General features: G+C 35.7%; 11 protein-coding genes and 1 non-coding gene across 13 annotated transcripts in view; 9 read left to right on the forward strand and 3 right to left on the reverse strand.

The window, feature by feature from the left end:
• The window catches only part of LOC121750248 (serine/threonine-protein kinase ATG1c-like), a 5,986-nt gene extending 1,104 nt beyond the window's left edge, over positions 1-4,882 (forward strand). The window contains exons 2-13 of one of the 2 annotated variants that reach the window (XM_042144759.1): positions 1-104; positions 214-272; positions 691-755; positions 1,426-1,519; positions 1,596-1,676; positions 1,788-1,896; positions 2,157-2,229; positions 2,311-2,663; positions 2,821-3,119; positions 3,588-3,879; positions 4,010-4,080; positions 4,322-4,882. The exon at positions 1-104 is cut by the window's left edge and continues 17 nt beyond it. In XM_042144759.1, the coding sequence (XP_042000693.1) occupies positions 1-104; positions 214-272; positions 691-755; positions 1,426-1,519; positions 1,596-1,676; positions 1,788-1,896; positions 2,157-2,229; positions 2,311-2,663; positions 2,821-3,119; positions 3,588-3,879; positions 4,010-4,080; positions 4,322-4,567 (1,846 nt within the window). In that variant the 3' untranslated portion in view covers positions 4,568-4,882. Of the gene's footprint in view, positions 105-213; positions 273-690; positions 756-1,425; positions 1,520-1,595; positions 1,677-1,787; positions 1,897-2,156; positions 2,230-2,310; positions 2,664-2,772; positions 3,120-3,587; positions 3,880-4,009; positions 4,081-4,321 lie in introns of both variants that reach the window. The other variant, XM_042144750.1, reaches the window with a different exon arrangement.
• Positions 4,883-6,036: 1,154 nt separating this feature from the next.
• On the reverse strand, positions 6,037-9,770 carry LOC121750357 (protein NRT1/ PTR FAMILY 5.6-like). The gene is made up of 4 exons (XM_042144881.1): positions 9,575-9,770; positions 7,942-8,159; positions 7,323-7,864; positions 6,037-7,078 (listed from the first exon to the last, which is right to left on the reverse strand). Exons 1-4 carry the CDS (start codon positions 9,711-9,713, stop codon positions 6,226-6,228), a joined length of 1,752 nt encoding a protein of 583 aa, XP_042000815.1. The 5' UTR covers positions 9,714-9,770; the 3' UTR covers positions 6,037-6,225.
• A 14,220-nt stretch (positions 9,771-23,990) lies between these two features.
• Positions 23,991-27,243, reverse strand: LOC121750400 (rop guanine nucleotide exchange factor 7-like). The gene is made up of 7 exons (XM_042144932.1): positions 26,750-27,243; positions 26,524-26,640; positions 26,287-26,441; positions 25,457-25,531; positions 25,071-25,364; positions 24,655-25,005; positions 23,991-24,582 (listed from the first exon to the last, which is right to left on the reverse strand). Exons 1-7 carry the CDS (start codon positions 27,015-27,017, stop codon positions 24,214-24,216), a joined length of 1,629 nt encoding a protein of 542 aa, XP_042000866.1. The 5' UTR covers positions 27,018-27,243; the 3' UTR covers positions 23,991-24,213.
• A 5,744-nt stretch (positions 27,244-32,987) lies between these two features.
• On the forward strand, positions 32,988-33,892 carry LOC121750875 (probable glutathione S-transferase). The gene is made up of 2 exons (XM_042145518.1): positions 32,988-33,308; positions 33,458-33,892. Exons 1-2 carry the CDS (start codon positions 33,000-33,002, stop codon positions 33,890-33,892), a joined length of 744 nt encoding a protein of 247 aa, XP_042001452.1. The 5' UTR covers positions 32,988-32,999.
• Positions 33,893-34,250: 358 nt separating this feature from the next.
• On the forward strand, positions 34,251-34,745 carry LOC121787922 (probable glutathione S-transferase). The gene has a single exon (XM_042186801.1). The coding sequence runs from the start codon at positions 34,251-34,253 to the stop codon at positions 34,743-34,745; it is 495 nt and encodes a 164-aa protein (XP_042042735.1).
• Positions 34,746-41,768: 7,023 nt separating this feature from the next.
• Positions 41,769-42,757, forward strand: LOC121750921 (glutathione S-transferase U8-like). The gene is made up of 2 exons (XM_042145588.1): positions 41,769-42,150; positions 42,229-42,757. The coding sequence occupies exons 1-2, from the start codon at positions 41,836-41,838 to the stop codon at positions 42,556-42,558; spliced, it is 645 nt and encodes a 214-aa protein (XP_042001522.1). The 5' UTR covers positions 41,769-41,835; the 3' UTR covers positions 42,559-42,757.
• An 830-nt stretch (positions 42,758-43,587) lies between these two features.
• TRNAD-GUC lies at positions 43,588-43,659 on the forward strand. Its single transcript has one exon. It is a non-coding gene; the product is annotated as a tRNA-Asp (tRNA).
• A 388-nt stretch (positions 43,660-44,047) lies between these two features.
• Positions 44,048-45,019, forward strand: LOC121750931 (probable glutathione S-transferase). Its single transcript, XM_042145599.1, has 2 exons — positions 44,048-44,370; positions 44,545-45,019. Exons 1-2 carry the CDS (start codon positions 44,062-44,064, stop codon positions 44,869-44,871), a joined length of 636 nt encoding a protein of 211 aa, XP_042001533.1. The 5' UTR covers positions 44,048-44,061; the 3' UTR covers positions 44,872-45,019.
• A 4,833-nt stretch (positions 45,020-49,852) lies between these two features.
• Positions 49,853-50,791, forward strand: LOC121750902 (probable glutathione S-transferase). Its single transcript, XM_042145566.1, has 2 exons — positions 49,853-50,206; positions 50,290-50,791. The coding sequence occupies exons 1-2, from the start codon at positions 49,898-49,900 to the stop codon at positions 50,638-50,640; spliced, it is 660 nt and encodes a 219-aa protein (XP_042001500.1). The 5' UTR covers positions 49,853-49,897; the 3' UTR covers positions 50,641-50,791.
• A 4,359-nt stretch (positions 50,792-55,150) lies between these two features.
• Positions 55,151-56,113, forward strand: LOC121788019. Its single transcript, XM_042186899.1, has 3 exons — positions 55,151-55,494; positions 55,551-55,917; positions 56,108-56,113. Exons 1-3 carry the CDS (start codon positions 55,151-55,153, stop codon positions 56,111-56,113), a joined length of 717 nt encoding a protein of 238 aa, XP_042042833.1.
• A 570-nt stretch (positions 56,114-56,683) lies between these two features.
• LOC121750910 (probable glutathione S-transferase) lies at positions 56,684-57,639 on the forward strand. Its single transcript, XM_042145576.1, has 2 exons — positions 56,684-57,051; positions 57,117-57,639. The coding sequence occupies exons 1-2, from the start codon at positions 56,743-56,745 to the stop codon at positions 57,465-57,467; spliced, it is 660 nt and encodes a 219-aa protein (XP_042001510.1). The 5' UTR covers positions 56,684-56,742; the 3' UTR covers positions 57,468-57,639.
• A 328-nt stretch (positions 57,640-57,967) lies between these two features.
• LOC121751016 (remorin-like) lies at positions 57,968-59,742 on the reverse strand. The gene is made up of 5 exons (XM_042145715.1): positions 59,431-59,742; positions 59,079-59,129; positions 58,793-58,880; positions 58,476-58,557; positions 57,968-58,384 (listed from the first exon to the last, which is right to left on the reverse strand). The coding sequence occupies exons 1-5, from the start codon at positions 59,543-59,545 to the stop codon at positions 58,184-58,186; spliced, it is 537 nt and encodes a 178-aa protein (XP_042001649.1). The 5' UTR covers positions 59,546-59,742; the 3' UTR covers positions 57,968-58,183.
• Positions 59,743-60,948: the final 1,206 nt, after the last annotated feature.

Below are 60,948 nucleotides of genomic sequence, written 5' to 3' on the forward strand. Positions count from 1 at the left end.
CATTGTTTTGGAGTACTGCAAAGGGGGCGACCTTTCAATGTATATTCAACAACGACAAGGAAAAGTGTCTGAAGCAACTGCTAAGCACTTTATGCAGCAACTAGGTTTCACGCTTCTTTTTTCTTTTTCTTTTTTTTTTTCTCTCCCTACTCTCTAGTTGTCTTTGTTTCTCTTGTAGAATAACGTACCCGTGTTATACGTCCTCTTTTGCAGCGGAGGGTCTGAAAATTCTTCGTGACAACAATCTTATTCACCGGGACTTGAAGCCCCAGGTTTGCATTAAAAGCTACCTTTATTTTTACGCCTTTCCTAGGTTGTGGATTTCATAGTTTCCTCATTCTTCATACAATGAGCTTCATGGACTTGTTAAGTTTTGTCATATTTTTTACGATTTTGCTTCTCGCTCCTTGCTTTTTCCTCCTACCACACCTCTCCCATTTTCTTTTCAATTCACCAGTAGTATATGAGCCCATAATTATACCCAATCAACATAAATTGTTGAAGTTAAAGAATTAAGATAGGTTGCTATGTTGTTAGCTTTCAGGCAGAAGTGAAATGTTATGTTTAAACAGATGACATGCAATCATTACCTCACCCTCTAAAGTCAAAACAAGTTTTTCATGATGTCCAGTGAAAAATGGCATTTTTTATTGATACATGTCATTTAAATGTATCTTATTTTTGAAACAGAATTTACTCCTTTCCACCAATGGTGATAATAGCACCCTGAAGATTGCTGATTTCGGGTTTGCAAGGTATAGCTATCTTCTCTTCTAGTGTGTATACAGTTTCTTTTGAGTTCATTAGCTACACCTTGGATATGTTCTAGTAAGGAAAAAGGTCAATTGGTGATGCTGATTTTCTGTATCTCGGTTAACTTAGGATACATTACTAGTTCTTTTGCTTTGATGAAGAAATCCATGGATGTATTGTTGGGCTCAGCTAAGATCTTGGTTATTAATTCACCTTGATTGAGCCTGAAACACATTGCCTTGATTTTCTCAAGCTCTGGTGCCTTAAACACTAATTATCGTATTTATGCCATCTTAATGTGTTATTTCTATAATTTTTGTTTTGATGTTTTTCTTATTGCTCATATCTATCCAGATATATTAGTAATATGTTAACATTTGGTTTTTACTTTGGAATCTACAAAAATTCACACAGCAATTTATGATGGCTACCTGCTCTCTGCAGTTTGACATGCTTAAAACATGTTTTTATTGGTTACTTGTTGCTAGACGGTATTAAGCATTAATGTTATGAAACAGAAAAGGCAAAAATTACATCAAAGATGCGTGGGAAAAGGTTCTAGATTGTAAGAATGTTCTGTGGCATTTGCTAAGATAGTCATGAATCATATTGTAAAGATCGATAATTTGATAAACATAGTTCTGAAATTCTCAATACTTATGCTTTATACAGATCTTTACAACCGAGAGGCCTTGCAGAAACTCTTTGTGGCTCACCTCTTTACATGGCTCCAGAAATAATGCAACTTCAGAAGTATGATGCTAAGGTGAGATTCACTTATCATTTACTGAAACAGATTTTCCCCCGTCTATTCCTATACTAATTTTGGACTGATAACACAGGCAGATCTGTGGAGCGTCGGAGCCATTCTTTTTCAACTTGTAACAGGGAAAACCCCATTCACGGGATGTAATCAGATACAGGTTTCTTGATCTTATCTCTTCAAGGATGGTTTTTCCTTTTCTTTACTGAAGCTAGTTTTGCTAATGGGGAAGAGCCTAGTTGACTAACCAATAGGATGGTTCATTTTGCAGCTGCTACAAAACATCATAAAGTCAAATGATTTGCCATTTCCACCAGAGGCCAAGGATTTGAACCCGTACTGCATAGATTTGTGTACGAAACTGCTCCGGCGTAATCCAGGTAATCGTCATGTTTTGGATTCTGATATGCTAAACATGCTCAACTCTTTCATATTTTTAGCTTTGACCTGAAAGTTTCTTTGTTAGCTGACTTCAGATTTTAGAATATCAGTTCTTACACGATTAATATAAATAACAAATGATAATTCATAGCTTTGCATGGTTTGCACTGGACACTAGCTTCTCTAAAGTCAGGGCTTTATCGTTCCTTTTCTCTCCCTTCTATTCCCAAATCTGACTGGTCTATGAGTTCCTTCACAGTTGAGCGTTTGACATTTGAAGAATTTTTCAACCATCCGTATCTGTCCAACACGCAGCCAATTGATTCCTTCAGGTAAGTGCTGCCAGAAGTTTACAATATCTTGAGAATACAAGCTTTATAGGTCTGAAAAGGGGACTTATTTGTTGTGCTCAGTAATAGGCAATCACGGAGAGACTTAGATGATTTCCCCGGGAGGAATACAGAAGAAAGTTCTCAAGAAGATTGCTTACCATTTAGTCTGGATGATGATTCTAGTGTGCCGGTTGGCAGTCCATCTCCTAAGAGGTCAACCATGAGATCCATGTATGGATTTTCTCTTGATTCAAAATTTGAGCAGAGAGATTATTTAAATCTTGCGACCAGAGCAGGTTCTTCCAAGAACAATAGTGGCCCATGCAAAACAAGAATTACAAGCTCCAATCTTGGTAGTCGTCAACTTTCAGAAGGAAACTTAAAAGAATCACTTAAAAGGAATGACCTTGGAACACTTGAAGGTCATCCAAGAGGTGCATATTTTGTCAAATATTTTGCTTCCTTTTTTCAGAATAGAGTCCTCCTGGTTATCTTCTGCCTGGGCATTATTTTTCTTTCACTAATTTTCCCCCAAATTGGCAGTCATAGATTCACTTGAGTCAATCGACCAGGACTATGTGATTGTGTCAGGTCCTCCACTAGACTTATCTTCTTCGGGAGGACGTGCTTCTAAGCAAGGACATTTTCCCTCTAAAACTGCTGACCAACCTCTTGCTTCTGGAAAAATGAAGAAAACAAGTTCACCAATGTCAATTGGAGGTGGAGCAACTGGTCGTGTTGATGACACCGGGAATCTAGGAAGTGCCATCTCTGCTCCTAGGTCTTCACAAGGATCAATGGATATGGAACAACCATCAAGTGACTGCATGACCCGAATCAAGTCATTGCAGTGCTGTGCGTCTTCCATAACTGAATTAGTGAACGAAAAGGTATCTTGCAGAACTTTGGTATCAGAATTCTTACTTAAGCAACCTGCCTAATGATTTTCTTTATAAACCTTGGCTCACGATTCTTGTTTGTGTTCCGCCTGCTCCTTGCTCTGAATAGTGTAAGAGAATTGGCCATTTATATGTGACATAGGACTAATATTTATCACGAGAGAGAATGAGAAAGTAGGAGAAAAATTGGTGGTTGATTGGGAAATGTTATTTGAGAAATTGAATGGGGGGGGGGGGGGGGTTTCATACTTGAATTATATATTCAATCTCAATATGAATTTAACAAGTCACATCCTTCCTATTGTTAATCTTCCATAAGGTATATGAAGTTACTTACATCGTTCTATGATTCTTTTTGTGCATCATTTAGCATTTGATTCCTAACAACATTACGAGAAGATTGCCTGGATATGGTTATCCTCATGTTGTAACTTGATTTTAATTGTTGTAATTTGCTAGGCTGATGGAGGAAAGCAACTAGAGGCATTTTCTATCCAGCTTGTAATTCTTGCTATATGGAAGCAAGCACTGGATATTTGTCACACTTATGCCGCGTCAGCTAGTGAAGGAAGTTCGTCTCAAGAGGCTACAAGATTGACAGAAGTCTCTAACCTCCGACATAGTCCGGATGCCCAAGACTGTCTAGATATTGCTAACAATCTAGAACCTCATGATATCTCCTCACTGATTGAGAGAGCATTTCTTCATGAAGTTGGGAATGCTGAAGAACTTGCTAAAATGATAGAGCCTGGTATGGTTCGCATACTTGTCTTTGAGAACCAACAATCTTGTTCATCCTTTTCTCAGTAGGGCTTTGGCTTGAAGAAGTCCATTTGTCTGCAATTTATTTAATCTCGCCTAGGCACGCTTCTTCATTTCAGGAAATATGGAGATGCCAGATGCAATGGAGCTCATATATCAGTCTGCTCTTGCATTAGGCAGACGAGGAGCAGTAAGTACTTAGTTAATTTATTAGTATTGCTACTTTTCTTGGATCAGAACATGCTGTATGAAAGTTAAATAACTGCATGCTGCAAAATTGACACCATCTTGTACTGGCTCACCACAGTTGAAATCATTCATAAACGCATTTGTTCTGCTGCGGCCCCATGCTAGGCCTAAATCAAGAACTAATCTTCAAAAACATTGGTAGAAAACTAAATGGATTTTCTTTTACTATGCTCTGTTTCTAGGTAGACGAATACATGGGTGACATAGGAAACGCTGTGGTCTTTTATTCAAAGGCAGCTCGTCTCCTACAGTTTATACTTGTGGAAGCACCTTGCCTCATCCTGAATCCTCCATTCTCCCTCACGAGCTCAGATAGGTACCGTATCAAGAATTACGTCGATGTTCTGAATAACAGGCAAATCATCTCACAGTCTCAGAGAATGGCTCTCTTCAAGGCTGCTGATGATGGCCGACCCTGCCCTTCATGACAATGGTAAACTATATATGTTGTACAGATATCTATGAAAAAACGAGTTTTAATCGGTTAATAACCCAAAAAAAAAGAAAAATGAGGGAAAAAAAAGAAGTTGAAGTACCTCTCCTTGTGATTAATGCGTTTATAGGTGAGGTTTTGTATTATAAATTGGTCTCTAAAATGAATGATACGTTTATGCAGTTGATGGTTGATGAATACCAAAAATTAGAACTTTACTGTGTATTCATCTGTGTCTTCTCTTGCTCCTTTTTTCTTCGAGAGTGGAACTAAACGTATTATTTAAATTTAAATTATTTTAATTTTTTTATTCAGGTTTGATTTGTGTATAAGTTTATTGATTCAATTTAAAGCTTTAGCTAGTACTATCAAATTCATAGCTGATAAAAAATCGACATATTCTGAGCAGTAATTGTTAAAAAAACAAAACACTGTGAAACAATATCATGAAAAGAGTTAACTACATAAATGGTATCTGATCTTTCATTTTAGCATATAAATGGTACTTGATCTTTCTTTTATATCGTTTTTGGTACCCAGGACAAAAATAACCACAGGCACCAAACATGTGATTATTTTGTTATGGAGGATATTTTTGGAAATTTCAATTAAATAGAACCAAATATGTGATTTTTTTTCTTTCTTCTTATTTCTTTTTTTACTTCTTTACTTTATTCTTCTTTCTTTTTTCTTCATTTTCTTCTTTCTTTTTAGTATTTTATCTTCCTTTCTTATTTCTTTTTAGTATTTTATCTTCCTTTCTTCTTTCTTTTTCTCCTTAGTTTATGTTTCTCTCTTTTCTCTTCCTTTTCTTCTTTCTTTTTAGTGTTTTATACATACATCTAATTGCATTCATAATATAAATCAATAACAAAACACCTAATTAAATTAATTATTTAAAGTAATTAAATTAATCGAATATTTTTTAATTAAATTATTTATACTCATTTTAGGGTTGAAACACCTAACTAAAAATATTTAACTCTTTATCATTATGAATATAATTCACAATTTTAAATTTTGATTAGGACTATATTGATTAGTTATTAATTTAATATAAAATAATAATAATTATTTATTAATTACTACTAATTTTTACTATTATAACAATAATATTATTATAATAATTAAATATAATTATAACTATAATTATGATTAAGTATATTTATATGATATTAAAAAATAAATTAATTATTAATTTATAACATCAAAATAATAATATTAATATTGATTAATAATAATACTAGTATAAAGAGTGAGGAGAATGAGAGAAGATATTATAATATCATTTTGGTCTAGTTTTGTCAATGCCCAAAATACCCTTTATACACAAATGGAAAAATGAATTTATTTAGATGGTATTTTGTGGTGAAAATTGCATCAGGTACCAAAAATATGATTTATAGGTACCAAAAATGATATAAAATAAATATCAGGTACCATTTTATGTGCGAAAGTGAAAGATCAAGTACCATTTATGTTCTGAAAATATTTTAAAAATTGCGTGCTATATATATGCAAAATCGGAAGAGAGAGAGATGTGAGTAGCCTGGCCCTGTTGTAAACCAATAACTACATACTAGGAGTATATTATGCATATAATGATATAAGTGTATACTAAAAGAGTAGATATGTATAAGTGCAGCAATAATACTAAGGCATAGTAGCTTGGTAGCAATCAGCAACGGCGACGGTGGTGGTTTTGGTCACATTCTTGTAGGAATATCTCCGGGCTATAAAGGAATAGATAAACAGATTCCCGGCTGTGATCCCGGCGAGGAGCCAGTAGAAATAGTCGAGCCGACTACTGTTTAGGTCCTTCCCGAACCAGCTCCGGCCGCCCCTCTCCGTCACATGATCCACCAATGTTATTAAGAGGCTGCTAAGGAAGCTTGACGCCCCTAACACACTCAGATAAAAAGCTATCCCTAAACTCCTCATCGAGTCCGGCACTTGGTCATAGAAATACTCCTGCAACCCCACCAGAGTGAAGCAGTCTCCCACGGCGATGATCACATACTGCGGCGCCAGCCAGAACACGCTCATCGACTGTGAATTCCTGGCGGGGCTGCTGCTCACGATGCCGAGCCGCCTCCTCTCGACCAAGGCGGCGACCATCATCGTCGCGACGGAGAAGACCATGCCGATGCCGATCCTCTGTAGGATGTCGATGCCCCTTTCGTTACCAGTGAGGCGGCGTAGGAAGGGGACGAGGAGCCTGTCGTAGATCGAGATGCAGACGACGAGGCTGATGGCCGCGAAGCCGTAGACGGAGGCTGGCGGGATCATGAAATCGGCGACGAGGGTGCGGTTGAGGGTGGTGCTCTGCTTCACGAAGAATGTGGAGGATTGGGCGACGCAGATCCCGAAGGGGAGAGTCGTCATCCATATTGGGATCATGTTGATGATCAGCTTCAACTCTTCCACTTTTGTTACTGCTGATAGACGCCATGGATTTTCCTTTGAAATGTCGTCGTTTTCGATGATCGCGGCTTTATCCAGAAACCTACGTACCAAAATTCTATTCATCTCTCTTTTTTAGCACATTGTCAAATAAATTATGATTGATGTTCAAATTCATCTGTCGCACATTTTTCAAAATATAAAAAATTAGTCACCATAGATGAAAATTTCGCAATTGTCCCATCTGTCCTTATATTTGCAAAATAAGCGATGATGTGGCAATCGGTTTTAAACACGTAGAATTGTTATTTGATAAATCTACACACAACGTGGAGATGTGTTGTTACCTTAGTTTCTTGGTGTGAAGAAGAATCCTACTCCCTTGATTCTTAGCCGATTTAGGGACCTCATGGTACAATTGGTCGGAATCTAATGGACACGGTAGATTCCTCTTAACAAATGCTGCTACAATCACCTGCATCATCGGCGTTAAGGGGCTTCCCATCGGCTTCCGGTAGCGATACAACGGCCGGCCTATCCATATTATGGCCGTAGTCGAGACCATCACCGCCGTTAGAATAATATCAGCTACTGCCCAACCTACATGATCTTGAATATAAACAATGACGGTCACACCGAGTAAAAGCCCACAGCAAAGCCCAAAACACCACCAGTTGAAAAACGACATCTTCTTTTTCCTCTCTTTTGGATGATCGTCGTCGAATTGGTCGGCTCCGAAGCTCTCCAATGAGGGCTTATGCCCTCCCGTGCCCACCGATACCAAATATATTGCGAGAAAGAAAACGACTTCATGGACCCCGTTGGTGGACCCCGCGTCCCAGGGTCTGAGACCGGGGACCACTCTTGACATTGTCAACAGAAGTAAGCCCTAATTTTGCACGAAACAAAAATAATAAAGTGTGAGTTGAAATGTTGAACATTTTACACGGTCGTGTAATAGGTTACCATTATATAGATAACGGAGGAGGCGATGATGGTAGAGAATCGGCCGAGGTAAGCGTCGGCGACAAAGCCTCCAAGTAAGGGCATCATTGTGGTGACACCGGACCAATAGTTACAGCTCTTAGCTGCTGTTTTGAGGTCTTGGTGAAGTACCTTGGTTAGGTACATGATCAAGTTTACGGCTAGACCGAAATAACTCAATCTCTCACTAAACTCCGTTGCTGTCCAAAAATAATTTAATTACGTTAGGGCTTTCTACAAACTATTACTACTATCTTATTTTAAATATACGAATTGTTGATTAATGACGTAATTAAATTCATTTTATTTTTGGCTTCAATACTAAGACATCCTTTAATTAAGGATAAATGAGTTTCTATCAATCAAACACATTTAATTAATTTTATTTTAGGCGAGCATATACCTCGTATTATAGCGAATCCATTATATTCTAACTTATCAGTTATCAAGGTTAAGTGTGTCATTACAAGAAGCCCACTTTCAGGTGTTGGATTCTTTTTTTTTTACACACACATACATCGGAGTTCGTGATACATTTGACAAGCTAACTAGCCCTTCCCAATCCTCGTGGCTCGTGAACTACCCTCCCTCCAGCCGGATTCGGTCTCGTGAACTAGCCTTGGTCAGGCTCGTAGACCAGCCACCCTCCGATGGGTTCGGCCCATAGACCAGCGCTGTCCCGGACGGGTCAAGGCTCATCAGCTTGCCAAGCCCCAAGGCAACAAGCCTTGTAAAGGCCTACAGGGGAAATTAATCCCAGGTTGCACCATCCAGGATTCTCTACTTTGTAAGAACTTTTATTTTGTCGGTAAAAATACTACTATATGAACGCGCAATATTCATGATACATAACAAAATATTAGTAGTAATAAAATTTGTTGTTTTCTAAGATTTTCTGTTAGTCAAACCAAAAGATTCGTGCAGGAATGACAGAATTAATTGGAAAATGAATTAAAGCATGTACTATCATATATGCTCATTCTCCCCTCACTGATTTCTTTATGATCTTTATAAGGCGCATTGTTTTCTTTTCTTTAGGATTAGTACGTTAATATTCTTCAAAAAAGAAAAGATTATACTAACTTATATCCACTATGAAATTCTTAAATATAATAAATACAGCTATGTATCCACTATGAAATCCTTTGACTAAAAGATAGTATGATCCTCAAACGCATATATTTTCACTTAATCTCAATCATTTTTAGATTAAAAAAAAAACTAGGCACTATCTATTCAATTATCGATTCCAGAAAATGTTAGACAATAAAAAAGGAGTATGTCACATACAAGACGGACTACGGAGTATGATTTTTCTCTTCATGCAATCAAATAAACATACTTAGAAATGATATAATACATATACAGTTATATTATATGTACGAGATTTAAAAATATGTGAAATATTTAATAAATTGATTACAATATGTGACAATAAAAAACTACCTATCTGGGCATCTTCACACATTTACTAATGGAAAACAATAATATCATTTCAAAAATTTCATCACAAATCTTATAAATTTAATACTACGTGTAATTGGAATAGTAAGTTGAGTAAATTGTGAGAAATATTTTATGAATCATTATGCATAATATTTATGGAATTACATACCTATAATGAAGAGAGAAGCCTTCCATGCACCAGTTGAAGCTCGAAGTGGAATTCTTCCTTTATAATCAAGAGAAGAATCATACACCCATTTCTCCTCATCATGCTCTGCACATTCATTTTCTTTCTTGTTTTCATCCATTTTCTTGCTTCACTATACTTTGCTAATTAAGTTGTGGGTTTTCAACTTTAGCTAGTCATTTATATATATACATACACAAAAAGAGAGAATGAGAGAGGATCGATTATTACTCAGCTGAATTTTATTGTCCACTAGTTTGAGGAAAATTGCCTTTTGGTCCCTGAACTTGAGAGATATGTGGTTTTCATACTTTGTGTTTGAGTGGATTTAATTATTAATTGTTCTTAACATTTATTTATATATAAAGAGAATTAGTTATGATATAGTACTAAATTTTACTTTCTATTAGTAGTATAATAATGCACGGATAAATGAGTTTATTCTATTACAATGTATCTTATGGAAATAATTATTTTACAAACTTAATTTTCTTTTAAATTAGATTCCATAAATAATAAAACTTTGCACGATTTCTAGAGTGAAGGTATAAATAACCTAAAATTGTGGGTCCAATTAAATGGTTTGCACACTAGTAATTATCATTGATTTTGATTGAGAATAACTGGATTCTCCACTTGGTATGGTGAATGGTCATTGTTTGTACATACCAAGGAATAGCATCCAATATATTGGATGCTTATATAGTTTGTCTAGTTTAAGCTAATTATTAAGTTGCTTTACGACCAACATTCATTTGCATTAAACTATACTTATCCAAGATCAACAAACAATATGAATTAATCATTCTTAATTAAACTTTTTAAGTCAACCATGACAAAATATCCATTAGATAAAGCCTTAATTCAATAACGATAGTGTAGCCACACTATGTGGATTTGTGTTTAATTAAAAGCGCACTAACGTGGGATTTTTATCTGATGGTATTTTGCTAAAGCTTATTAAGAGTTTATAAATTATAATATTTCAAGAGTATATAAATTGTAAAATTGTTTCGATGATTAAACTTATCTTATGAAAAACTCAAAAGGTCCAAGGAGCATGCATATGTTACTGATACTTTTTGTTCGAAAATATTAAAAAGAAAGAAAGTTAGTTGATGTATTTGACAAAATTTTGTCTTTTATTTTTTTATAAAGTCTTCCAAAGTTTCCAATGGATTCAGGTTTAGGACTGTGCAATATAAATTGGGATAAAGCTTCGGTGTAGTTTTTTTTTTGAGGTTATAAATATATTGCATTTTTTGGTAATTAAAAACATTGCATTTATTGAACATAACTTTTCCTTACACACTACAAAAAATTTACTAGTTTTTAAGAACATAAAAATTAAGACACAATTACTTGCATTGAATTTTTTTAAAACATAACAACAATTTATGACAGAAAAAAAAATGTTCCTTAAATGATACTTTGTTCCAATTAATTCCATACTTATAAAGCAATACAACATATAAAGGATGAAACTGTATATATTTTCTTGTTTGATACTCAAAATTTTCAATCATGTTAATACATATAATGTGTGTAGTGCAAGTTTCTTGAATAAATTATAATATTTCAATTTGATATGATTAATTATTGAAATGTTATATTTTAAACTAATTTATTATTTGATGCGCAATTATTTTGCATTGTATATCTTCAATTAATTAATTAATCAACTTATTATTAGATGCATGACTATTTGCTTTATAGATTATTCAGCATTACTGCATTAGTATAGTCTATGTATTAGTGATTCTATACAAAAAAACAATTAATTCTATTATTCTCAATTTTTGCTTCTAAATTCACACCTAAAACAAATTTGATTTCCATAATCTTCATGTTGATTGTTAATTGATTTATCTATATCAAAAATAGCAGCAAGACATGAAATATAATTATAGAAAATAAATACTCCATCTGTCCCCCAATAATTGTCCACTTTGATTTTGGCACGAGTTTTAAGAAATGTAAAGAAAAATGAGTTAAAAAAATTAGTGGAATACGAATCCCACTTTTATACTCCGTATTGCTAATAAAATGTTAGTGGAATGTGTTGTCTACTTACCATTTATAGTAAAAGTGAAAGTGGACAATTAATGGAGGACGGACGAAAATGACAAAAGTGGACAATTAGTGGGGCCGGAGGGAGTAAGTAAGAACTAATATGCTAATGGAGTGAAATCAATAGTAATGGCTCTTTCACCAAGTACATCAATCAAATATATAATAGACAAAATAATTTGATAGAGAAAATGAAATTGACATATATGCTGAGTTTAAAATTTCGAAAATCCATCGACCATAAGTAGTGGATGAAAAGATGCAAGTTTGAACAAATTTAGTGCTATACTATGATCAATCTTATCACTTAATCTTAATTAATTTTCTTCCAATTACAACTTGCCAACATTTGTTATGATGTTTATTCTACCTGTTTTCCCAAGATATAAAGCGTATAACGCATCTTATCTATTTTTACCCTTCTCTAGCAATTGCTGAGAAGCTTCCTCAAATGGCTATCCCAATATCATCAATCTCAACATATTTTTATTTTTGTGAAATTTAACACTCCATCTGTCACTCTACAGTATATGGGTTTATGGTTTCATTCTCAGCACTCGTTATGAAAAATGATACTCCATCCGTCTACGAAAAATAGATCACATTATGAATAACACGAGTTTTAATGTGGAATTGGTAAAGTAAGAGAGAAGTAGTATTAGTGGAATGTGAGGTTCATATTATTAGTAGTGTTAGGTAGCAAATGTGGGATCCTTTTTCAAATTTAGTCTATTTTTCGTGGACAACAAAAAATGACAAATGTGGTCTATTTTTCGTGGACGGAAGGAATAATAAATAGTTAAAGTAGAGAGAAAGTAAAGTAAAAGAGAGAATAATATAAAAAAGACTCTTATTTATATTATTCTCTCTCTTATTACTTCATGTAATACTTATTAGGGTTGGTTACGATAAAAATTTTGTAATTATTAAAATATAAAAATAACTTGCATTTCTAGGAGCATCCACAACGGCGGATGTCCTGGCGGACGTCGGACCGGCGTGTCGGACGTCCGCCATTAGGCAGCATGCATACAGATACGGACGTCCACTGCGGACACCGGAGTTCCGCGGCTTTCCGGGACGTCCGCCATTGTGTATTAAAATGAAAAATACTATGATAGTGATCGACTACTAAATCAAGAAAGAATTTTATTAGTCGCCAGAAATTTCAGTTTAGTCAGTTAAGGTGGTTGTGGAACGGATAAAAACTATTATCAGCATATAGAAATCGAACTTAAGACCTCTCTTTAATAAGAATATTGTGATATTCAACTTTGTCACTTAATCGAGTTTTAAAACGGAAAGAATCACTTTCTTTTTTCTTTTTATCTTTTAATCTTCTAATTGTCAGTCCAACTAACTAAAATAGCCAAGTATAATCACGAATTACAAAAACTCGACGTTAACTGTATATCTTTTCAATTTATTTAGATCAGCCGGCGAACTTTGGATTGAAATACTAATATACTCCCCCGTCTCTGAAAGTTTGTCCCATTTTTCCATTTCCATCCGTCCACAAAATTTGTCTTATTTCTCTTTTTACCATTTTTGGTAGTGGACCTTACATTCCACTAAAACATTCATACTCACATTTTATTATAAAACTAAGTATATAAAAATAGGACTCACATTACACTAACTTTTTCAACTCACTTTTCATTACATTTCTTAAAATCCGTGTCGGGTTAAAGTGGGACAATATTTTGGGGAAGGAGGAAGCATCTAGATTCTAGAAACACCTATTTTTGTAGTGCTAGCAACTGCCGTAAAACAGAATGAAGCATTATGCAAAATAAAGTAAAAAGAAAGTAGCCACCAAAGCATAAGGTAAGCAATACTGTTTATAATTAATCATCATTTTCACGAATATTGTTAAGGGTTTTCATTTGTATTTAAGGCCATCCACAATAGGCGCCCAGCGACCGCCCAGCCGAGCGCCGGCGCTGGGCGGTTCGCTGGGCGATCTCTTGCAGCCGCCCAGCGGGCGATTGGAGAGAGAAACCGCACAGCGCTGGGCGATCGCGTGGCGCTGGGCGGTCCGTTCGGCGCTATTGCAGCGCCCGGATCGCCCAGCCTACCGCCTAGCGCGAAAAAATAAAATTTTTTTTTTCGAAACACTATATATACACGCTTTGTTCGTCATTTTCATTCGCACCACTTGTTTTAACGAGTATTCTCTCTATCTTAATTTCTGTTCAAGATCAACAACGGTAAATGGATCTCAACAACGAGCCTAGTTCCGGAAGTAGCGGGTCACAAACTCCGGCGATCCCTGTGGGAAGTGGATGGGGACAGGTGCCCAGGTACTACAACATGTACCCGTGGCAGCAGATGATGCCCGGGGCCCCAACGGGGGGGAGTCCGCCGGGGGGGTTTCCGCCGATACCGGGCTGGGCACCAAGTATTCCGACCCCAACGGGATGGGCACCAGGGATGCAGATGATGCCCGGGGGGCCACCGGCGACACAGTGGACTCCGGGGGTCGTACCGGCTACACAGTGGACTCCTGGGGGGTCCCCAGCGACGGCGGGAGATGTCTATCGCCCCAGTTTTGATTTTTCGACTGGGTCTTCGCACACATCGACCCAAACGCCCTTGGGGTTTGATAGTTTCTCCTTAGATGACTTGGGGTTTGATACTCTCGGAGCTCCGGTGACTGTAGGTCAAGGGGGGGCAGGGCCGGGGCGTGGCGCCCCAAAGAAGAAGGGCAAGAAGAAGGTCGGCGAGTCGTCGCAGCCGGGTGAGGAGGAGGTACGGAGGAGGTGGACGGACGACGAGAACGTCGCCCTCAGCAAGGCGTGGGTGAGTGTTTGCGACGATCCTCTCGTTTCGAACGAGCAGAGGATCGTCAACATGTGGGGCAAGATAGCAGCAGCCTACAAGAGATTTTGCCCGTAGGGGAGGACCCGCAACGGGGAGGATTGCCGGAAGGGCTGGAACCGAATCAGGGCGGCGGTCTCCCGATTTTTGGGTTTGTACACCAACGCACTCCGCATGATGAGCAGTGGCCAAACGGAGGATGACTGCAGGAGAATAGCGGAGAAAGCCTTCCCAGTGAAGGGGCTATACAAGGACTTCACCTACTGGAACTGCTATATTGTACTGAGCGAGTCCGAGAAGTTTCGAGTAGGTGTCGACGCTGGCTGGCCGAAGAAGCAACGACTGAACTACACCGGCGATTACAGCGGCAGCAGCGGTGGTTCCCACGACCTCCCCGAGACGGCGCAGGAGTTCCCCACGCCGCGGTCGGTCGGTGGCCGACCTCGACCGATTGGGCGCAAGCGCGCTCAGCAGGCGGCGAGGGGGAACGCCGGGGCTTCCCAGGAGGTCCAGTCGGCATCCCCCCTTGGCCACTCCACCCGGGAACTCAAATTCTTCGCTCGCGCCCAAACGCGCGCTTAGTTGATCAAGACGATAGCCGAATGGCAGGTGGCGACGGATCCCGTGGAGAAGAGCGTGCTTCAAACCTTGCTCATGAGCCTGCAGGATGAGTTGGAGGCGATACGGAGGGAGGACGGCGGCAGCGGCGGCGGTGGTGGCGGCGACGATGGTGGCGACGACGATGGTGGCGACGGAGGCGACAACGGCGATGGTGGCGACGACGGAGACGAGGAGTGAATTGTCACTCCTTTTTATTATTGTATTTTTTTTAAAATTTATGTACTTTTTTATTATTGTATTTTTTTTAATTAATGTACTTTTTAAATTATTGTACTTTTTTAAATTTTAATAGTATTATTAAACTTTTCTCGTATATGTCTCATAAATTAAATTTCGCATATTGTGTGATTGTTAATTATTTCATTTTGTATATATTTGCTAATAGTGATGTGGATATTAGTGGCTAGGCTATGGCTGAGCTATTGCTCGGCTATTTGCTTGTTTTGATGATGTGGCAGGAGGATTTTTAGTGCTGCTGATGTGGCAGTGGCTGGGCTATGGCTGGGCTATTGCTGGGCTATTTCTATTGTGGATGGCCTAAATGAGGGCTTCATCGTCACCACAAACAAGCATGGAAGTGGACAACTTTTAGAATGTGTGAATACAACACTAACCACAAAATTAGCCTAGCTAGAGAGAAGGCCACACACATGCATCAAATAAAAGCAAAAAAAATATGTGTAATTATTGTATGAAGCTAATGCCCTACGCACCAAAAAATTATACCATGATCAAACGCACCATGCCTATTTTCCGTAAACTCGAAAAAAATTAAAACACAAACAAACAAAATAAATTATAATCCATGATTGGAGGAGCATATATGGGATGTGTACTTGTTCAATCTCTATATCAATCCCAATATCAACCTATGAATGGGATACACTTTATATTTTCATATTACAGTAGTTAATAAATACTACTACTACTAGTAGTATAAAAAGTCTAGCATTAACTTCGCTTTTTAAAAGAAAATTAATTAATTAGTTCTCAATAAATATAATATCAAATCGCTAAAAATAGAAATTAATCTATTTATATTGTTAAACGCAGGCTATTCACAGTGCTCGACAGTAAAATACATTAAACATAGGATTGCCAATTGTACGTAATAAATAGTACTCCCTTCGTCCCACTTTAGGAGTGTTGGTCACTTTTGCGTACTAATTTTATAAAAATGATAATAAATAGTTAAAGTAGAGAAATTGTAAAATAAGAGAGAATAATGTTGAGAAGACTTTTCTCTATATTATTGTCTCTCTAACTTTATCATTTCTCCACTTTAACTATTTATTATATTTTTATAAAACGAGGGGCGCAAAAGTGACCGGGACGAGGGAGTAATAAATTTCTTCTAGTACACTACGAAGCAATAGTCCTGAAATAGTAGGAGATATATTGTGAATGGAATTGTGACATATATGGATGCCAATCGGATATCCCATCAAATTTTAGGTCACTCTACTTAGACTGTGTTAATCGAATATATAAATTTTATTGGGTTACAAGTATATATTGAATTATGGAAACTTTAAGGTTTCGAGCTAGTCTAATTAAACTAATAACAATGATAATTCATACGTACTATATAATTTTTCATTTTTAATGATTATATAGTTAGATAATATAAATATTTCAAAATTTGAAGATATACAAAATCATACTATTACAAATATAAGATTCAACTTGAAAGCATTTTTTAAAAAATCTACTACTTACATAATATTAACGATAAATTATTGAATAATAGTTTTGCCTTGTAGAATCAAAGTATCTCAAAAATAATCTAAAATCTTAACTATGTAAAAATTTATCTTCTATATCAATTTATTATTAGAGCTTCAACTTATCAATCACTTCGAACAATTAGTATTCTGACTCTTATTATCGACTCCCTCCGTCTCTTAAAAGTGTGAACTCTTGAAGAGCCACGGATTTTAATTAGTGGATAACGAGTCTTACCTCATTAGAGAGAAAAAAGTTTCTAAAATAGTAAGTTCATAGTAACTTTTAAGGGAGGGACTAAAATGAAAATAATTCATATTTTAAAAGGATAGGGAGAGTATTGTAAATTTATAATAATATTAAAATGTAATATAGTTTTATAATTTGAACTTTATAAAAAAAATAAAATTTTATCATCAGAATATCCATGCTATCAATTACTTGTACAAATAAGAGCTTGCTTTTTTTGCAGAAATTAATCTATTTGTTACTACTAAACGAAGATTATAAAATTAGTATTATTTTTATAGGAATGCTAAATACATAACGTCCAAAATACCAAATGAAAGTCGATCGTTTTTTTTTCATTCCCGAGGAAGTGCATATATTACCTGATATCTCCTAGCAAGCTCTCAATGCGGAATGCATGATATCCCCAATGCTTGATGAGAAAAATACTCAATGTGTACATGTCGAATATATAATTATGAGAATTTTAAATATACATTGAAAGAGTTTTGATTTATGCAAAACTCAATCTTAATACAAAAACGCAGAACCAAACATACTGAATTCATTTTTAGGTTATTGTTAATTTATTTTTAGATCATTATAGTAAGGATGGTCTTAACATGACCTTAAACCCGAATTTTATAATATTATGACCTAAAACTACTTAATAATGATCTTCTGTGTGTTTGGTTAATCATTGACCATCGGATTGGCAAATCTCATGGTTAAGATATGATTTGAATTTTGTATTGAGATGCATTTTGCATTGATTATTTTCATACATTTAAATTTAGATGTAGTTAAAGGGTTTTAGGGTCAACCCATTGAATCTCGGATCAATTTGACTAGGTTGCAGCATAATTAAGTGCAAATTAATTGACTTAGAATATTATCGGATTTTCAATGTTACCTTTTTAATTTTAGTGGGCTGTTTGAATAAACGTTTTGATAAAGTCTAGCAGGCTTTACTCTTTCAGCCCAAATATTTAGCTTAATAATTTATGAGGCCCAGTTTACAAAATCTCATTGGCTATCTTGCCCAATTTTTGGCCCAGAAAAACAGTAATGGTATTTCACATCAATGGAACTTCCTAACATTGTTAATTCCTGACAATAATTGTTCTTGACACTTTATTTCATTGTTTATTTATTAATAATGCTGAAGATATGGATTTAAAAGTTTCTGGAGAATTTTGTGCAAGACTATTTCATTGTAAAGTAGGTTAAAATTCGGATTCAAACTCATTTCTAATTATATATTTGTAATTATAACAATAAAATTATGACTATATTATTGAAATATAAGTTTGAATTACAGTATTAGCCTAGCTCGTGGTGAAACATCCGCACAATAAATTATCATTTAATTTACTGTACTCAATATTAGTGATTTTGAAAATTAATACTTTATTTGTCTCATTAAAAATGTATTTATATTTATTAGGGAGAAAGTAATATTTTAATTAATGTGAATAAAAGATATAGTGTGAAATTTGTTTGTCCATTTTACCCTTCACGTATATTTTTTATTTGTCAGTTCGAAAAGACTGGTAAGGTTCATTGAAAATACAACTATAACATATGTCAATTTTGAATTTTCTCATAAATAAAAAAGAAAAAGAAAAAAATGATGGCTTATTCTTGCTAAAGCCACACGTGCAACTCACTAATATATTGCATACTTGATTCCCATTAATAATCGCCAGCAAATGATATACCCCCTCTTTCCGCAAACATGAGTCCTATTTTTCCATTTTAGTCCGTCTGCAAATAGGAGTCTCGGTTCACTTTTACCATAAATGGTAATAGAGTCTCACCTTTCACTAACTCATTTCACTCACATTTCATTTAAAACTAATATATATAAGTGAGACTCTTATTCCACTAACTTTTTTCCACCCACTTTTCTTAACATTTCTTAAAATCCGTGTCGCCCATAAATGAGACTCCTAATGGCAGACGGAGGGAGTAATTATTAATGTGATTAACAAATAATTTATAATATCATATTCTTGAATCTTATTGTAAGAGACACAACCTGACAAAAAAATCTTAAAAATAAATTGACACGCTTGTGTTGAAGACAAATGTTGTACCAAAGAGATGGCATATACTATGTAAATATTACAGAGAAATTAATTAATTATTATCTTCATATATCTCAGAAATTTCTCCCTGTCTCATATTTTACAAGCAAAGCCCATAAATATTATACTATGCAAAAGCTTCTATAAGTTGGATCGAATGATGACCCTTTTTTATATGAAACTGTACTTAGGCCATCCACAACGCTGTTCCTTTACCGTTCCTTAAACCACTATTTGAGGGCTCCACTGTACTTTTTTACTCCATTCCTTAACTAAGGAACGGAACCTGCAACCCTCCGTTCCTTAACCGTTCCTTAAATTACTATTCATTCAATTTCATTTTTTTTTATTTCCAACCCAATTCAATTTAAATAAAAACACTTTAAAAAAGAAACACACTTTATTAAAAAACACACAACATTAAAAAAAATTACAACTTAAACTTAAAAAAATAAAAAGCACACAATTAAAATCCTAAAAAAATAAAAGTACACAATTTTAATAATTTCATCCGCCAAAATTTGCCCAAATGTGCTCAATTAGATCATGTTGGAGTTGGGTGTGGGCACTAGAGTCGCGTGTCCTTGCACGAATAGATAACCATTCTTGTATAGACGGATGCGCTCCACTTCGAGGCGGACTACTTGCGGTTGAGCTTCCGGGGGATTCGTCGTCGAACCAATTTCCCGCCTCGGGTCCTTCGTCTTGGACAATCATCTTGTGCAAGATTATGCACATATACATGATGTCGACCATGTTTTCCATGAACCACGTACGAGCCGGGGCTTTGATGATGTTGAAGCGCGCTTTTGAGCTTCAAGTGATTGTTCCAATATTTGACGCATTTATTCATAAGGATCCATTAGTTTGATTAAATTTGGGAGAAGGAAAATATAGTTGATTTGAGATGAAAATTGGGGTGGAAATAGAGAGGAATAGATGTGTGTTTGTGATTGAAATGAGTATGAAATAGGAGTATTTATAGAGTAAATAAATAAAATAAAAATTAAAAAAAAAATAAAAAACGGATATAAAAAAAACGGTCTCATTACCGTTGCCAAAAAAAATATTTTTTTTATTAAATTTGAATTAAAAAAAAATGAATTATTGCGTCACCGGACGAAGCCCACTCGCGGGGCAGCGAGTGGGCTTCACGCGTCGAATGGGAGGCCGCCACGTCGCCTCGGCGCGTGGCGGAACGTTCCGTTCCGCGTTCCTCCGGAACGGAACGCGGCACGGCATAGGAATGGCGACGGCACGGAACGGCGACGGAGCGCACCCCGCAACGCGTGCCGCCGCGGAACCGTTCCGCCGGAACGGCATAGGAACCGCAACGGCACAGCGTTGCGGGTGTCCTTATAGAGCGTATTATAATTGAATAGCAGTTGCAGTTGCAGTTGCAGTTGCAATTATACAGAAATATTAATTAGATTGAAACAAAAAATAGATAGATAAAATAATACTTTACACTATTGAAGCTACAAAAGCTAACATCAATTTTGATTATTGTAGATTACTGGAGAAATTTTGTAGGCCTCCGACATGGCACACATTGTGTTCTTTATAATTAACCTTAATTTAATGTGAAGGAGCATTTGATACTGTTTGTCTTTTCTGATTATATACTTTTGGAAAGTCAGATCAGGAAATTCAAAGATTGTGCTGAATTCGATTTTGGTTAATTTTTGCACACTAATTTCCTCAGCATTATAAAAATATAAAATGTAATCATAGGGCATAACTAATGGTTAAAACTTTAAATTAAGTTATGTTTACTTTGCTGACTATCGCACAATATTACTTCCTATGTCCCACTTTAGGAGTACCGATCACTTTTACACACTCATTTTATAAAAATCATAGTACTTAATAAATAGTTAAAGTGAAAAAATGATAAAATAAGAGAAATAATAGTGTTGAGAAGACTCTTCATAACATTATTCTCTTTTTTTACTTTATCGTTTCTCCACTTTAATTATTTATTATGTTTTTTATAATACGAGTGTGCAAAAGTGACTGAGACTCCTAAAGTGAAACGGAGGGAGTAATTATTTAGAATCCGTTTGATATGTAAGATATGCTAACTTGATGGAGTATACTAATTTATCTTAATTTATTTTATTAATGTAAAAAATACTACTCTGTTAAGATTATTATGGAAATTAATTTTGTGCTACCAATTTAGCAGAGTCTAGATACTCTTTGATTTTAAACTGGCCTTAAAGTATATACTGAGCTCTTATTATTTTACTACTATCTTTTAAGGATCACTTATTATTATTGAAATTTACGAAAGAGAGATAAAAATATTTTGACCATATCATTTAAAAAATACAGTTTTACAAATAAACAGAGCAGCAGATCATGTTCCCTTGATCCTAAAAATCCAATTATTTTTTTAATTACACTAATGCGTCTACATCTGTGTTCCTTGGTTTCCCCTACATTGCAGACAGCCCCACTTGATGCAATTCTTAAATTATTGTCCGAAATCAAACAAATTGATGGAACTTTCCATCCACCATTCTCTCTCTCTCTCTAGATCACATATATAGTAATCAAGAATGAATGAGAATCTCACAATTTAATTTCATTCAAGAAACTAGCTAGCTATAATCGCACTCACATATAGTTTAAATCCACTAAAAATGGCCAAGTTTCTTGTTTTCTTCTTGAGTTTGGTCTTAACAAAATCTCATCCAATTTTAGCAATGTCGGAAGCGCCGAGAAAATTTGGAGAGCAAAATATGGTAAACAAGCCGGATGTGGCTTCACGGCTGAGCCAGTGGCGTATGCAAGTGGGAACCAGGGGTACAACTGTAGCCCCAAAATTTGTTGTACCCCAAATGTTTTTGATATTACTAATACATTTAGTGAGAATTTTATATAAAACCTTTGTGTTCCAATGGTAACTCGCTGACAATGTCTTTTTGCTTCTCCTAGTTCGACACTCCGCTGGCGTGCAATCCCTTTATATTTTTATTCTCTTTATCTTATTTTTTTAATTATGTTTGAATACTTTTTTATTTCTATGCTCACATGTTCATTTCTATTATGCATTCTCCTTTTCATTGTTTTTAATTATGTTTACGTTTGAATACTTTTTTATTTATGTACTAACATTTTCATTTTTGTCACTGTAGTAATTAGTTTTTTAAGTTAATTAATTATTTGCACTCCACTAACATTTTCGATTATGTAATGTAGTAGTAATTAAATTTTTAGTTTAAGTAAAAATTTGCACTCCTATTTTATTTTCTAGTCATTACGATTTTTTACTCTGCTTTAATTATTTTGATTTTCCCTATTATGTTATTTATTTATTTTAATTTCTTTATTAGTTATATTGCACGCATTATTTTTTTCATCATTTTAAGTAATGTAACTCGTACTTCAAATAAAAAAAATTAGTTTGTTTATTGCATTAATTTTTTTAATATGAAATTCTTAGTTTTATCATTTTATGCAGTACCCCCTCTGTCCCTAAAGAATATACACTTTGGGTTCGACACGAGTTTTAATGTAAAACTGGTAAAATAAGAGAGATGTAGATAGAAAAGATAATTAAAGTATTATTAATGGATAATGAGTCTCACCTCAATAGAGAATAAAGAGTTTCTAAAATTAGAAAGTGCATATTATTGTGGGACGGACTAAAAAGGAAATAATGCATATTCTTATGGGACGGATGAAGTATTATTTTTAATAAAATTCATACTTCATATAAAAAAGTACTTACTATTTAAATTATTTTTATAGTCAATGTTATTCTATTTATATTATAATTATTTGTCGTACAATTCGTACCCCAAATTAAAAACTCTGGATACGCCACTGGGCTGAGCTTTACCGAAGCGCCCACGTGGCCGGAAGTGAGCGCCACCTGTGAGGAAACTGCACCCGTTGGACAAGAAGAGGAGATGATTTCCAGCCACCACCGCCGCTCCACCGATAATCCGTCGCCGGTGAGAAAACTGCACCCGTTTGGTCACCGCCTTTTTGGTGGCTATTTTTTGTTATATACGCGCCATGCGGAGGAAAGCAGCGGATCCCGGCTCCCCTGCGAATTCGGATTCGCCTACCGGGACGAGACACGGGGAGCCGGTTTCACCGGTTTAATTTATGAAATAAAATATGAGAGTGAAGTTATATAAATAGATATATCTAAAATTAGGTTATTTTTTATATTCTTTAGCTTTTTTATGATATAAAAATGTTGAAATCGTTATGTATGTGCAAATGAGGAGATAAAGCAATTAATGAATAATTATCTTCTTTTTCAGCGCTGGTTTCGGAAATTTGCTTTGTAATGCTTCATTAAATTAAATTAATCATACAAACATTATGCTTCATTAAATTAAAGTAATCATACAAACATTATATCCCTCTGTCCCATGTTACTTGCACTGTTCCATTTCGGTTCGTCACAAACTACTTACACTATTTCTAGTTTAAGTTAGAACTAATGTATTTAATTAATATGTTAGTTTAAGTTAAGAGCTCCTTTATTAAGTGGTGTCTCATTATACTTAAAATTCTAATTTAATTACACTAAAAAATCAATCTCAAATTTACGGCATAAAATGAAAAGTGCGAGTAACATGAGACGAATGAAGTACTAAAAAAAGAAAAATACACTATTGCCGGGAATCAAACCCGGGTCACCCACGTGACAGGCGGGAATACTTACCACTATACTACAGGGACTTAATATTTATGATTTTCTTGTTATTTTATTAATATCAAAACAATATGAGAATTTTGACTAAATTTAAAACTTCCATTTCGTATGTACACAAAAATACTTGGTAGTTTTTTCAATGTTTATAAACAATATAACATCATTGTTAGACAATGGCGTTAGCTTGTGTATTACAATCAAATTTCGTCAGTGTAACATTCTCTCAGCTCATGAGAATCTTAAACACAAGTACAAACACACACACACTGAGACACACTACAACAACAAAACAAGAAGGTAACCACTATCAAGAATTTAATCAACAAAACAAACTGGTCATTTTTTTAAATCATAGACTAATCTGTTTTTGGGCTGATGATCCCCTTTTAAGTTTCAAGGGATTCATATTCCAACATATCCATGGCCACACTCGTAAGCATATTCCGGCCGAGAATCTTCCCCTTCCCATCCACACTCGCACAATCAGTCCGCTGAATCCTGTTCAACCCGAATCCATGAAGGTGATGCTTGCTGCTCTCAATGTACGGTGATCTCCGCAGAGGCGAGAAGCTAGGAGTCGACAAGGCCGTCCTGTACGGGCTGCTGATCGTCCCAATCTTTGGGAACGCCACCAGCTGATCTGACTGCTTCGACAACTCATCCACCAAGAGCAAGTCGTCAATACGCGCTACAATGTTGAACGCCAAGCTCTCGAGGACTCTTGAGTAGCTCTCTAGTATCGACTTCCCCACATCCTAATCATACGTATCGTATGTGTTAGTAACGAGTAATGCAAATAAACAAGGGATGGAGATATATATATATACCTTGTTATATTGGATCTTGCTCATGTCTAAGGTGGTCTGAGGTAGACCGGGAAACCGTTGCCTCAGGCAGATGAGAAGCCTCTCTGCTCTATTTGCGAGCACCTCCCATTTGTCTCCATCACCCACGAAATCCTTGACCATTTCCCAATGGGACTTGTTTGTGCTGCCATGTGAGGAATTTTTTGAGGTGTTTCTTCGCCTCCACACAAGCATTGTGGCCTCCACTCTGTTGGCAATCTCGAGAGCGTGATGATCAGTGGACAGATGGAGGCAGTCGAGCAAGCACTCAGGCATGAATTGGTCAGAGTTTATATATCTATGAATACGAGCTCCCAAACTCACCTTCCCGTTCTGCACAAGAGATAACCAGCATTGAATCATCACAGTTATATGGTGAAGAAGCTGAAGCTCAATACCTTTGGGAGTGATTCTAGATATGAATCGGGGATGTCCATTTCTGCGATAGTCGCACTGTTTATAGCCATTGCAGCTTTGAGTATTTGGTTAGTGCAGTCTCGCCTATGCTGCAGCAACTTCTTTCCGTCCTCACTGATGCCACCGGGAGGGACACGAGGCACGGGAAGCCACCATTTGTCTTGTTGATGGGGGAGGGTTTCACGGATGGAGCACGGTGAACCTTTGACAGTTGGAGATACTACCCCTTGATCGACATACCAGAACTCGGAATCTTCAAATGTTTCCAAGATTTCCTATAACAAAAAAAGGGGTTAATATCTCAGAAACATTACATAAATAAATACTATAGAAAAATTTCACAGAAATAAAAAATGAAAGCTCTTACAAGAAGCATGTTGTCTAACTTGCGCAGAGCAGGGAGGTTAATGCTTAGATCCGATCGCAGCCTGGTTGTCATGACCTGAGTCGAGATAGAGAAGATCAGGTACGAGAAATTCAAGAGAAGCGTGCATGATTATAGAGTCTTGATGCTCAAATGTATGCAAGCCCAACAGATTATCCAAAGGTAATTTGACTCAATTCATGCAGTTTCTTTTTCATGCTTTCCTCATATAGATCAAACTGATAAATGAATATTGATGCAGATTTACAAGTTCAGCATCGAACTATTTCAAGAAAATCGTGTCAAATTATAACCTTGATGCTCAAATATTATGCCAACAAACACTACACAAAGGTAAACTTGTGCATCGCTCAAATAGCATCATAATGATGCATCCAAATTAGGCGAAAGATATAATTTCAATGCCTCAATGTGTATATATCTATGATGAAAATCATACTCACCTCAACTGGAGAAAGGGGGTTAGATAACATGGAGTCCAACTATACAAGCATAGCCAGATCAAACAATTTCAATGAAACCGAGCAAGAATGTAGACCTAATGCTCAAATATCATGTTTAACTTGCTGTACATTGCACGAACAGATCAAAATGAGACATCCAAAGCATGACTATAAGTTTAATGTATACATCTATGGTGAAATCACACTCACCTCAATGGAGAAAGCCTATTAGGTAACATGGAATTGAATATACAAGCAAAGACTCATCAAACAATTTCAAGAATACCATGCTTGATTTTGAATGCATAGATCAAAATGATACATCCAAATCAGGGGGCATTATAACAAGTATGGAAAAATCATGGATACCTCGAGTTTACTTCCATTGGGGAAAGTCTGCCAAGAAGGTATGAATTCGACAATATGATCGCTAACGGAGAGAATCCATTCCATCTCCCTTCTCCACATTAGTTTCTTATCTAGCTGCAGAGGCTCCAACCTCCAAACTTGTCCAAAAAGAGTAGCTAAAACAGTAATCAAACAAGTAAGTAGCACAAATTCATCTACATTATCAAGCAAGATAAGCATCATTTTCTTGAAACATACCACACAGATTAGTAATAGCATTGGAGATAGCCGAAGCAGTGGAAGCACCATTCCCGCGACCAGACATGTCTTCACCAAGCAGCAGTTTGGAGAATCTCTCTCTCATCATCTCAAATTCTAGTTACACATCAAAATGCATAACAACGTTAATGAAGCTAATACTCTCTCTCTCTCTCGCTCTCAACACGATGGTTAAAATAAACAAACACACCCACACACAACTCACCTGATAGAGATGATCTCTTCTTCTCAAACTTCATTTCCTCCACGTGGATTTCGTGGGATTCTTCAGAGGCCTCGGAAGTTGAAGGCTGTGAAGATGAATCTTGAAAACTGCTACTACTACTACCACTCAACCCCAAGACCAAAAAATCAGAGCTTGAAATGCTGCTTTCACAGTTCGAATCCATGTTTTCTCTAAATGTGCACTCATTCTCACATAACCCTTCTTTCCCCCCTTTAAAAATTTCGTCTTGAATCAACAAAGCAGACATTCGCACCACAAATTGACAGTATTTCAAGAATTTGACTGATTTGGAACCTAATGAGAGTGCAGAGGGAGGTTTTGATTTTCTTGAAAATGTGGGCTTAAATTAGTAATTAGAAAGAAAGGCTCAGGTTTTGTTTAGTTGAGAACATAGCCTCTCTCTCTCTCTCGCGCGCTCTCTCTCTCTCTCTCTCTCTCTCAGGAGTCTTCAACTTCGTCTTCGACTTCAACCGTGTCTGCTTTTGAGGGGGATTTTCTTACTTATATCGGACAAAAGGCCAAGAATTAGATTTCCAGCACTTAAATTTATTTAAATGGTAATAGTAATAATTTTTGAAGAGTAATACAAATTGCAGCGAGGTAGATTGTGGTCCTTTTAGTATTTATTACTACAAAATAAATTTGTGATCACATATTTTATAAATTATTGTAGTAATATTAATAATTTTTGACAGATTTTATGTGAAGTTGTAAAAGATTATGTTATATGCAAGTCAAGGTAAATAACTCAGTACAACTGCAATTGAGAATTACAAAAAATTAGCATGGTTTCTTTTAGTATTATTTTATTCTTTGTATTAAAAAAAACAAAATTAGCGTCGCCTTAAAATTATAGTGCTGGTAGTTAGTACTCCGTATAACATATGCATTTGGAAATTCAGAAAACTAAATTAAATATATGTATTACATATGCATTTTTTATATAAATATATTTACAGTTAAAATTTACAGAAAAAAAATAACAATCGCCTAAAACTTTTTCATTCATAACCGTTGAGGTGTGTTATAAAGTTAGGCAATTTCTTTTTAAATTTTGAACTGGATTTAAAGTATTTCATAAATAGATATGGTGACATAGGTTTTTATCTAGGAATCATATTTTGACATATGGATCATGGATGGATATTATATCTTCCAAACTAAAGAGAAATCAAACAGTTTGGGCTAATTAATTAAATACGTAAGAATATGTATGCTCATTAAACTCAAATTTGCAACATAGGGTCAATTAATTCACAATTTCAACTTGAATATATTTTTGTATAGCTTAACTTTGAGGAATTAATAATCATGGTCAACAACATTGTCAAATTCACTGTTAATTTTTGTTTTACACAAAGATTCGACCAATTAATATATGTTTGATCTTTGCCGATTATGTCAAGATGAATGCTTAGGTACTGTACAGCAATTTTAGTTGGGTAATTAATGACTAATGAGGATGATTTTGTTGAGTTGTGAAATTTATGTTCTTCCTTTTTTTAAAAAAAAAGAGGGAACATCTTTTTTAGTACATCAACTATTCTAAATGTGCAAATTTGATTCGTAACATTTCATAATATCTTTTGAGATCCATCAACTATAAGTTAATATCAATTCAACTACTTTTTGGCTATTTCTAATATTTTCATGACCAAAGTACCATTAAGGCCATGAGGACAATTGAATCTATTTACCCTCTCATTTTCATTAAAGTATATAATTTGGGATAGTTGATGTGCCAAAATAGATGTTCCCTCTAATTTTAATTTCAAAATAAAAATATCTTAATGATATTAATATTCTATTAATATTAATTATTTACATTTAGTTTTACTTATTTGTAATATTTTAAATCATTATACTACATTTAATATTAATAGTGAAATAACTTAGGTATAAATATATGTAAACATTATAATACAATATTTGTATATAAAAGTTGTTTAATTTATTAGATGGAATATTAATTTTTCAATCTTAAAGCTATAAATAGAAGAATATGTTATTTTTAAGTTCAATACAAAATTGACAATTAAAAACAAATTAAAATTTATTAACATACACAAAATCTTAAATAATTCAAAGAGCTAAGTTTTATTTTATCTACTGTTATATAGTAATTGTAGTCTAAAAAAATTAGTTGAAATTATCAATAATCAATTTAATAAAAAAGACAATGACATTCTTAGTTGAATATATGATTAATTAATATCTAATGATTGTTTAATTAAATAAAAAATCAATAGTTGCTATCAATTGTTTAATATCACAATGTCGCGTTTTAATATTATCATTAGACCATTTACAACAACGTCATAAAAACTGTTCATAATTCTCATATCTATTCCCTTGATTATTCGTGAATTATATTTTTTCTACTTTATTAAAATTTTATTTCAATGTAGTATATATTATATATTATGATTAACTTAAATTTTCAGTTTAATAAAATTATGAAATTTATTAAAATAAAATATTTATCTTAATTTTATCTAAATAATTGAGAATGTAACCATATAAAAGTATTACTTAGCACTAGAAAGTAATATCATAATATTCAAATAAGGTATAATATATATTAATAATAATAGTATATGAAACTATTAAACTTAATTCCAAATAAATTAGAAGAAAGAAGAAAGCGGATGAATAAAGAAAGGAAAATAAATTACATACTTAAATGAAAATGAGAGGGTAAATAGATTGAATTGTCCTTCATGGCCTTAAGGGTACTTTGGTCATGAAAATATTGGAAATAGCCAAAAAGTAGTAGAATTGATATTAACTTATACTTGATTGACCTCAAAAGATATTATGAAATGTTACGGACTAAATCTGCTCATTTGGGATAGTTGATGTACTAAAAAAGATGTTCCGTCAAAAAAATAACCTTCATTGGTTAACCAAGTGTTAGGACAGTCGACTGCAACATTAGTTTAATATTGTCCGCTTTGGGTCAAGCCCGCACAGATTTTTTTTGGGTCACTCTCAAAATGCCTCAAACTAATTGGGGTTGGACATGAATTATATACATCTTCCAACTTTCCTCGCTCATCCAATGTGAGATGTGTTTGTAACCCAACAAACCTCCCCTCAAACCGAGACCACATCGGGAACGCAGTCAACACGAATATAGGTCGTTCCAGCCTCCCAGGGCCCAACTCTAACCCGAGTCTTTCAGGACCCGACCCTAACTGGGGCTCATCCATGCCCGACCCATAGCCACCTGGGCTCTGATACCACTTGTTAGGACAGTCGACTGCAACATTAGTTTGATATTGTCCACTTTGCATCAAGCCCACATGAATTTTTTTTGGGTCACTCCCAAAATGCCTCAAATTAATTAGGATTGGATTGAAATTATATACACCTTCCAACTTTCCTTACACTGTGGGATGGGATGGATTTGTAACCCAACACCAAGATCGTCGATTCACTAAAATCTTGTGCTTGGTATGATTGACAAACTTCACAAATAAACCCAACAACTTTTTGTTATAAAACGAACGAAAAATAGTCGCAAACTTTTGATAATATTGCTGGTGTTATCATACTAAATACAGTAAGTTCTTAAAATCCAGATTATATATAAATAGATTAAGTACACACTAGAATTATTGTTATACCTTTGGTCAAACCAAAATAAGAATATACTCCCTCTGTTCCATATTGTTTGAGGCGTTTCTTTTCGGCACGAGATTTAAGAAATTTGCATTAAGTGAGTTAAATAAAGTAAAATAAAGTAGAAAAGAGAATGAAGTAAGAGAGATGAGAGAGTAAAAGAAAGAATAAAACAGATGTGATTAGATGTTTTATTTTTAGTCAAAAAGAGAAATGACTCAAGTAACTTGGGACAATCTAAAATAGAATATGACTCAATTAACTTGGGACGGAGGGAGAAAAATATTATACAACTCATCCCATAAATATTATTCGGTTTAAATAAAGTTATGCGCCTTTCTCTACTCTATCAGTAAATCAAAAATTTCAAATATTAATTATTACTCTATTAAATACAAGTCATAACATAAATGTTCCGAAAAATAAATGGTCATTCTGGACTGAAGATGGGCTTAGAAATCCAGTAATGGGTTTTAATTATCGTAAATTTCTACGTGTCGCTTTATTGCTTAAATTATCTAAACTACTAGTTTTTAATTAACATGTAATTTTATGTACAATATTTATGCTTGAAATTATTAATCAACTCGAGAAAAAGTCAAGTTCTAATCTTTAATTTATTTCCTCTAAAGAAGCATGTAGTGGGATATAAAAGTTGGAATAGAGGATTTTTACAAACCCCTAAAATATTCAAAATTTAACACTTTTTATTATAATACTACACTGCCTCAAAAGTCGCACATTGTCCCATGGAGTATTTACTTCAAAGTACTCCTTTCGTCCTATAAAAAATATCATACATGTGGAATGTTACGAGATTTTATGAATGTGGAATGATACGAGATTTTATGAGGTTTTGTTTGTGCGTGAAATTGAGAGAAAAAATATAATTTTTAAATAAATATAAGAGAACTTTTTCTAAAAATGAAAATGTGAAATCTTTAATGCGACAAACTAAAAAGAAAAATTAGACATATGCGACGGAGAGAGTATATTTTTTCAAAATTGTCGCTTGTACTTTGTCATCATAATTTTGTGCACCAAATGTTGCACTAGTATCATTATTTATGCACCAAATTTGTATCGATCGTGCTACAGCATGGCCAATTTAAGTAGTGACGATTATACTTCGTCCTTAAATTTTGTTACACATTTAAAATTTGAATCATTGTAAGAGAACTGTAACTTTTAAACCTTTCGTTTTCAGTTGAATTTTGAAAATGGGGACATAACTTTTTGAACGTTAAGCTTTCAAAACTAAAAACTACCTTTCGAGATATTCAATTAATGATGATGTTCTTTTATGTTAATCAGATATTTGGGGTTCAGTTCTCAGTTCTAACTGCCTCTTTTTCCCAACTAAAAAATATAGTACACTACTCCGTATATAAAATTAAGTGAAAACTCTATACTTAAACAGTGAAATGGTTATCGATGATTTATTGATGTTGAATAACAAATGATGAAAATTAGTTCAGGACATAATAAACTCGACACTTTATGACATTACAACAAAAAAAATCGTTAAGAACATTTTTAATGCAATTAAGGACGCTAATTTGTGTTTCTAAATATACCAACAATGCTTTAAAAAACTGTCCTTATTGTTGGTGTCCTAACTAAAATTAGAGAAGGCAAATGAAAGTGTCTTCAAAAAATAAAAGATTAAGTTAATTTGTCCTTCATTTATGAATGCTTTCTTTTGCGTCCTAAATTATTGTTATTTTTAAAAAATTTTGCAATGCAAATAATTACTTCTCAATTTTTGTGGCCTTAAAAAATTAAGTTTTTTTTAGTACAGAAGACCAAAAAAAGTTAATTAAAACCTTATTCTATGAGAAGCTGGCTGAGATTATATATGCACAGTTTCACGAAGTTTTCATTTCAATTTTAAAAAAAGGCTATGGTACTATTTACCTAGTTTTCTTTTCCAACTAGATCAAATAACACATGCATGTATTTAGGGTTATATGTTACCAGTGGCGAAACCACATATGGGCCAAGGGGGGCCATGGTCCCCCATAAATTTTATGGTTTAGTATTATATACATATTGATTTTACTAATTTGGACTCCCACTATAAAAATTCTGGCTTCGCCACGGTATGTTACCTAATTAAAAAAAGAATGAAGAAAAAGCTAGAAAATGAAATGGTTGGACAATAAAGAAAGAGAATGAAAAAATTGAAAAATAGTAAATGAAATAAATATAAATAAAAATAATTGACAAAAAAAATAGTTCATAAATAGACTCGACCCTTTATGATACTACTAGATCAAGAAAGTCAACACCTTATATATATGATATTAAAATCATGATATTTTGAGTGAATTAAATTCTCATTTGAAAATTTGAAAAAAAATATTATAGGACTATTTACCTAGTTGTCTTCTTCAACTAGATCACATGACACATGCTAAAACTATATGATCAATCAATCAATTAATAAAATTTAACATAAGATCTGGCTATCTTAATTGCAAGGATCCGATTCAAATTTTTTTAATACCCAATCTATCTTGTAGAACAAGTTCAGCCAATTCTATAAGAATAGCTCATCAACCAAATCCAAAATCAAGTAGTCCAAATAAAGACACCTCAAAATATGGCAGAAGTGAAGGTGATTGGATCTTGGTCTAGCCCATATACGAGGAAAGTAGAAATGGCTCTCAAAATGAAAGGTGTGGAATATGATTATATCGAAGAGGATCTTAAAAACAAATCACCTCTTCTTCTACAACACAATCCAATTCACAAAAAAGTGCCAGTTTTGCTACACAATGGCAAACCTATTGTTGAATCAATGGTGATTCTTGAATACATAGATGAGGTGTGGGAGGGTCCAGCCATTCTACCCAAAGATCCTTACGATAGAGCCATGGCTCGTTTCTGGGTCAAGTTCATCGATGACAAGGTTCGTCTACCTCACTCACTATTTCTTTTTTTTAGTATAGTGTAGCTCACTTGTATTCATATATTGATAATGTGCAATTTATGGGTTCGTTGATACACACCTAAACTCATATTAGTATGATATTGTCTGTTTTTTTGTTATCTTTGCAGTGCATACCGCCGATGTGGAAAGCATGTTGGAGTGTAGGAGAGGAGCAAGAGAAGTTGAAGGAGGAAGCAAAACAAGGCCTCAAATTTCTAGAAAATGAAATCAAGGGGAAAAAGTTATTTGGTGGTGACAATATTGGGATAGTAGATCATGCTGCAAATTTCATTGCCTATTGGTTTCCTATAACTGCAGATTTTGTGGGACTCCAACGACTCATGACAGAGGAGGAATTTCCCAATCTATACAGATGGGCAGATGATTATTGTAGTCACACTTTTGTCAAGGAAAATTTACCTGACAAAGATGGTTACATTGCCATATTGAAGTCCAGATATAGATCGATCATTATATGGCACTATTTATCACTAATAAACTATGTAACATTTCTCGTACGTAGTCCACATGCATTTCCTATATACGAGTATGAATTCAAATAATGTATTCCTTTTTTTCAGAGTAATTTATTATTTTATCAAAGTTGTTGTATCTGCTAATATATATGCTGCTGAGATAATCGCACACGTCAATTAATATTAATTTCACATAATAATAACTTTATAAAGAATATAGGCAGCTGAGATGATTGCACACGTCAATTAATATCAGCTTCAACCGAATTGATACTACTCAATCAGTGAAGTAAAATACCTAGAACATTCCATTGCCCCTAATAAAAGAAGCCATTGAATTCCATATTTCAATTACTAACCAAAGATCAAGAGCCTAGAGAGAGAGATGGGAGAAGTGAAGTTATTGGGAGGATTGGGGTTTAGCCCATATGTGAATAGAGTAGAAATGGCCCTTAAATTGAAAGGAGTTGAGTATGAATCTATAGCAGAAGATTTGAAAAACAATACAATACAATACAATCCAATTCACAAAAAAGTGCCTGTTTTGATACATAACGGAAAGGGCATTGCTGAATCATTGATCAAGTTTGGCAGGAAGGTCCACCAATTCTTCCCAAGGATCCTTATCAAAGAGCCATGGCTCGTTTTTGGGCTAACTTCATTGATGAAAAGCTACTTCACCAACTACTTTTTCTCTTTCTCTCTCGTTTATGCTTATGCTTATGTTTATGTTTGGAGCACAGGAGAGGAGCAAGAGAAGGCAAAGGAGGAATCAATAGAAGCCCTCAAGTTTCTTGAAGATGAAATTAAAGGCAAGAATTTTTTTGGAGGTGACAATATTGGAATTGTAGATATTGCTGCCAATTTCATTGGATATTGGCTTCCAACCAGATCGGAGTTGACGGGAGTCCAAATCATGACAAAGGAAAATTATCCCTAAGAAGGAAAATGGGCGAGTGAGTATTGTAGCGACAGCTTTGTTAAGGAAAATCTACCTAAGAAGGATGCACTAGTTGAAAGGTTATCATTTAGGCTTAAAACTATTAGTTCATCCTACTCGATTACTATATTTTATGCGATCATTTATGCTTTAACATTATATCTACAATTACTTCTTGGGTCGACTATGTAACATGATTTGTTTGATTTTGATCAGTTATTTGAATTCGCTTTTTGTATTTTAATTATTTATTTCACTGTAATACTCCATTTCCTTAATTCTAATTTTATTATAATTGAGTTGTATTACGTCCCAACAAGAAATTTTTTTTATCTTATACTGTTCATAACATTTGATGGTTTTTTTTGTCAATACAATAGTATTTTTCTAGAACTATTATCGGGTAGTCCAACTCCACAATTATTACCATTATCAGGGCAAACATAATCTTATAACACAACATATTTTACAAATCTATCACATACTACTAGTTAATCTTCTCGCGATTAAATATTTGAACTCTAAATATGAATCAAGGGTGATCAATTGAGATTTTTTAGCCTAATTGAAAATTGAGATGCATTATCAGTCACTCATTTTTATTAAATGAGTGGTCCATAATTTGCCACATGAAAAATATTTTTAGATTAATTAATTATGAAAGGGCAGAATGGTAATTTCATGGTACATTTTATTCAATAAATACTTTTTTTTAAATATTTTTATATTTATTTTTAATTTTTTAATTTTTTTTTAAATTTTTTTGTCAACTACACACATATAATGTCAACTACATATACAATTCATATCAACTATACACATATAATGTCAACTATAAGTTGTTGACATTTGATGTGCATGCTATTGACGATAATACCCTCGAGTTGACATAATCTACTTGCAGTTGACATTTCAAAAATGTTGTAGATGAGTGGCTGAAAATGCATCTCAATTCTCAATTAAGCTAAAAAAGCTCAGCCTAGCAGGACCCTATGAATGCAAAGGCTGAAATTTTTGAGATTGGAATTCTATCTTGTTTTACAGTTTCATTAAATTGAAAGTTGGAATTATTTTTCTTAGTAATATGCATATATTTGAAAATACAAAACAAGCAAAAGAAAAAGAGAAGTAAGTCGTTGTAGTATAGTGGTAAGTATTCCCGCCGGTCACGCGGATGACGCGGGTTCGTCCCCGGCAACGGCGTATTTTTGTTTTATTACAATTCCTTTATTCATGTTATTGTGGAATTTTCTCACCATTAGAGCATCTCTAATGGCGGCGTCAGCGTAGGCACGCCGATTTTTCGCGGACGCCGGTGCTGACGCCGAACTATTGCAGCCGGCGTCGGCGAAACCGGCGTCAAAATAGACGTGCCTACGCCGATTCTGACGCCGATTCTCATGGCGCCATTGTAGGCCCCGAATCGCGCCCCGAATCGGCGTCAGACAGGCGTCAGAATTTTATTATTTTTTTAATTTTTCGAAACACTATATATACGCGCTTTGGACGTCATTTTCATTCGCACCACTTGTATTAACGAGTACTCTCTCTATCTTAATTTCTGTACAAGATCAACAATGAGAAATGAGTAAGGCCGGTGGTGGTGGTAGTGGTGGGGATGCTGATGAGTACTAGCGTATGATGAACGAAGAGCTAGATGCCTATACGAACGGTGAGGTTGATCGATGGTTGGAGAGTTATATGCAGCCGGCGATACCTCGCCCACGACCAGTTGTCCACCGTCGACAAGTGGTTGATCGTGATCATGTAGCTGCACATCAGCGCATGTTCACAGATTACTTCGCAGAGGAGCCACGTTTTAACGCCAACCATTTCAGGCGTCGTTTTAAGATGAGGCGGGACGTGTTTATGCGTATTGTTAACGCTTTGGAGCATCGATATCTGTATTTCCGCTTCAGACACGATGCGGCTGGCAGACCCGGCCACACCCCTATTCAAAAGTGCACTGCGCCAATTAGGCAGTTGGCCTACGGGACTTCGGCAGACATGTGGGACGAATACCTCCACATCGGTGAGACGACTGCCATTGAATGTATGAAGTATTTCTGTCAGGGCGTGATTGAAGTATTCAGTGATCAGTATCTCCGAAAGCCTACCCCCGAAGATTGTCGGGATCTGCTGCGGATGCACGGGGATCAGCATGGGTTCCCAGGAATGTTAGGCAGCATAGATTGTATGCATTGGGATTGGAAGAATTGTCCCGCTGCCTGGAAGGGGTTCTACACGACCGGCTACAAGAGAAAGAATCCCACGATGATCCTCGAGGCCGTAGCTGATTACCGGCTGTGGATTTGGCATGCGTACATTGGGATAGCCGGTTCGAACAACGACCAAAACGTCCTCAACTCGTCGCCCCTTTTCAACGAGCAGTGCCAGGGCGTCGGCCCGGCCATCAGTTTTATCGCCAACGGCAACCAGCATGATATGGGCTACTACTTGGCGGATGGGATATACCCTATGTGGCCAGTCTTTGTGAAGGCGATCCGCTGCGCATCAGATGTGAAGAAGGTGTACAACTGACTAATTGGGCCAACGACGATAATGAAGCAGGTCCAAGCCACGGCGTCGCCGCCGCCAACGTACGAGATGGGGTACCTCACGATGAAGAAGCCCTCCTCCAAGCACATGCTGACATGCGTCAAACGGATGCTCATATTCGACTCCAAAAGGATTTAATTGAAGAGTTGTGGGCGCGGAGGATTGCAAGACGTTAGTTTTATTTTAAATTATGTAATTTTTTTAAATGTACTTTTAAATTTTTGTACTTTTTTTTAAAATTAATGTACTTTTTTTTATATTATTGTACTTTTTAAAATTTTAATAGTATTATTCAATTTTTCCGTATTTGTCTCGTAAATTAAATTCCGTATGTTGCTACGTCTGTAAATTAAATTATATAATTGTTATTAGTGATGTGGATAGGCTATGGGAGGGCTATTGCATGTCCAGTTGCATGTCCAGATAATGAGGCAGGAGGATTTTAGTGCAGATAATGTGGCAGTGGGAAGGCTATGGGAGGACTATTGCATGTCCAGAACCATTGGAGATGCTCTTATAAAACATACTCGTATGTTCAAGGATCCCGACCCTAATATTTAGTAGTACTACTATAATATAAAAGAACATTTGAAAATGAAAATTAAGTTAAAGTTCTTTAACGAGATTTTGCAGCTAACCTGCATGATTGTTTTTAACAGTAACCGTCTCTAAAAAATAGTTTCATTTTGCTATTTTGGAATATTAACAAAATAAGTCATATTTAAAAAATGCAAAATTTTTCTACTATATCTAGAGATGCCCAAGGTTTTCGGTTCGGGCGGTTAACCACGGAACCGTGAGATTTAAATCGAACCGAAACCGTCACTTTTGGAACCGTGGTTCGTTTCAGGTTCCAAAATTTCAGAACCGAAACCGTGCCGGAACCGTGGGTTCCGGGCGGTTCAAGACCGGAACCGCGAAAAACCACCAAAAAACAGTGAAACCGTGCTGAAACCGCCAAAAACCGTCGGAAACCGGCGGTTCGGAACCATGAAAAATCGTAAAAAACCGCCGGAAAACCGGCGGTTCCGAACCTTAACCGTAACCGCGAAACACCCTCACGGTTCGGTTCCGGTTCAACAATTTCCAAAACCGTAACTGCCTGTTCCGAACCGTAACCGCCGGTTCCGAAACCGTGGGCAGCTCTAATTATATCCACTTCTCTCATTCTCTCTCTTACTTTTTCACTTTTCCTCTCCTACTTTGTCTATTTTTTTTTCTATCTCTCTTACTTTCCTAATTTTTCAATAAAACTCATGTCATCCACAAATGAAATTATTTTTTATGGACGAGGGAAGTAGTATATGATATTTATTCATTAATTCTTGATTGAGTTAAACGTTCTCAATTGAGACAAGAAAAGGATGTCAAAGCCAAAGACATACTAGCATCAATCAATACAAGGTCACAAAAATTATGTTCAGTGTGGCCAGCTCTATGTCTTCATCGTATAAAAAATTGTCAAATTGAGAGTATCCTAGATATTGCTCTAATTAGATGGTAGTATACTGATTGGACATGCCACAAAATTGGGTCAATGTATCTGTGGTTGCAATTGAGAATTCATAAATAAGTATACTAGTATAGTTACTTCTTTTTTTTAGTCATAAATAATAAATTTGGAAATATACACATTTTGTGTTTTGACAAATATATTGAAAGATAAAATTACAAGAAAAAAGAATAATACTATTGCCTAATAGTTTCCTTTCATATAATAAAGTTAAGTAGTGCTCCTACTAGTTTCTTTTCAATTTTTGAATTGAGTTTAGAGACCGACATAAAGAGATATTGAGATGGCTTTTTATCTGGGCATCTTCTTTTGACCTATGGATGCATTATGCATACTAGAGTGAAATCAAACGGTCTAGATCTCTTTATTTTAATTAAATCTAGTGTTATTTATGATAGTATTAATACATTATACTCTCTTCTTCTGCGAATAGGTGTCTCATTTCTTTCCGGCACAAATTTTAAGAAATGTTAAGAAAAGTGGATGGAAAAAAAATTAGTGGCATATGAATCTCACTTGTACATATTAGTTTAAATGAAATGTGACTGAAATGGATTATTGGAATGTTGAGCCTATTACCATATATAGTATAAATAAATCGGAACTACTATTTGTAGACGGACTAAAATGAAAAAAACTCGACTCATATTCACAAGGACTGAGGGAGTAACTTTATAAAAGTAGTATATTTTCCCTATGAAAGTTTTATTTTATTTTTCAGAAATGTCACTTATACTACTTTTTTTCAGTTCATGAACAGCATATATCAAAATTTCCCTTTTCGCTGCTTTTCTCACATGTGGTGGATTTCTTCTCCACTCAAAACATTTTTTAATAACAATTATCGTATCGAACCTGAAGTGAAGTGAGATATAGTTTTTGGCAACTACTATGAGAGAAGTTTATTTAACAAAATATAAAAATTTACAGGTGAATGAACGTGGGTAGATATTAAAGTAGTGGGAAATCTGAAAAAATTTGTATAGTATTGTGATGACGGATGTTATTATAATTAAGGTTTATTACCGCTCATGCTAAATTCCACGACATTGAGCAACGCACGCTTATACTTTTTGTTCAAATATTTTGTTACATATTTAAAATTTGAATCCTTCTAAAATAACTGTAACTTTTAACCTTTCGTTTTCAGTTGAATTTTGAAAGAAGGGGGACATAACTTTTTGAACGTTAAACTTTCAAACTGAAAAAATTGGTTAGTACATTATGATAGTGATAAAATGCAAATTCATATATGGTACAAACTCCAAACTTTTCAACATAGTATCAACACAACATCAACACAATGTCAACATAGTATAAAATTTCAAGATTTTGATGTCAACATAATGTCAATACAATGTTAACACAATTTCAACATAACATTAACCATTAACATTGTGTTGAAATTTTTTGTTGCTATTATTTTATCATTTGTTGATATTTCTAACGGTTCAGATCATAGTTTGGAGTTTGTACAATATTTAAAGTTTGAATTTGATCACGTGTTCCTAGTACATTATTCATTAAAATTGTCATGAATATTGTACTGTACGTCTGTACGTATTCCTTAATTTTCAGATGAACAATGAGTATTGTGGATCGGTTGTGGGCTTCAATAATGAATTAGGCTACCTGAGAAAAAATTGTCTTCTGCACTTGCAAAAAATCAAGATCAAGAATTAATTAGTTGAAGTCATTAGATTGTCAGTTACTTTCATCAATTCATAGTTTTGTAGGACATCTCCGTTGTACAACTCCATAAAAACATCTAAACCAAATTAATCAAAGAAATATTTTTAGGACAAATTACGTAGCTGAATGTTGAACACAAAACTTAAAACTATCTCATAACCTGAAGACAGGCCCAACCCAATATTAGAGTAACGAATTTAACATGGTTTGATTTCAACTAATAAATATTTAGAGCATCCACGATGGCGAGGAGATAGGGAGCCCGATCGGGTGAAATCGGGCTCGGGCGTCCTCGTCCGAGCATTGCAGGCGCCCGATGCATCGGGCGCCCGAGTGAGACGTCGTCCCACTCGGTCGCGCGCCCATTGCAGGGACGTGCCCGAGCCCGATCTCGACGATTTTTCAATTTTTTTTAATTCTTTATTAAACCAATATAAATACTCCATCCTCATTCACTTTTCACACACTTTCACTTTAGTAATGTAGTTTTTTTTAGCTAAGTATGATGCAATTTTTTTAATAAAGTAATGTAGTTGTTTTTTAAATTTTGTGGTGTTTAATATAATATATTTTGGTATTTTAGTAATTAAAACAAAAATAAAAAATAATAATAATAAAAATTAAATGCAAATTGAGCTTAATTGATAGGGCGAACACTAGGGCGAAACCATTGCAGAAAGAAGAGGCAGATTAAAAAATATTGATGTGGCAACCACTAGGGCATCCACTGTGGATGTTCTTATATATCGATTTTTTGGACCCATATCGTAATAATATTATCAGTCTCAGCTTAGAAGAAAGAAAAAGAGAATGACAAGTAATAGAGAAAGAAGAATGAATGAGAAAGTAAATAGAATGAATTGTCTTTCATAATGTTGAGAGTATTTTTGCCTAAATATATTTTTGAAACAGTGAAAAAAATAGCACTTGTGATATTAAATTGAAGTTTATGAATGTTAAATTCTATTTAAAATGTTACATACGCAAAGTTTGCAGACAAAAAAATGTTCCCTTTATTTTAAATTGGGAAATGGAGAGAAATGGGATGAGAGGAGAAATACAACTAAGCTACAGTCATATCCATAGTTTGAATGTAGCATACATACATAATCAAGTTGTGTGGTAGCTTCTATGATATAGGCGGCTGACATCATTGCATACGTTGATTAATGCTTTAATACTCATATGATAATGACATGTGTGTTTCGCAATGGCGAAAATTTCGGTATCTACTTAATATAGCACCTAGAACATTCTATTACCCCTAAATCTATTAAAGAAGCCCCAGAAATCCATTCAATCCAAAGATCAAGAGCTTAGACAGAGATGGGAGAAGTGAAGTTGTTGGGAGGGTTGGGGTTGAGCCCATATGTGAATAGAGTTGAAATAGCTCTAAAATTAAAAGGGGTTGAATATGAATCCATAGCTGAGGATGTGAAAAACAAGTCACCTCTTCTTTTACAATACAATCCAATTCACAAAAAAATTCCTGTTTTGATACATGATGGGAGGGGCATTGCTGAATCACTCATCATTGTTGAATACATTGATCAAATTTGGCAGGAAGGTCCACCAATTCTTCCCAAGGATCCTTATCAAAGAGCCATGGCTCGTTTTTGGGCTAACTTCATTGATGAAAAGGTAACCACTTCACTAACTACTCTCTCTTTCCCTTTCTTTTTAATACGAGTATTTATGTTTGTGTAATTGTGTTTATAGTGCATCTCTACAGCGTGGAAAGCTTGTTCGAGTACAGGAGAGGAGCAAGAGAAGTCCAAGAAGGAATCAATGGAAGCCCTCAAGTTTCTTGAAGATGAAATCAGAGGCAAGAAATTTTTTGGAGGTGACAATATTGGATTTGTAGATATTGCCGCCAATTTCATTGGACATTGGCTTCCAATCATATCGGAGGTTAAGGGAGTCCAACTCATTACAGAGGAAAATTTTCCCAATTTGTGGAGATGGATGAATGACTATTGCAATGACAACTTTGTTAAGGAAATCCTACCTAGCAAGGATGCTCTATTTGAAAGATTCAACTCCAAATAGGTTCATCCCAATACTTGGTCGCACTTCAATTCTATTTGATGCAATCAATATTTATGTCTTTTAGTTCATATCTACACCAGCTTCTTGAATTAAGTTGTTTGTGGTCTTTGAGTTGTCATGTTTGTAGTGTGCATTATCTTTATTTTAAATGCTCACTGACGAGATGCATTCTGTGATAGTATTACTACAAATTGTGCCAGTTTTTGGTTTCATATCTTATTTTAAGTAAAAAATGACCAAGTGAAACACTCAATTCTAAGTAATCAAAAGGAACGAAAAAATAAATTAGATATTAAATCATTTTCTTTTGTGATTGTTGTTAATAACTTTGAAGAAATGAAGATTTTTCAAAAAATAAATAAATTAGATGTTGTACAATTTTATTGTATTTTGAATATATGACTTTAAAATTAAATAGTGGAGTAGTATATATTTCAAGATTATTTTTGGTGTTATTTTATTTTTATCGTGTTATGTAATCACCTGCTCGCATCCCAGACAAAAAATCTTGAACATACAACTGTTAATATGTCCAACTGTTTAATCCTAATGCTTAGTAATGTTTTGTCACTACAAATCATATGCCTAATGGGATGATGGAGAAAATCGATTTTCTAAATTGGATTTGATGTTAGATTGCAAAATGCAAACCAATCAACATATCTATAGAGATGACTTAATGAAGAATGTAATGGAGGAGTAAATTAAGCAATAAAAACATCAAGTCAATCCAATTATGGTACAAATAATATTCAATATAAAGGCACATTATGAAAATGTATTTGTTTCAGAGTCAAAATAAGACGTGGAAGTTAGATATTTGGCCCTAAATAAAGGAGCCCAAAATGCTTGAAAACGAAATTAAGGGCAATAAATTTATCAGAAGTAATAAGTTTGGATTCGTAGATTTGGCCAAATTTCATTGCCTATTGGATCCAATAATGTCCCTTAATGGGAGTCGAACAACATATTATTATTATTAATGCATCATATATAATAATCAATACAGGAAATTAAGAATAACAAGATGTCGTTGTAGTATAGTGGTAAGTATTCCCGCCTGTCACGCGGGTGACCCGGGTTCGATCCCCGGCAACGGCGTATTTTTTTATGAAAGTAGAGTTAGTGGATTGTGGGGTCCATGTCCTAAAATAGAAAGATTCTAAAATTTATATTTTTAAGGAACGACCATAAATGGAAATAGTTGTTATTTTTAAAAAACAGAGGAAGTACAAGAGTGCTCTAAAAATATGAAGTTATTGTTTAAATTTTTACCTCTGAAAAAAATTACCAAATGAGGAATATGAATAGTCTGATTAATAGAAACATTTGTTCAAGGCTGCCGACCGTATAATAATGTGACAACAGCTGACCAAATGAAAGAAAAGTCATTTGGATGTTTCCTTGTTCACACAGCTTTCAATATTCTTGCATATATGAGCTGCTATATATCCTATCAAAAAATTCAAACAACCAACATTAGAGAGAGAGAGAGAGAGAGAGATGTCGAAAGTAAAGGTGTTGGGATTTTGGTATAGCCCGTTTGTGGCGAGAGTGAAAATGGCGTTGAAAATGAAAGGTGTGGAATTTGAATATGTAGAAGAAAATATAAGAGCAAAGTCTGAGCTTCTTTTAGAATCAAATCCAATCCACAAAAAAGTGCCAGTTTTGATACACGATGGGAAGGCGATTGTGGAAACGATGATAATTCTGGAATACATCGATCAAACATGGGAGGGCCCACCCATTCTGCCTCGAGATCCTTATCATAGAGCCATGGCTCGTTTCTGGGTCAACTTCATCGATGAAAAGGTTCGTCTGCTACACTAATTATACTTTCTTTCTTCGCACAACTTCATATCAAAGTCTCGCTCTTTGATTATTTCATGTGACACAATGTAGTTACTAGTATTTCACAATGAAGTTTGAAATGAAAGGTTAGAAATTACATTTTCCCATAAACGTGGCTTGTGATTTGGCGTGCAGTGTCTGAATACAATGTTGAAAGCGTGTTGGCGGACAGGAGAGGAGCAAGAAAAGTGGAAGGAGGAAGCCATTCTAAACTTCCAAATTCTTGAAAATGAAATAAAGGGCAAAAAGTATTTCGGAGGCGACGAGATTAGCGTTGTAGATCATGCTGCCAATTTCATTGCGTATTGGTTTCCACTGATTTCATGGGGAAGAATGGAGCTCGTCACAGAGGATCAATTTCCCAATTTATGGAGATGGTCCTCTCATTACTGCAACCATCCTTTTGTTAAGGATAATCTGCCGCCTATGGATGTCATGATCCCCAAATTCAAGCCTGCTTAGTTAGATGCATCACTCTACTATTTTCATTTTTTACTCTTATTAAACCCAATTGCTTTACTTATAATGTCTCCATTATTATTGTTGCTTCAACCTACATTTCTTCTTATTCTCAATTATTTCGTTTCTAGTAAATCATTTTTTCTCATTATTTCCTTTTTAATTTGTCTGTTCATTTTTATATTTGAAAATAAATCACAGCTTCCACTCTCGTATCGCTCAAATAATTAAATCTATTATCTATACATTGAAGAGTCCTTTGGTTTATGTGAAACCCAATCATAAGTTAAGACAATGGGCATAAAAGCACTTGTCCAAACTATACTTTCATTTTCTGGGTCAACTAAACAAATTCTGGGTGCGATGAACGACACAATTTCCATATAAAAGTCCTAAACTAAAGCTGAAAATTAAACACCTTTAAGAAAATTAACTAAATCTAAAAGGTAAGTTAGAACAAAATCCTTTAATCAAATCTGCTAAATCTGCTTCGAAAAGTCCTAATCTAAAGCTGAAATTTAAACACCTATGAGAAGATTAACTAAAGCTTAAATAACACAATAATAGAGAGATAACAATATGAAAGATTTAAACAACGAATTAAAACTACACCACAAAGCTTGCAAAAATTATAACAAACTAGGGGTCAAAAATCACTACAAATTCCTTTTGTTTCTTGTACTAAATTTCGAAACGAGGAATAAAAAATTAACACAAGAACTTGCCTTAAAAGCTTTCAAGAAAAAAGAACTACCACTAGACATGGAAAATAGTACTCCACAAGCAACAAGATCAAACCAAACCTAAACCAAAATAATTTTGTTTCTTTTCGTCTCCAAGGTTTTCGAACAAGAGCATTAAACTAAACTTGAAAATAGATTTTATGATTAATTTCATAAATGATTATCATCAGCGTAGTTACGTGGCTCACATGCCTACATTACATCCATAGTCACATGGCAATTTTTTTTAAACCATGGTAGCATTGAGCCAATATTGACCATGAATGGAGTATTGGACAGATTTTTAATTTCTTAAAAATGCCAAAATTAGAAAACTTTATCTCTACTTACCAAACAAAATTTTATATGAGTTGTACAATAATATAGCTTAATTAAGTAAATTCAGTCGGAGAGCCAAATGACAAAGGTTGGTAGGTTCTCCACTCACTCATCCACATTGAAAATCGGAGAGCAATTGATGCAACCATGTCCCTATCTCATAGATACTATACACCTCTGACTAATGAGTTAAAGTTATTATTGTTTTAACTAAGAATCTAATTTTTCATTTCCTTATTTATTCTTTTTTTCTTTATTTTATCAATTAATATTAATTTATATTACCGAAATTAACACTTGAAATACTAGTTTACCTATATTATTTTTGTTGGCAATTGAAACTAAAAATATAATATATAACTGTCCCACATCGGTGTCAAGAGAAAACTGAAACTAGTATATAAGTCTCATGGGCCCCTCCTCCTATCACCAATTGGTTTTAGGATGGAACCCATGGATTTCTATCATGGTATCAGAGCGGGTCGCCGATTGTGGGTCATATTTAACTGACCCGGCAGTATATCTGGGCTGAAACCGAAAAAAATGACTGACCCAGCAGTATAACTGGGCTGAAAATTTGGGCCAAGTGGTCCCAACCGATCGAAAAAAATTGGACCGATTGTCCAATCGATTAGAAAAAAAGTCCAACCCCTCCAAGGTTCACCTTGAAGGGTTTGAGGGAGGGTGTTGGCAATTGAAACTAAAAATATAATATATAACTGTCCCACATCGGTGTCAAGAGAACCTTGGAGGGTTTGAGGGAGGGTGTTGGCAATTGAAACTAAAAATATAATATATAACTGTCCCACATCGGTGTCAAGAGAAAACTGAAACTAGTATATAAGTCTCATGGGCCCCTCCTCCTATCACCAATTGGTTTTAGGATGGAACCCATGGATTTCTATCAATTTTGTTATATATATTAGTAAAAGACCATTTTTTTTATTTTTTTTATTTGCATACTTAAAGTCGGAGAGCATCTGATGCGATCACATTAATTATGTTAGAAATTTACGACGATTTTTAACATCTTAGTTTGCAAGATTTCACTCAACTAACTAACTCTATGAATCTTATCAACAAGTTTGCCTTCTCTGGTTAGTATAAGTAGACCTCCAAAACTAAGAGCAATATCACACAATTCATTATACATCCACCAAAAAATAAGATTAAACTACATATACATTGACACAGAATGCCTGAAGTGAAGTTGTTTGGAGCATGGTTTAGCCCTAATGTGAGGAGAGTGGAAATGGCCCTCACTTTGAAAGGTGTGGAATATGAATATATTGAAGAAGATCTCAAAAACAAATCTCCACTTTTTCTACAATACAATCCAATTACCAAACTAGTTCCTGTTTTAGTTCACAATGGCAAACCTATTGTTGAGTCCACTGTGATTCTCGAAGTGACAACATTGGATTAGTAGATTATGTTGCCAATTATATTGCATTTTGGATTCCAATTCTCCAAGATGTGGTTGGATTCCACATTTTGACACAAGATAAGTTTCCAAATGTATGGAAATGGTGTGATGAATTGTGCAAAGACAACTTTGTTAAGAAAAACCTGCCTGAGAAGGAGAAAGTGAGTTCTGCGATGAAGATGGCTTTTGAGACAGGGAGTCTGTACTAACACAACAGCTTCAATGTGTATTGTTTGGTTTGCGTTACTATGGATGGTTGTGTTTGTCTGTTTGACTAAGAAATTGTGTGGAGTTCAGAGTTTGTTATTTTAAATTACGTATGTTTCCAGGATGTTTCTTTGGTCAGATATTGTATTCAAAATTATTTTCAAAATTCCTATAATGCTGAAAATTATATTCGATATTTGTTTATTATATTTATTTGCAAACCAATCGACATATATACCGATCGATTTAACACAATCCAACCAAATATGTTGAGGTGAGATTTGAGCTCAATCATTCCTAAAATATATTCAATTCTAATCTATGAAAATAGTATAGCATAGAATAAACTCTATAGAGATGAATTAGTGAAGAATGTAATGGAAGAGTAAATTTTAAGCAATAAAACTCCAAGTCAATCCAATAATGTTCGAACAACATATTATCATATTATTAAATGTACCATTTGTATAATTATCAAAACACGAAAATATGAGCACAAGATGTCGTTGTAGTATAGTGGTAAGTATTCCAATTTTTAATCTTGATGATTGTTTTGTGGTAGTCTCAAAGATGAAATATGGTAAGAAAATACCTAATTGTACAAAGGTAATGTTTCGATATTAAAACAGGGAGTACAAGACTGTTCTAAAAATTTCAAGTTGTGTTTAATTTTTTTCACCTCTGATAAAAAATTACCAAAAGAGGCATATGAATTGTCAGATTAAAAATAAGAAATCATTTAATTCATTTAACAGGAGTAACAATTGTTCAAGGCTAGCTGCCGATCGTATAATAATGTGACAATCGCTGACCTAAAAAAAAAAAACTCATTTGGATCTTTCCACGTACATTCAGACGTTCACACAGCCTTCGTTATATATAAGCTGCTCTTCCATCAAAAATTCAAACCAGATTTATTTTTCGTAGTGAGAGGTAGTCGTAGAATGTACTTATATTATTATTTTGGGTAAATTGGACGAAAATTGAAAATTATGTGTTTTAAACACAAATTAGTGCGAGTAGGCCTCGGTGACCTTTTCCCAGACGCACTTCCGGGGTTGTTGATTCTCAACGATGGGATCGTACGAGACGCTGGTCCAGGCGTTGTACACCGCCAGCGTTTCTTTGTGGCCGTACGGATGCCGGCCTAGATCCTCCTCCTCTTTCTCCTCCTCCCCGTCCGCCTCCGCCCTAGAGCTTCCACCGCCTCAGCCTCCTCCCCCGCCTCGGCCTTCTTCCGGAGTGGGATCAATAGAATAATCCTCCCGAATCTGGGATAATCCCTGCGAAAACCTCGGGGCGAAGGGATGGGCGTATGCATCCACATCAAAATGGGGTGGTTGGTACCCCCGCGTCGACGAACCAGAACCACCACCGAGGACATCGTACATGCCCCCCAGTCGCCGAACGCGTTGATGTCGAACCCGCCGGAGCCGCCACCGCCAGAATTTTCGTCGCCGGACATTTTGTGATGAGAGGTTAGATGAAAATTGGAGAGGAAATGGAGATGATTTGGGAAGAATAGATGTGTATTTGTGTGTGAAATGAGAATGAATTAGGAGTATTTATAGAGTAAAAAAATAAAATTAATAAAAAATTGAAAAACGGTAATATTACCGTTTTTTTTTATTTTTAAATTTATTTTTTTTTATTTAATTCGAATTTTTTTAAAAAAATGAATTATTGCTTCAGCGTGACGATGCCCACTCGCGGACCGGCGAGTGGGGGTCACGCATGGCGCCGGAGCGCGCCACGTTGCCTCGGCGCGTGGCGAGACGTCTCGCCAATCGTCACGGTGTGACGGAACGCGGAACGGGCTTGGGACGAGACGGGGCGCTGCAACGCGTCACGCCGTTGTCCCGTCCCTTCGTGACGGAATACGGGCCACCCGCGTGACGCGTTGCGGGTGGCCTAAATCACTTATGGATGAATCTTTTAGATATTTTTTCAAACTGCAGAACAACTAGAACTCACAAATAAATCAAAACAAAAAAAATACCATGAATAATGTAAATTTTACTTATAAAAGAAGCATCACTATAAGATATAAAAATATAACCAAAAGAGCTAGTAAAGAAATGCAAGGATTAGATATAAAATGCAAAAATTAATGAGTAGTATAAGAAATTGACGATTTTAAATCGTTCGGTCAAATAGGGTTGTTAGTACACAGCTTTTTCTAGGAACAAAATACATTTTTAATACCCTAGTTGCAAGTTTTTAATTCACTCTGTCTTAGTGAACAAGTTTGTCTTTTCTATAAGTAGACCTCCAAAGCTAAGAACAGTAACACACCCACCAAAATAAAGTTCAAATACCATATACATAGATACAAATGTCTGAAGTGAAGTTGTTTGGAGCTTGGTTTAGCCCTTATGTGAAGAGAGTGGAAATGTCCCTCAATTTGAAGGGTGTGGAATATGAATATATTGAAGAAGATCTCGAAAACAAATCACCTCTTTTTCTACAATACAATCCAATTACCAAGCTAGTACCAGTTTTAGTTCACAATGGCAAACCCATTTTTGAGTCCAGTGTTATTCTTGAATACATCGATGAGACTTGGGAAGGTCCCTCTATCTTTCCCAAAGATCCCTACGACCGTGCCATGTCGCGTTTCTGGGCCAAGTTTGTCGAGGATAAGGTACCAAAATTAAATCCTTGTGTTTTTTTAATCGTGTTTCATAATTTAAGTTCAGAAAGTAAATTATAAGTTGATGATTTCAGTGCTCGGATCTGTTGTGGAAAGCGTGTTGGAGTGCGGGAGAGGAGAGGGAGAAGGCAGCCAAGGAAGCCGAAGAAGGGCTCAAGATTCTAGAGAATGAAATCAAGGACAAGAAATTCTTCGGAGGCGACAACATTGGACTGGTAGATTTGGTTGCCAATTATATTGCACTTTGGAATCCAATTCTTCAAGATGTGGTTGGATTCCACCCTTTGACACAAGATAAGTTTCCTAATATAAGCAAATGGGCTGATGAATTTTGTAACGATAGCTTTGTTGAGAAATATATGCCTGAGAAGGAGAAAGTGAGATTGTGGTTGAAGAGGGCTGTTGAGACTGGCAGTCTCTACTAAGAGTGACCTGAATATTCAGTGTGTGTACCGTTTATTTATAGTAAGATAGTACTTATTATATATGTATGGTTGTGTTGTGTTCGAATAAGGCATTGTGTGATATATGTCAAAGTTTGGTGTATTTATTAGAGGCCATATGTTTTCGTCATTATTTGTGTTTGCTTTCGTCTGCATGCTATTAATATCTGTCTTAGAGGAAAATGAATTGGTAGTGTAAAGAAAAATGTATTATTAAATAATAGGGAGTAAGAGAAAAAATAGATAAAGTAAGAGAAAAGAAGATATCCATCCTTGAAAATTTATCACTTACTATTTGGCTGTGGATATCACATTTCACTATCTCATTCTTACTCACATTTTATTATAAAACTAATCTATAAAAATAGGACCCACATGCCACAAAATTTTCAACTAACTTTCTATTACATTTTTTAAAATCTTTGCCGGGTCAAATGGTGACAAATTATTAGAGCATTAGCAACGGGAGCCGATCGCAAGGGCCGAGCGATCCCCCCCCCCCCCCCAATCGGCTCCCACCGGCCCCCATTGTGGAGAGGGAGCTGATGGCCACTCCCTTCCGCCTCCACTCCAAGGCCGATAAATCGGCCCAACCGATCTCCTCTTTTAAAAAAAAATAATTCATCTTTTATCCACTATATATACCTCATTCCCCATGAATTCACATTCACCCTTCTCCTCAATTTTACTTCTCTCTTGTTTTTTTTATTTTTTTAATATAAGATGTTTTATTTTGCTTTTTTAATTTTATTAAAATTTGCTTCTCGTTGTATTCTTTTTCCCAATATTGTAATACAACGAAGAATTAATTTATTATGTATAATCTAATTTAAAATATTAGACGCTGATATTAAAAATAAAATAAAATAGTAATAATGTTGACTTGAGATGAGTTCTGAGATAGGCTCTGTGATGAGCTCTCACTGCAGCAGGGAGATAGGCTTGGAGATGGGCTATCGCTGCATCAGGGAGATAGGCTTGGAGATGGGCCTGTTGATGTGGCAGGAGAAAATAGAGATAGGCCTTGAGATGAGCTCCAGAGATAGGCCACTATTGCTAATGCCCTTAGGGACGGAGGGAGTAGTTAAAAAATAGAGGAAATAAGGTTAGAGCATCTCCAGTGGGCGGATGTCTCACTCGGACATCCACTAGGACATCCCGAAAACACCTCCCGCCACGTCACTAGGACTTCCCATCCCACTGCCACGTCACTAGGACATCCCCTTCACAATCCGCCCTTCCCATCGCCCTTCCCACTAGGACTTCCCGCAATAAAAAAAATCACAAATTCACAAATAAAACAATTTACGTTTACGGAAATAAAATTTCAACACGGTAGTCAGCTACAGCTTCTAGGATCATCGTGGGATGCTTGGCTTTGAAGCCAGTAGTGTACATCCCCTTCCAGGCGGCGGGGCAGTTCTTCCACTCCCAATACATACAATCTATGCTGCCCAACATCCCAGGGAACCCGTGCACCGACCCATGCATATCTACCAGACTCTGGCAGTCTTCGGGGCTCGGACTCCGAAGATACCGCTCACCGAATATCGCTCTCATGCCGTATATATAGAGTTTAAAAAAAATTTAAAAAAAATTAAAAATCGGACGTCCGCCCCGGACGTCCGACCCACGCCACAATGGCGGACGTCCGCCCGCCCGTCGCGCCGACGTCCTCACGGGACGTCCGTATCCGACCTCTCCCCTGCCATAATGGCGGACGTCCCGGTCGCCCGTCGCACACGTCCGACCGGACGTCCGCCATTAGAGATGCTCATAGTAGATTGTGGGATCCATTATTAAAATAAAAAATTTACGCAGTTTCTATTTTTATAGGATGGACTAAAATGAAAAATAGTTTATAATTTTTACAAGATGGAGCTAGTAAATAGTATATTTTTAAAAATATTTTTCTTGTAAACTTTATACATATAATGTTTTATTTTGACTCAAAAAGAGAAAAAAATTAACTAAATATGAGTGTAAAAAGATAGTAAACGTATAATAAAATATAGAGGGAATATTATTTTTAGTCCGCAAACTTTGTCCACACTATCATTTTTGGTATGTAAACTTTGAAAATATCTTTTGAGATCCGTCAACTTCGACTTAATATCATTTGAGTTACTTTTTTTATATTTTTTGGTCAGAAATACCCTTAAGACCATAAATGGCAATTTAGTATATTTATTCTCTCTTCTTCATTAAAATATTTAATTTCCCCTCTTTCTTTTCTTCTTCCCCTTCTTCCTTCTCTCTTTTCTTCTCCCCCTTCTTCCTTCTCTCTTTTCTTCTCCCCCTTCTTCCTCCTCTCTTTTCTTCCTCATATCAATCGGCCATGTCCAAGTTGATTCTCACACCAATTTGAAGAATTCAAAGCATCAAACACATGAACACAGAGATGTTCAAGAATCTCAGATTACCTAACAACGAAATATCAACTGAAAAATTACCGGTATATGATAGATCGAAATATCCAAGTAGTTCAAGGATTTAAGACCATAGGTCGGCCTTAAACTCCCCGAAATATTACAGCCGGACATGTCGATAGTTTTGAGATTAGTTAGATTGGTGAAGAGATAAGAAGAAAGAAAGAGAAATTCAATATTTTAGTGAAGAAGAGAGAGTAAATAAACTAAATTGTCCTTTTTGGTCGCGAGGGTATTTTTTTCCTAAAAAAGTCGAAATAGTAAAAAAGGTAGCTTAAATGATATTAAGTTGAAGTTGACGGACCTCAAAAGATATTTTCAAAGCTTACGGACCAAAAAATGATAATTTGGCAAAGTTCATGGACTAAAAAATGTTCTTTTAAAATATACTCTTCCCGTCCCATAAAAATATGGGCATATGATATGACACGAGAATTAAGATAAAATTGGTAAAGTAAGACAGAGGAGGGCAAAGGTAGTAAAAGTAGTGTTAGTGGATAGTAAGACCCACATTATTATTAGAGCATCCACATCCATGCTCTTAAGAGCATGGATGTGGGTCCGAAACCACTTTTATTCATTTTTTACTTCATGCTCTTTGAACATGTTTGCCTTCCATATAAGGTGAAGACCTTAACCAAAACCAACATCAAATACACACAAACACAAAAAGGCAAAAAGAACTGAAGAAACAAAGGAAATAACAAAAAAATTAATAGACACGCCCTTACAAACACGAACTGAAGCTGTTTAAACTTTAAAGCTTGGCATAACTCAAAATTTTATACTATCAGTTGTATATTAATATAGTTGTTCAATTTAATGGAGAAAATTAACTATAATTAGACAAAGCCTCGAGAGCCAAGTGATTAAAAATAAAATCAACGCTGGGGCTCTTGGGGGCTCTTGATGAGATCATCCCCTGCATAATGCATTTTAGTTTGGGGGCACCTCTATCCCTAAAAAAATTTGTACTACTCCTTCCGTTCTATAGTAGTGGATGTATTTCTTTTCGGTACGAAGATTTAGAAAAATGTGTATAATATAATAGAGTAGGAGAGATGAAAAAGTAGAGAGATGAAAAAGTAGAGAGATGAAAAATAAGTGAGAAGAAATGTATTCACTTTTACTAAAAAATGAAATGACTTTATTACTATGGAACGTACCAAAATGACAAAATAACTCCGCTACTATAGAACGGATGGAGTACTAAGTACTACTCCCTCCGTCCGCGAATAGGAGTCTCGTTTTTCCATTTTAATCCGTCCGCGAATAGAAGTCCCGTTTTTTACATTAAAAAATGGTAATAGAGTCTCACATTCCACTCACATTTCAATTAAAACTAATATATACAAATGAGACTCATATTCCACTACCTTTTTCCACCCACTTTTCTTAACATTTCTTAAAACCCGTGCCACCAACAAATGAGACTTCTAATGGCGGACGGAGGGGGTATTATATTTCCACATTGAAAATCGAGACCAGTTGATGCAACGATCACCTACTCCTCTCTATCCCTAATGGCATAAATAACGCAAGGGGTCGGGACCCAAGTGTGGCCCGGCCCGCAGCCAGAAGCGTTGGAGGTGACGAACTTGCGGCCTGGGCCGCGCCCGAGGACGCAGTAGCGTCCCAGGGCAGCGCCCAGGGTCTGTCCTAGCCCGGCGTTAACTGTGCTCGGGCCACAATCTGTGAGTCCCGGCCAGGCGTTGGAGATGAAGCGGGCTGGACCGGGCCACATCACATTTTTATTTTATTTTATTTTTTTGATTTTTTGGCTATTTATACTCCAATTCTTCAACATTTTTCCAACACTTTCTCCATTTCAAACCTCTTATTTCAATATTTGTGTCTACTATGGAGTGGTTTAATAGCGACGAACGATAGATGAACGAGTTCGTCACCTCCAACAACTGGTACGTGCCGGGATCGCCCAGCCGAAATGCAGCGCCTAGTCCGGGGGTAGCTTCCAATATGGAAATACCATCGCACGTTAGCACTGATGAGTACGAAATCAGTGATATGAAGCACGCACAAGGGAGGGCAAGGGCAAGGCTGCGATGGCGGATGATGAGGGGCCGAAGAAGTATAGTCCGCAGGAGACAATGTGGCTGGCCAAGAACTTCGTCGACGTCTCCGAGGATCCTATCATCGGCAACCAGCAGAGCGATAAAGTGTTCTGGGAGCGGATTGCCCAGAAGTACAACGCTGGTCGACCTAGAGGGTCGTTCGAGCGTAGCTACGTGGAGCTACACAAGCATTGGGGTCGGGTCCAGAAGGAGATGAACAAGTGGAATGGCAAGTGGACTAACGTAGTCCGGATGTGGCCTAGCGGGCACATCGAGATGGACCTCGTAGAGAAGGCCAAGGAGGAGTTTTTCGCCGACGGGAAGAAGCACTTCAAGTACTTCGACGTTTGGAAGCTTGTCGAGAAGAGCCCGAAGTACATCGGTGGGGCAGAACTGGCGGCAAGTGGGGCGCCGAAGAGAACCAAAGTTTCTGCCGCCGGACACTATTCGTAGAGCGAAGGAGTCCGCCAATCGACCTCAACGTGACAGACGACGGCATCTTCCTCTCATCCCCTGGTACTCAAAGCCGTCCGATGGGAACACAGATGGCAAAGAGGAAAGCGAAGGGGAAGACAACTGCTACGAGCTACCCCACTATGCCGCCGCTCAATCATTCTCTGTATAAGATATCCGACTCTATGTCGGATATGAGTATCACCTTACGGATGGGCCAGCTGACGAAGTTGACATCGAGGGACACCTCGACAATGTCGGAGTTCGAGCTCGAGTTGCACCATGAGATGATCGCCTACCTTCGCGCACAAATGAAGAAGAAGTAGTTTTTTTAAAAAATTTTATGACTTGTATTTTTATTTTCTAGGATTTGTAATTTTCTTTTTTTCGACTGAACAATGAATTTTCCTGGTTTTAATTGTTCAACGTATTCTATTTTACGAGTGAAATAGGTTGGAGTTGTGAATAGTGCAATTTAATAGTTGGGGTCTGCAGGATTAGAGGAGTTGCGGTATGGGACTCAAATTTAGGGAATGATGACGTGGAGGGGACTTGGGACCTGAATTCGGGTCAGGGTTGTGGCCTAATAAATGCATTATATATCCACTTTGAAATTCGAGACCATTTGATGCATGTGCAACGATCACCTATTCCTCTCTGTGCCTAGATAATATTCCTCTCTATTTCTGACGTAGGTGCATGCGTACGTAAATCACTTATGGATGAATCTTTTAGATATTTTTTCAAACTGCAGAACAACTACAACTCACAAATAAATCAAAACAAAAAAAACCCATGAATAATGTAAATTTTACTTATAAAAGAAGCATCACTATAAGATATAAAAATATAACCAAAAGAGCTAGTAAAGAAATGCAAGGATTAGATATAAAATGCAAAAATTAATGAGTAGTATAAGAAATTGACGATTTTAAATCGTTCGGTCAAATAGGGTTGTTAGTACACAACTTTTTCTAGGAACAAAATACATTTTTAATACCTTAGTTGCAAGTTTTTAATTCACTCTGTCTTAGTGAACAAGTTTGCCTTTTCTATAAGTAGACCTCCAAAGCTAAGAACAGTAACACATCCACCAAAATAAAGTTCAGATACCATATACATAGATACAAATGTCTGAAGTGAAGTTGTTTGGAGCTTGGTTTAGCCCTTATGTGAAGAGAGTGGAAATGGCCCTCAATCTGAAAGGTGTGGAATATGAATATATTGAAGAAGATCTCAAAAACAAATCACCTCTTTTTCTGCAATACAATCCAATTACCAAGCTAGTGCCTGTTTTAGTTCACAATGGCAAACCCATTTTTGAGTCCACTGTGATTCTTGAATACATCGATGAGACGTGGGAAGGTCCTTCTATCTTTCCCAAAGATCCCTACGACCGTGCCATGTCCCGTTTCTGGGCCAAGTTCGTCGAGGATAAGGTACGTACCATAATTAAACCCTCGTTTTTTTTAGTTAAGAAAGTGAATTAAGTTGATGATTTCAGTGCTCGGATCCGTTGTGGAAGGCGTGTTGGGCCGCAGGAGAGGAGAGGGAGAAGGCGAAGAAGGAAGCCGAAGAAGCACTCAAGATTCTAGAGAATGAAATCAAGGGCAAGAAATTTTTTGGAGGTGACAACATTGGATTAGTAGATTATGTTGCCAATTATATTGCATTTTGGATTCCACTTCTCCAAGATGTGGTTGGATTCCACATTTTGACACAAGATAAGTTTCCAAATATATGGAAATGGTGTTATGAATTGTGCAACGACAGCTTTGTTAAGAAAAATCTGCCTGAGAAGGAGAAAGTGAGTTCTGGGTTGAAGAGGGCCGTAGAGACTGGTAGTCTCTACTAACAATACCTTGAAACTTTTTATTGTTTAGTGTGTTTTTAATCATGGGTGTTTATCTATGGATGGTTCATTGTTTTGTTTGACTAAGCAATTGTGTGGAGTCAAAATTGGGTTAGTATTTCAACTTACGTATGTTTCCTTGAAGTTTCTTTGTATTTAAAATTACGTTGAACTATACTCGATGGTTATTTGTTTATTTATTTTTCACGTGAACATATTGTTAAATCATTCGTACACAATATTGTCATAAAAATGAATGAATCTCAAAACATGAAATCTGAGGAATATATAGTAGTATTAAGAAGTTATTATCTCGTATCAAGAAAATGAGATCATACTAAAAAAGTAATTCAAATTAAATACTAAAACATTCATTCATCAAGCCAAAACGGCAAAACCCAGTTTCTTACAAAATGTTGTTGTAGATACCCTGCCCGAACCTAACAATTGGTCACCAGTAACAATCTATTCTTACAAAGTGTGTGATACTGAAACGCCAGATGTAGGAAAGATAAACAAACAGTGGATTTATTCAAGACAATTGTTTTCTCGTTACAATCCAAAAAGACAACATGACATGAGATGATATAACAGAGCATAGTAGTAGAATCACACAGCATAAGAAACTATCTATACAGAAGCCAAAAACAAAGTTATACAGTATGATTCAATATTCAAACATTTTGTTGGTGGTGATAGATGATAGAATCACTTTTGTTCTAGCCACCGAGGCAACCGCAGGTCTTTGGCGGGGCTTGATTCGTTGCACGGAGTTTTGCAGCGGCCTCCTCAACTTTGAGTAGCTCTTCTCCGCGTTTGGATTCAACCAGGGCCCTCTTCTCCTCGGCCTGCTTGTGCACTAGTCCAACCTTGTTCCTGATCTTCTCCGCGTACTCTCCCTTCTTCTTCTGCATTTTTTCCTTCAAGAAGCATGCATGTTTCATCTCATTGCTCGTTTTGTAAACTGTTAACTTTAGTGAAGCTTCATCAGTTTGAGAAATGTGTCGTTACCTCAATGCTCTTTAGCTCGCTCTCAAGAGCAGCCTTCTTTGTGTTCTCCCACGAAGTAACGTCTGAGAGCTTCTTCTGTGCCCTGCATCATCATAGGATTTAGGTATCATCAGCTCTCAATTATATGGAGAGGTCTGAAACATTTGAAAGTTGAACTTCAATGTTCCATCATCAAGGAAACAAGCATAGCGGCTGGATTTGTACAAGAACACATTTGCAAGAAGAGCAATGCTTCTAAAACTGATGTTCTAAGATTGAAGCATGACAATGTTCATACAAATTAGTACGGAGTAGAAGATATGGGAGATGAGCCCTACTTGTTTTCGGCTTTGGTCTTTTCACTTTCTTCCCATGCCTTGATATATGACAACCTTTTCTCATCTTCGAGCTTTGCAAGAGCAACATCTACGAAATTCATATAGTCCAACTTCTTCACTTGGTGATTTTCTCAAATCATTTCAACTTATCCACAATTCATTTTTGGATATAATCAACTCAAGCTAGTACAGAGAGCAAAATCCAAAATCTAAGACTAAATACATGTTTAACTAGATCTAAACCGAATTACTCGTGCAAAACTATCAATTCGAACAAGAAACTGACCTCTATCAAGGGATCCTTTCGAGCCTGTCTTGGCTATGGGATCAGGGATCTCTGCAGCACACAAAAACAGTCTCACAAGATTTCACAGAACAGATAAATATCAAATGTTTTTTATGAGTCCTGACTTCTAATTTTGAATCAGTATTGGAGAAACAACCACCACAACATCTCTTACATGAAGTATATTTTTAGCATTTTCCAGCAACCAAAATTCAATCTTTAGTACTTTTTGTTCATAAATTATCAAAACAAATGCAGGGCTAATCAGTTGTTAATCATAGATTTTCATAACAGAATCTTGAATAGCTTAACAGTCGCACGGAGAGAGGAGAGAGTTGAGAAATGGATTTACTTGCAGCAGGCTCGTGCTTCACGACTTCGTTGGACTTCCCCATCACCGCCACAGCTGCTGGTGCCTCCTCTGCTTCAGCTTTCTTCGGAACAACTTCTTCCACCGCTGCTGCCATTTCTACAGATAATGGATATTTATATATATACGTACACACACACACTCTCTCTCTCTGTGTCTGTACTGGCGAATAAAGTAAAAGGAAGCAAAGAAAATTCTCCACTAATAGAGAAAGAAGTAGAAAGGGTTGGCAATGGAGACAGTTCGATTACTGTATTTTTGTGGGGCTTTAAAACGACAACGCAAACTGCGTTTTCACCACCGTCTTTGCTCTATCACTATGACCTCGGTTTTGTATTTGCAAGTCTCGATACTCTGCATCGAGGCTCACTGTAGTAGCAAAGGGACGCTTTCTCTTTACCGTTCAATTGTTATCATTGGCTGTAAGGAGGTAAAGGATTTAGGGTGCACAGGAATATCTGTGTGGGTGCGACGCAGACTGGACTTCCCACGTGCCGACAGGTTATAACTTTGATGGTTAGTGTAGTGACCGTGTAATCTCATATGGAGTAATTAATGTCGTTATATTTAATTCTAAGTTTACCAAACATATTAATGTACCTGTTGTATCATCTAAGAAAAATGAAAAGATAGTTTTGCATATATATAATTGACCATCTGCTTTCGTTATATAAAAAAATAAAAAGAATAATTACAATCTAGATGTTATTAATGTACGTATTGCATATGGCTAAATAATAATAATAATATTAACGACAACAATTACAAAATAGCATGCCATGTAATAAAAATGCAACTATTTAAAATACTAGAGGTTTTGCATATCGATAGTAATAAAATTTAAAATTGGTATCCGATTCTGCATACTGTCATCTAATTAACTAACTAAATGTTATTTTCAATTCGTCCAGATTGCAACACCTACTAATACCGTTGATAACAAAATGTTATTTTCAATCCATCCATATACATGACCTCACAGAATACATCAGTCCTGGGTGAAATTGATTTTCGACATAATGTTACTTTGTTTTATAGTAATTTTGGAGCGACATTAAGAGTGTCCACAATGGTGGCCCTTGAAGGCCACCAAATGTGGCCCGGCCACCATTTGTGGCTCTCTTGTGGCCTTTACAATGGTAAAATGAATAAAAACAATAGGGCCACGAAATGTGGCCCTCTCCAAAAAATAAAATTAATTTGTTTGCTTTTTAAATTTATGTCTAATAAATTTTATTAGTCTTTAAATTTATGATATTTATAAATTTAATTAAATAAAATAATTTGGATTGTAAACAAAAAAATTCACAACCTAAAAAAAATGTAACAATAATTTCGTTGTATTATATTAAAGTAGGAAAATTATACAACGAAAGTGACCTAGTTTAAAAACAACAACCCGGAAACCCAAAACCCAAATCACTCTGCGGCGCTTCTTCTACGGTTCCAGACCTCTTCAACCATATCAGCCTGCATCGATATTTGGCTCCGCATATCGGT

Source organism: Salvia splendens, chromosome 1 (genome assembly GCF_004379255.2).
Source record: "Salvia splendens isolate huo1 chromosome 1, SspV2, whole genome shotgun sequence".
Taxonomy (NCBI): domain Eukaryota; kingdom Viridiplantae; phylum Streptophyta; class Magnoliopsida; order Lamiales; family Lamiaceae; genus Salvia; species Salvia splendens.

Excerpts from the sequence above, each read along its gene's own strand:
- LOC121787922 (XM_042186801.1), top strand. The coding sequence starts at position 34,251 with ATGGCCCTTAAATTGAAAGGAGTTGAGTATGAATCTATAGCAGAAGAT.
- LOC121788019 (XM_042186899.1), top strand. The coding sequence starts at position 55,151 with ATGGCGGATGATGAGGGGCCGAAGAAGTATAGTCCGCAGGAGACAATG. Across the intron at positions 55,495-55,550 it reads GACGGGAAGAAGCACTTCAA|AACTGGCGGCAAGTGGGGCG; the intron begins GTACTTCGACGT and ends TCGGTGGGGCAG.
- LOC121750931 (XM_042145599.1), top strand. The coding sequence starts at position 44,062 with ATGTCGAAAGTAAAGGTGTTGGGATTTTGGTATAGCCCGTTTGTGGCG. Across the intron at positions 44,371-44,544 it reads TCAACTTCATCGATGAAAAG|TGTCTGAATACAATGTTGAA; the intron begins GTTCGTCTGCTA and ends TTTGGCGTGCAG.
- LOC121750875 (XM_042145518.1), top strand. The coding sequence starts at position 33,000 with ATGGCAGAAGTGAAGGTGATTGGATCTTGGTCTAGCCCATATACGAGG. Across the intron at positions 33,309-33,457 it reads TCAAGTTCATCGATGACAAG|TGCATACCGCCGATGTGGAA; the intron begins GTTCGTCTACCT and ends TTATCTTTGCAG.
- LOC121750921 (XM_042145588.1), top strand. The coding sequence starts at position 41,836 with ATGGGAGAAGTGAAGTTGTTGGGAGGGTTGGGGTTGAGCCCATATGTG. Across the intron at positions 42,151-42,228 it reads CTAACTTCATTGATGAAAAG|TGCATCTCTACAGCGTGGAA; the intron begins GTAACCACTTCA and ends TTGTGTTTATAG.
- LOC121751016 (XM_042145715.1), bottom strand. The coding sequence starts at position 59,545 with ATGGCAGCAGCGGTGGAAGAAGTTGTTCCGAAGAAAGCTGAAGCAGAG. Across the intron at positions 58,558-58,792 it reads AAGACCAAAGCCGAAAACAA|GGCACAGAAGAAGCTCTCAG; the intron begins GTAGGGCTCATC and ends ATGATGATGCAG. Across the intron at positions 58,385-58,475 it reads GCGAGCTAAAGAGCATTGAG|GAAAAAATGCAGAAGAAGAA; the intron begins GTAACGACACAT and ends TGCTTCTTGAAG.
- LOC121750902 (XM_042145566.1), top strand. The coding sequence starts at position 49,898 with ATGTCTGAAGTGAAGTTGTTTGGAGCTTGGTTTAGCCCTTATGTGAAG. Across the intron at positions 50,207-50,289 it reads CCAAGTTTGTCGAGGATAAG|TGCTCGGATCTGTTGTGGAA; the intron begins GTACCAAAATTA and ends TGATGATTTCAG.
- LOC121750357 (XM_042144881.1), bottom strand. The coding sequence starts at position 9,713 with ATGGATGAAAACAAGAAAGAAAATGAATGTGCAGAGCATGATGAGGAG. Across the intron at positions 8,160-9,574 it reads GGCTTCTCTCTTCATTATAG|CAACGGAGTTTAGTGAGAGA; the intron begins GTATGTAATTCC and ends ATTTTTGGACAG. Across the intron at positions 7,865-7,941 it reads CCTCCGTTATCTATATAATG|GGCTTACTTCTGTTGACAAT; the intron begins GTAACCTATTAC and ends GTGCAAAATTAG.
- LOC121750910 (XM_042145576.1), top strand. The coding sequence starts at position 56,743 with ATGTCTGAAGTGAAGTTGTTTGGAGCTTGGTTTAGCCCTTATGTGAAG. Across the intron at positions 57,052-57,116 it reads CCAAGTTCGTCGAGGATAAG|TGCTCGGATCCGTTGTGGAA; the intron begins GTACGTACCATA and ends TGATGATTTCAG.
- LOC121750400 (XM_042144932.1), bottom strand. The coding sequence starts at position 27,017 with ATGTCTGCTTTGTTGATTCAAGACGAAATTTTTAAAGGGGGGAAAGAA. Across the intron at positions 26,641-26,749 it reads GAAGAGATCATCTCTATCAG|AATTTGAGATGATGAGAGAG; the intron begins GTGAGTTGTGTG and ends ATGTGTAACTAG. Across the intron at positions 26,442-26,523 it reads TGCTATTACTAATCTGTGTG|CTACTCTTTTTGGACAAGTT; the intron begins GTATGTTTCAAG and ends TTACTGTTTTAG.